We start from the raw sequence: 72,089 nt of genomic DNA on the forward strand, positions 1-72,089 counted from the left end.
CTTCACTGGTCGGAGCTGGAAACCCCCCTCCACTATCCTCCTCGCTCCCCCCAGCTCAGTGATATATAGACACCTGGATGTTTGGAAGCACATGCAGACAGGTGCGTAAAGGAAGACCACGCACGCCAATCACACCCGTGTAGCCAAGCTTAGTATCAGCGCTGTGTATCTGAAGAAGGCGAGCTTGAGTAAGTCTGGTGGCAATCATCTGGAGGCTGTCAGCGGCTTTCCCCCCCAACAAACCAAAGCGATCTTAGCCCGCCCGCGCTTCAGGAGCGCTGGACGAAGACTACAATTCCCGGCGTGCGGCGCGCGGCGCGGGCGGAAAGCCGGCCACTTCCGCCCCACGCAGCGCCGGTGCGGCCGCGTCTCGACGTGTCACCGGCGGCGCCGTGGCTGTGGCCGGGAGAAGGAGCTCCGGCGAGGGAGAGTTCGCGGCGGTGGGTGGCGGCGGCGACCCGGGCCTGGACCAGCTCCGGCGCGGAGGCGTCCCGGGGTCCGTGGAGAGCGGCGGCGGGCGGCAGCGGGCCGGGCCGCGCGGGGCGCGATGCTGAACATGTGGAAAGTACGGGAGCTGGTGGACAAAGCGTGAGTATCGGGGGGCAGTTGCGGCCGGGGCCGTGGCGGGGGCGGGGAGCGTGCGCACGGTGGTCCGGCGCGCGGTGGGCGCGCGGCACGCCCCCCCGCTCCGCGGCCTGGTGATGGCGGCGGCCGCTGCGGGCCTGGGCCTCGGTCCCTGAGCCTTCCGTGGTGCAAAAACCCCCTTCCCTGCTCGCATCCCTGCTCTCCGGGACGTCCTCACCGCGCCCCTACCCCTCGCCCGGCAGGCGGATGCTTTTGATCATACCCAGCCTGAAGTTTGGCCTCCTGGACACCAGACCAGGCTTGGGGGGGGGGGATAGGGGACCCGGTGCACCGGTCTACCGTCCCCCTCCTGGTTTAACCCAAAGACACCTTAGACCCGACCAGTTATGCCCTTTAGCGTGTTAACAGTCCTTTTAATTTCTAGTGAACCTGCAGTGGAGTGGGTAGGAGGTGTAACAAGTGGTCATTGTGGGCAGGCTGGAGTTGCCGAAGAGGAGACTCGCCCTTCTGGTTTTTCACACTAAGTGAAAGCAGATGACCAGACAACTTTGTTCGTAATTGTTTCCCTCTAAGAACTTTCCCACTGCTCTTAGTTTTGAGTGGGTCGCTTGTTCCATTCGTTTTCATTAAGACATCATTTCAATGAAAAAAAAAAAAAAAGGCCAAGTCTGTATATCCTGTAGACCTGCTTTTAACTCCATTCAGACGGAAATAACTCCAGTGCCCTTAGTATACTGAGGAACCCTTAACCCTTAAATTGAGCATATCGAATATAGTAGTAGGTCTCCTAGGTCACCAGGAAATAAGAGTTTAAATATTTAACCAGCCCTCTTCCTTTTGGTTTTTATGTGATTATGCAATAAGTGTGGTAAGAAAACAGTTCGTTTGAGCCACCCTCCTAACCTAAAACCAGGAAGTGAAGAAGCTCTTCTTGACCCTAGAAAACAACGTATTTTGCAACGACTTGGACACTGCATCAGATGGAACCAGAGTTTGACGGTGCATATTTGCTTCTCTACCTAAGAAGTCGGTGAAGTGCTTAAAGAGTATCGCTTTCAGAACAGAAAGAGCTGGGCTCTTAACCTTGCTGTACTACCGTCTTCTCTGGTTCAGAATGACAATAATTATGCCCATGTTAGGCTGTGACGATGAAGAGCCAAGGGCCTCCATTTCATATGATTCTTGATAATGAAACATGTTCATGTCGGCATGCTTCTGAAAGAGAAGTTTCCCGACTTGGACGTGAGATAAACCTCCCTGAGAAGCTGCAAGTCTGAAAAGAGTTTCCTTTAGTGGTTGTATTGTTCATTTTTCCATTAAGTGTTCAGAAATTTACATGGGGCCATGTCGCTATTTGTAAACTCCGGTTTGCCAAAGAGAAAAATCACTTCTTCTCTGGGTCCATGGGTGTTTTCAGGGTATCATATAAGAAGTAGAATACTAGCTTAGCTTAGAAGCTGAAAGAAGTTTCTGCAAAACTGCTGTACTTCTGCTTCTGAGTCCGGGGATAGCTGAAGAAAACTAGTAAGAAACCCACCTGGGTCCCACTCCCAACCAAATGTGTTGTACTTTGGAGTTTGAAGGGACAGCAAAACGTACCTCCTTTCTTGTTTCAGCCCAGTGTGGATTACAGCCTTGAGCCCACTTATTCAAGGATGTGTTCTTATGTGTACCTGCCGCACTGAGACTAAAACAGGAGACAGTTTTACTGATAAATGCTCAGCGTTTGGTATTTGTTTTTAACTGGAAGGAAGAATAGTTTAAAATACAAGCATTGTGCAGAACCATTGTACAGTACTGCTATTCTGTATGCTTAAACAACAACAACAACAACAACAAAAAAACACGATGGGGTTGAAAGCCATCGTAGATTGGCTGATTGGTTTATTAGAGGAATGAAGTTATAAGGTAACTGGCAGAGGTCAAGTGATGAACATGGCTGCTCTGGAGCTAGAGTATCAGACTATGGTAGGAATAAGGAGTGCAGGTTCTGGCACTGCCTCCATCAGCCCTGTGTGTACTTTAGGGCAGAATGACTCCAAACTTCAGATTCCTTGTTTGTAAAAAGCTGGTCGTGGGCTAGGCACGACTTCAGATTAATTGGGTACTTGATGAAATAAATTCCCATCAAGGAAACAGTAACTAAAACTAGTGTTTCACATCAGCAAAGCAGAGTTTGGAAAATCTTGGTCCTCGAGACAATATAGTTTGCAAAGAGTATTTATTATTTTTATATTATTTTTTAATGGTAATCAAAGAGGTCTGGAGAGATGACTCATCTGTTAAGAGTATGCATTGTCCTTCTGGAGGACCAGAATATAATTCCCAGCACCTACATCAAGGAGCTCACAATCACCTGAAAGTCCAGTTCCAAATAATCTGAATCCTCTGGCCTTCATGATTGCCCCCCTCCCTACACACACACACACACACACACACACACACACACACACACACACACACACACACACACACACACACACGTGCGCGCGCGCAGCTAAAAATGAAGTCAATCTTTTTTTTTAATTTAATGGTAATCAAATATTGAGGCTATCAATGGTGAAGGACTTGGCTTCATTCATTCCCAGTGCTGCGGGCAGCAAGTAAATTTTCTTAAAAGCTATGGATGAAGGCACATACCTAAAATCCCAGCACTTGGTCAGTAGAAACAAGATCAGGAGTTCAGGGTCACACTCTACTATTTAGCCCTTTGGAGACCAGCTGGGTTAAGGGAGACCCTGTCTTGGAAAAAAATGAGAATGAAGGATACAGCTCAGTGGTAAAGTGCTTGCCTGCTATGTGGAAATCCTGGGTACTGCAAAGTATAACCAAAAAAGATAGCCAATAAATGTTATATTTAAACGTTTGAAGCAATCAATACATACAGCTCATGACTCAGGAAAACTTAGATTGCTAGTGTATACCCACCAGCAAATGTGACTTACTTCAAAAAGATAAATGTATTCTTTCCAACTATTTCCGTTCCCCAGAACAGCCTTGGGTTCTGTGTGGTGGCAGTACTCACCAGTAAGGAGGGGTTTCAAGCGCTGGCATTTGCTAGTCTGAAGCCTACTTCTGGGAAGTCAGGGTGTAGTGCCCCTCTGTGGCTGCACCTCCTGGTGGTATGAAATAGGTCTAGAGCACATTACAATAGCAGGAAAGCAAAGAAGGCCACATAGGCCAGCCGGAGCCCAGGGCACCCGGTCTTCCCCATCTTGTCTAGTTGCTCACAAGGCCAGCTGTGGCAGGAAAGGATAAGAGAAGAAACGTCCAGCTGCAGTTAGCTAGGCATTGTTATCCATGACCTGAATTCAAAACTGTAATAAAATGTACACATAATTCGTAATCCCATACAAGGTGTGAATTGAAAGTACTGTAGCTCTGTAGCATTTTTTTCTCTGGGAATTTGGGGAAGGTGGCAAAGGTGACAGGCACGGTTCTGGTACAGAGACGCTGCTGCTGGCTCTGCAAGCCAACTAACCCTTTTTCCTTACAGGGTATTGTGTACTCCACCAGCAGCACTTTCTTAGATGCATAGTAGTTGAAACAGCCCTGGCTGTTTAAGGTCAAGGCATTTGTAGTAGGCAGTACGTTTTAAGTTATCCTCTCAATTATAGATCCTTTAGTTACTTTCCTTTCCGTACATTGCTTGTTTTTAGTTCTAGATGTTTAGCTAATGTGATAGAGTTGTATATACTGCTGCTGTAGTCTGGCTGACCCTGTAGGGAAACTTTGCTCTTCAAGGGAGAGTATCTTCAGTTGTTTGAACAGAGTGTGCATTTGTTGTCTTAGATTAGTCCTGTGGAACTCGTGCAGTGTGGTCCATGCTTGGCAGAGAACTCTGCTACAATCCAGTGTGAGCCTTCCTGGTTTCATCCCCCACTCTTGTTTATCGCCAACTTGTCAGTAAGTCTCCATTCGGTTCCTGGAACTTGAACTCAAAGATGAGAAGGTGCTTGTCAGTTCTGATCTTCCGAGAACCACTGCTCTGAACCAGTTGTCAAGAATGGCTGTCACTGAGACAATGAATGAATTACCTTCCTTTTCTTCTGGTAACAGGACACAAGTAGGTACTGAGAATTTAGTTCCAGAGAAAGGTGAGCTAGTTTCCCTTCTGGCAGCGTTTCGTCGGGGAGTTTTCAGGAGCTTACATTAGTGCTTTCTTTCAGTACTGCTCCCGGGTGCCTCTTAAAAGCCTTCGCCTGCCCCATTCCCTTTGGTGTGCACTTCAGTTTTAGTTTACAAGTAGCTGTTGTGTGTTTACCAATATGTCCACTACAGGTACTAAGTCATTTTTTTAGGCAGCACTTACTAGTCATACTCCTAGTTTTTACAATGTAGTTTCACAGTTGGTTGTGCGTGTGTGCACACTCCTGTATTATTTTTCATACTCTATGATATTCAATAATTCCTTTAAGAACAATGGGTTTGGAGATGCAGTTTAGTTGGTAAAGTGCTTAGTATTTAGAAAACCATATTAGAAATTTGGTACAATAAAAGCTAAAAATAAGTGTCAGCGTCAAAGATCTAGATATGAAAAGTAAAGGTTCTAGAAGATTTTTTTAAGTTCTTTATGCTGCCAATATTCATGCATGCCTGCTTTCTTTCGAGGGTGGGGGTGGCTAGGTGGGACACAGTCTCATGTAGCCTAGGATGGCATTTTGAAGCAAATCCCAGTTATCGTATTGTTTTATCTATTGTAAAAATGAATCAACTCCTAAAAGGTGAGGAGTTTGTGTGGTGTTTGTTTGAGACAGGGTTTTGCTGTGTAGTCCTAGCTGACCTAGAATTCCCTGTACAGCTCAGAATGGCCTCTATCTTGTAGCAGCCTTATTACCTCAGTGTCCAGGGTGGTTAGATTAAGGTGTGAGTCACCATAATCTGCTAGGAGTCATTGATTTCAGCCGTGACCACAATACTTTTTCATACTCATAAATCGAAGGTAATTCTTTGGTATCAAATGTCTTGTCCTGTATTCCTTAGTTGCTTCATGATTCTTTTTCATTTCTTAGTTTGGGTTTTTGAGACAAAGTCTGCCTATACAGCCTTGGCTGGCATGGAATTTGCCACCGTGCCTGGCCATCTTGTTTTTAATGGGGCGGGTGCATGTAAGTTCAGGACACATGAAGACCAGAAGAGGGTGTTGGATCTCCTGGAACTGGAGCTCCAGTCTGTTGGCAGTCTCCCCATGCAGGTGCTGGAGACCAAACGCTGGTCCTCTGCAGAATGCAAGCACTTTCAACCACTGAGCCTCCTCTCCAGCCCTGTAATTTGTTTCTAATGTTCGGATTGGTAGATACATCTCTTAGCTCTCCTTGCTTCCCGTTATACTGCAGACATGCCGATCTTCCCTTGAGTCTCTTTTTTTGTTAAGTCAACTCCCATTTTTTTTTTAATTTCTTCCTGCTTGTTTATTTATTGGACAGCCTAGGTTATTTGCATTTCTCTCATTCTAGATTTTGCAGATTCTACCCCCATTGTAGTTTGTTAGTTTGTAAATATTCTGTATTGACTGCAAAATGACAGTTAATGTCTAGTCAGTTGATAAATTCAAGCTCCGGTTTGAGGGAGCAAGACCACTTCCTTATTTAGAAATTTTTTTTTTTTTTTTTTTTTTAGTTTTTTGAGACAAGATTTCTTTGTAGCTTTAGAGGCTGTCCTGGAACTAGCTCTTGTAGACCAGGCTGGTTTCGAACTCACAGAGATCTGCCTGTCTCGGCCTCCCGAGTGCTGGGATTAAAGGTGTGTGCCACCATGCCCTGCTAGAAGTTCATTTTTAATGACTGCTGGTGTTTCTTGTGTACAGGGTTATAGTCCTAGCTGTATGTTTTCTAACTTTCTGGGACTTCATGCTCTTGTCACTTCCTGTGACCTTTAGTTAATCCACTTCTTCTGTGTGTTCATTGATCATTGCTGTCCATAGATACTTCCCACCACATTCAGCTATCTCTAGGTAGTGCTTAGTAGTGCTTACTGAATCTGATGCTGCTTGTGGATCAAAGAGACTATTGTAAACTGCCACTGGGAACCAAATTCAGGTCCTCTGCAAGAGCAGCAAAAGCTCTTAACCACTAGCCATCTTTCCAGCCTCTCTGTGGGTGCTCATTTGGTGTTGGTTTTTATTTTTATTTCTTATTTATTCCTGAGAGAATCTTGCTAGAGAAGGACTTGCCGTGTATCACAGGGTGGCCTCTAACCTCACTCACTCCTTTCTCCCCAGCATCCCTCTGCCGAGTGCTGGCATTATAGGTGTGTGCCACCATGCTCAGCCTTTTGTCATAAATACTGCCGTGCATGCATTGTGTTATTTTTACCAACTCATGGATGCTTTTTCTTGAATACTGTGAAGTGTATTACAGAATATTCTTTCAAAAGACATATTGAAGACTGAAGTGTTTGGAAAGACATATTGCAGTTTCCACCTGCTAGTTTTACTGTGCCATTCAGCTTGTTTTGTATTTCCCTAAGATTTTAAAAATATTGCCAATGTAAAACATCTTATCTAAAACATAGGAAGATTTTATGAATGCCTATTGGAGCTGGCATTTCATCCTTAAACTGGGCAGTAAGGTACCATTCAAATATGTGGTAACAAATATACAGTTTCTCTTTTTTAAGGAATTTACTTTTTATTTATCTGAATGTGGTGCCTACATGATTACGTGCACTTAGAGGTTCCTATAACTAAAATTACAGGTGTTTGTGACCGGATGTGGTGCTGAGAATCAACCCTGGTTCTTTGCAAGAGCTGTGCGTAGTTTTGAGCCATCTCTCCATCCCCAGTACATGATCAGTTGACAATGAGTAGCATATGTGAAGAAAACTCAGTAAAGAAAGGACTTTCTCTGTGGCTCTGTGGCGCAGTGGATAGCACATTGAACTTCTAGTGGTCATGAAAGGACTTTCTAGTTCTGCAATGAAGTCTTTTATACTCACTCGGGCTTTTCTGAAAGTTGAGTGAATTCAGGTAAAGGAATATAACTTATTCCCCATATTGGATCCCAAATATAGCTACTTCTGAATAGATTAAACTAATGATTTGTTAAATACAAATGATTCTGTTAATGTGCAACAGTAGCAATAGGTTTTATGTTTCACTTCAAAGTCCAATAACTAATTATTTTACAATGTTTTTTGACATGAATTTTTGTTAATTTAGAACATTTAAATGTTGTGTATAATTTAAATAGAAGTAATTTTTTTGTAATCTTGCTTTTTCTTTTCCCTTAAAAAATACTGAAAAGCCAGCCAGGCAGTGGTGGCTCACACCTTTAATCCCAGCAATTGGGAGGCAGAGGCAGGTGGATCTCTGTGAGTTTGAGGCCAGCCTGATCTACAGAGTGAGTTCCAGGACAGCCAGGGCTCTTTAAACAGAGAGACCCTGCCTTGAAGAAACATAACAAAACACAACACAACAAGGTCTCACTATGTGGCCCTCCTGGCTAGAACTCAGTGAGGATTGCCTTACAGAGATCAGCTTCCTTTGCCTCCCAAGTGCTAGGATTAAAGCACAAATCAGCATATCCAACTATAATGTTTTCCTTAAGATGGAGTCTCGTGTAACCCACACTGACTCTGAGCTCCCTTGAACTTCTGATCCTCTTGCTTCCACCTCCCAATTATTGGGATGACAGAAATGCCATCACAACTGAACAATGCAGGGGTAGGGATTGAGCCCAGGGCTCTGTGCATGCAAGATAGGAACTTTATACCCACAGCTTGGTGTTTCATGATGTGTATATCCTTTGTGGCATTTCACTCATCTACAGTGGAAACATGCATTGTAAGTTCAGGGGGCTTTATTTATTTGTTTGTTTGTCTGTTTATTCTTCAAGACAGGGTTTATCTGCCTAGCTTTGTAGACCAGATTGGCCTCAGAGATCCACCTGCCACTGCCTCCCAAGTGCTGGGATTAAAGGCATGCACCACCAACGCCCAGCTATTTTAGTTTTTGAGATAGAATCTCTCTAAATAGTTCTGGCTTTTCTGGAACTCACAAATCTGCCTATCTCTGCCTCCCAAGTGCTGGGATTAAAGGCATGTGTTGCCATGCCTAGCCATGTTCAGTTTTATTATCTTATTTTTCTTGACATTTCATGCATTTTTAGCAATCTGAAAAGTAATGCATCAGGCTTGGTGGTGTTTTCTATAATTTTTCTCAGATTCATTGTTTTTGCTTTTTTTTTTTTTAACTAGAGCCTCATTATATATTCAGGCTACTTTCAAATTTGGTTGTGAGCCTCCTGCCTCAGCCCCACATATTGGGATTACAGATATCTGCTACCATTCATACGTATCCTTTTTTCAGGTGACATGAAGTTGTTGTTTGGATAAAATTATATGTTACGCACTTCAGCCACCTAACTCATATTCTTAGTTTGATGTGTTTGGCTTATGGTTATGTTTGTTGCTGAATGGGCTTTGGCAAGTAGCTCATTTATTATGAAGCCAAATAAGTGTTTGTAACGAGGCTGGCGCTATGGCTTAGTGGTTGAGTTAGTAAAGGCGTTTGCTGTACAAGTCTGGAGCCCTGAGTTTGATCTGTGAAACCCATGTAAAGGTAGAAAACAAGAACTGAGTCCACCCATCTATCTTTAGGACATTTATCTGCAGTCTTAGCTAGTCTTCCGAAAGGATCACCTGGCAAGCTTGTCTCATTCATTATCCTAAGGTCAGTTACTAGTATATACCTGTTTTGCAAATTGACACTTACCTGGATAAAGTATTTACTATTAAAGACTCAGAACCAAACTTGATAGTTATCCTTTTCTCCATGCACCTTCCACCGAAGAGAATTTTGCTGTTCTGCAGTATCCATGTACCATCTTTACATTAGCTGATCCAAGATGGAGGGGAGAACAGAAGTTTTCACATGTGAGAGAGGAAACCTTCGCTGTTGTCATGAAGGCATTTTCTGGCATCAATCTCAAAGAATGAAGTCCCATTTGTGGGAAGTGTCACAATGCAGAATCAGTAATCGTCAGTGAATAACTTCCATAGCTCTTCATTTTCCCAGTCCTTTGGTTTTTGTACTGTGGTCCCATACTGATTTGATTACTGTCTACTTTTTCCTAATGTTTCTTATGTTCCAAATGGACCACTTAGAAATAACATCTTAGATTTGTATCTATAGTCTAGGTATTGTGCTTTTCTAATCCATTCCAAATATTTAAATGTTACATAGTAACTGAGATACACTGTTGAGAGCTTTCTAGTATTCAAAAGACTTGGAAAAGTCTTCCTAAGTTCCTGAAGAGCTCTGCAGAGTACTGGACAATGTGAAGCCAGACTTTAGGGTTCTAGTGCAGTCTGTGAGTTACACATGAAAAAGAAACAACAACGGAGGGGATGCGCTTCCAGTTTGGAGACTTAACGTAGGACACAAAGCCAGACTTTTGGAAGAACCAGGTGGAGCCAAAGCTTGTTAAGTTCCTACTGTTCAAATATGACTGCTGAAAGAAATTCAAGTGAGCTACCAAAGTTGGAGTCAGAATCTAAGTCACAAGTCAGATGACACCCCTCATTGTGATAAGCTGTTCCCACGTGGATCTAAGTCATTGCTGATAGCATTGAGCACTTGTTAGGAAAGACAAGGAAGTCCTCTTTTGCTCTCACTAAGTAGTCCAAAGTCAATAATTTGAAATTTAGTTATTTTGTTATTTTACCGTGTTAGCCTTTATGTCAAAAAAGCCAAGCCTAACCTTAAGGATTAGATAATATGTGTGAGTTTGATCACAGGTAGAAACGAGAAGAGGCTGGGAGAAGTGACACACACCTGTCATCCCAGCACTTGGGAGGTGATCAGGAGTTCAGGGTCAGCCTTGGCAGACTATCGAGTTTGTAGTTAGCCTGAGCTATACAAGACCCTGTTTGTGTTCACAAAGGGGGTGTCATGGACATTCCTCTGTTGAAGTACATATTTCCTATTGCCTTTCTGTTGGGAGTGTTTTAGAGTCATAGACAGCCAATTTCATGTGAATATTTGGTGTTGTATCTGAAATTAATTGGTCAGTAGTGACAACAGTTTGTAAGTGATAGAATCAAAGTCCACAAAGAAAATTTCCTACTTCCTGACTGCTGGATGTTTGATTATTCTGTTATATGGCTTTCCTTGGAAAGCTTACTTACCCAAGTTTGTTTGTTTGTTTGTTTCCATCCATAGAGTAAGATAGTATATTTGATAAAACTACCTTAAATGTTTTAGGTAAGGCACCACCTAAAAAGATAGCCAGTCATGAGGTAACATAGCTGATCAGATTTCTTTGGGTTTCAGTTTTCTTTTTTCATGAGTGGAGGTTAAGACCTTGGAAGGGGAGATAGCTACTTCTGTGTGAAATTGGTGTAGTTTGCCTGTGGATCTGTTAGGATTACATGAACTGCTGTATTAGGAAAAGATTCTTTCATTGTTCTCTCTTTAGATTTTTTTCTTCAGTTTTTTTTTTAATTTTGTCATTGAGAGATAGCTTTAAAAATTATAACCCAGGGTTAACAAGGTGGTTCAGAAGCACTTGTCACCAAGCCTGATAATCTAAATTCAATTCCCAGAACCTGTTAGGTAGTAGGAGAGAAGCAACTTCTGCAAGTTATCCCCCACCGACAGATTTATAAATATTTTTTAAAGTTATGACCCAAAGGTTTTAAAGTTACATAATGACAGTATTTTTCAGATCAGTTTTAATTCACAAGAATTTAAAATGTATTCACTCAAGCATGATGGCACAGACCTTGAATGCCAGCACTTGGGAGGCAGAGTCAGGTGCATCTCTGAGTTTGAGGCCAGTAAATTCTAGGCCAGCCAGAGCTGCACATAGTGAGACACTGTTTATAAAAGAGTAAATAAACAACAGTATGGTGTTTTTATAACATTTTAACCTATTTTAAATATACCAGTTTTACTAGTAGCTACTTTGTTATTTCTTTAATTCCAACTATAATTGGACTTTCATGCAAATAAAATTCTTAGACTCTTCATTTTTTAAAGTACCTTGGATATTTGCCCTGTTTGTGAAACAGTTTAACATATGATTTACCCCCCCATCACACTGTCTTAAAAAACAAAATAACAACCAAAAATCAGTTTACTGAAAAGCAGGAAGTATATGCATACAGCATTATTGATATAGGTCATGTAAGATAAACTGGCCATTTAAAACTGATCAGTTAGCACCTAGTACATTGCAGCATGGACAGTAAGGGCACTTTCTCACATAGCCCAGGCTATCCTGAAATTTGATATGACTTACTATGTCAGCAAGGATGACCTTGAATTTCTCATCCTCCACCTCCCCACTGCTGAAATGACAGGTGTGTGCTGGCACTCCTGTTTTTATGTGGTGCTGTGGATAGAACCCTGGGTCTTGTGCGTGCTAGACTAGACTAGCACTCTACCAACTATGCTATACCCCTTGCCCCTGACGCGTGCGCACACATGTTAACTGCACCCTCAGAGGCCAGTAGAGGGTACCAGAGCCCTTAGAACTGGAGTTCCACATGGTTGTGAGCCACCATGTAGTGCTGGGGACTGAATCCAGGTCCTCTGCAAGAGCAACAAGTGATCGTAACTTCTAAGCCAAATCTCCAACCCGCTCTTTTTTTTTTTAGAGTTTCATGTATTAGTATTTTACTTACATCATTTTCACCCCTTCCCTTCTCCCTTCCAACTCTTCCTATGCCTTTCTACATAACCTTTTCTATAATTATTATTTTTATATATACAGGCATATATATAATATGTGTATATGTATACATATAGGTGTATATATAAAAATAACCTGAGTCCATTTAGTGTTGCTCGTATGTATATGTGTTTAAAGCTGACCACTGGGTTTAGAAAACCTACCAGGAGGCCCCTTTTCCTTGGAGAAAGCTGATTCTCCCTCTCAGCACATTGGTTGCCAGTATTTCTTCATCTAAGGGAGGGACTTGTTCAATCTCCCTAGCCCACACTGGTGTGTCAGCAGATATTGTCACCACGCAGGTAGTTTCAGCAACCATACTGTTGGGTACAGCCTATCTGTCATATCTAGAAGGCATCTAGAAGCCAGTGCTATGACTTTTTTAACTTTCGTGTTTTGAAATGAAAGCTCTAGAAATTATCACGGGGCATTCCTGAAGCCCTTGTCCAGACTGGCCAGCATTTACATGCTTGTCTGTGCTCTTCCCTCCCTTCCCAGTGTGTGTATAGTCGCATTCTCATCTGCATGAAAAGAAGGTACTGAAATCGGGCCCCTCTTTTTTTGTAATGATTGTAGTGTACAAGCACCCTGCCTGCTAAGCAACATCCTCAGCCTGATTTCATGTTTTTAGATCTTAAAAGAGTGCGGTTTATGAAGACAGCTAGTGCGTCACAGAGACTCAGAAGTTCAGAGCACATCTATGTATCTGTTTCCTTCTTGTTTTTTTTTTTTTCCTCACAGCAACGCTATTTGCTTGCCTTAAATCAATTAGGTCTGAACAAACAACAACCAAAGCATATTTATTCTGATTATGTCAATAAATCACTCTCAGGAAAGCATTCCTGCTAGTAGCACTTCCTGTCCCGGCCGGCTCACACCTGTGCTCAGCACTCCTGATGTAGTGCAGCCTCCTTTAGCTTTAACTGATTACTCAGTAAGAGTCTCAATTATGGCAGCAGTGCTCTAATTAGAATGCTAGATGTTGGCACTTCATTTAGCAACTAGAAGTGTGAAGTAGCTGTTCCTGCAGTTTGTATAAGTAAGAATTGACAGTGTATTTGTACATAGTCTAAGGTTATATCCCGTACTTTCCTTCCAAAGTAAACATGCAGCTTATTTGGAATGTGGCATCATTTTGAGTAAAGTTGGAGAGGATCTGGTTGTATGTTGGGAGTAGCATTTCCCACCAATTAAAAAGATATGTATGCCAGCACTCAGGAGGCTGAGGCTGAGGTATCATGTGTTCTTACTATGTAGCCCAGGCTGGCCTTGAACTGGCAGTGTTCCTCCCCAGCCTCCCATGTGCTGGGATTCTAGATCTGGACTACTGTACACAGCACAGGTACAGTTTCTTAATTTCCCTTTTTTTCTGTATGTATATGTTGCATGCATGTGTCCGTTCGCCTGTCAGGGCAGAGTTTGGTATCAGGTTGTCTTCTTATTCACATCTGTACTCCACTCCTTTTTTTCCACTTGAGACAAGGTCTCTCACTGAACCAAAGTTAGCCATTTCACTGAGAGTAGCAGGCCAGTTAGCCCCTGAGATGTGCCTGTGTCCACCCCTTCAGTGTTGGGTCACATTCACACATGCCAGCTTTTTCATGGCTGCTGGGGACTCATGATTGAACAACAAGCATGTTATCCATGGAGCCATCTCTCTAGCTCCAGTTTCTTAACTTCAATATTAACATTAAGAATACAAGAAGTCGCGGGTTGGTGGCACACGCCTTTAATCCCAGCACTCAGGAGGCAGAGGCCCACCTGGTCTACAAAGTGAGTTCCAGGACAGCCTCCAAAACAATACAGAGAAACCCTGTCTCAAAAAAAAAAAAAAAAAAAAAAAAAAGAGCTTGCTGAGCAGGTGGCACACAGCTTTATTAATCTCAGCACTTGGGAGGCAGAGTAGGTGGATCTCTTTAAGTTTGAGGCCAGCCTGATCTATGGAGTGAGTTCCAGGCAGCAAGAGCTACAGAGAAATCCTGTCTGAGAAAACAAAACAAAAAAACAATCAAGCAAAAAAAAAAAAAAAAAAAAAAGAAGAGCTGGACTGGGAAGACGGCCCCATGGACGAAGCTGCTTGTCATGCAAGCTTTCCTGAGTTTAATCCCCAGAACCTGTGTAAAGGTGGAAGGAGAGAGCCAGCTCTGGGAAGTTGGCCTCTGGCCTGCACATGCTCACTGTGGTGTTCATGTTCTCTTTCCACCCCAATTAAAAACCAAATCTTAGATGAAAGAGCTTGAGCTACAGATAGATGCTGCTCTTCTGGTAGAGAATCATATGGTGAGAGAATATAAAGTGTATTTTCTGTGCACACACATGTCTCTGTGTGTGTGTTGTACCTGTGGACCAAACCCAGAATTTTACATATTCTAGACATAAGTTCTGTCGTGGAGCCTAATCCCTTAAGTTCTTTTTTTTATAAAAAGGTTTTTTGGTTTTTATTGTTGGTGGGACTCAGTTTTTTTCCTTCCACCATGCAGGTTCCAGGCATGAAACACAGGTTGTCAGGCTCAGCAGCAAGTACCTTTACCCTCTAAGCCTGTCCTTTAACTTAGTTCTTTATGCTTATGTAATCTGTGGTGAGTAACTCAGATGAAAGGCATGTATCTTGTGGCAAATGCCCACATCCAAAGGAACAAAGTGGTGTAACAGGGAATACAGGAAACCACAGGATAATTGATTGGATGAATAATTACCATTTACCTGGAGCCCTTGTAGGTACTGGAAGAGGCACTGATGAAAACAGTGGTTGGGGCTGGGGAGGTGGCTCTTGTAGAGCATCTGGGCTCAGTTCCCACATCAGTTGTCTCATAAACACCTCTAACTCCTCTTCTGGGGGATCCAGCGCACTCTGCTGGCCACCGTGGGCACTGCAAACATGTGGATTATATAGATAAGCAGGCACATGAATGTACATATAAATCACAGTGAATTCTAAGGGACACTAGACATTCAGGAGGGTTATGAAGAGGCTGGAGTCGAGAGTGATGGTGAGGGCTTTTCCCTTCTGAGAATACAGTGCTTCCAGTAAGACTGAAAAGTGAAGTATCTAAGAGGGGGAGGACAGACAGACAGTGGGACAGCGTGTGGCAGAGCAGTGAAGAGGAGTGCTGATGTGTGGGATGTGGATTTGTCTTATATTTTATAAGATACCCATGGTGGATTTTGAAAAGCCCAGGAGTGAAATGACCCCAAACATGACCCTTATTCCTAGTGATGAGTTGTATATTAATTGGGGAGGGGTTGTTGAAATGATGACTATGACATAACACTGAAAACACAGTCATTAAAGCTGCCACTGCCCGAGCTTGGGTCCTCAGCACACCCACTTAGTGGTTGTGTAATGAATGAGACTTTAACTCCTTGTCTCTCAGTTTACTTTCTGTAAAATAGAGATAGTAATAAAACCTGCCCTCAGGGATTAAATAAATTATCACCTGTAGGCGGAGATTTCTGCCCCAAAAGCTGCTCCCAAGTGACCACACAGAGACTTTTTTTTAAATGCTCAGCTGATAGCTCAGGCTTATTACTAACTGGCTCTTACAGTTTAAATTAATGTGTTGCCACATGGCTCACAGCTTGTTACCTCATTTTGTACATGTACTACTCCCTGTGTCTGGCCAGCAACTCCTGACTCTACCCTCCTTCCTTCCAGCATCCTCTGTGTCTGGCTGTCCTGCCTGTACTTCTGTGTAGCTACCAGCCGGTCAGGTTTTTATTAAACTAATCTGAGATTTATCTTTTTTTTTCTTGTATGTAAGTGTACGTATATAGTGTATGTATATATACACAATGCAAACGCACACATTTAACTGGGGCTTAGCTTACAGTTTCAGAGAGGCCATATCATCATGTTGGAGAGCATGGAAGTACGCGGGCAGACATGGTGCTGGAGAAGTAACTGACAGTTTTCCAGCCTGACCTGCAGGCAGCATGGGGAAAGACGGAGCCTGGCTTGAGCTTTGGAAACTTCAGAGTCTTCACCCAGTGCCACACTTCCTAACCCTTCTCAAGTGGTACCACTCCCTAATGACTAAGTATTCATTCATAGGGATATACGAGCCTATGAAGCTGTTCTCGGTCACAACACCTGCAGGCGGGTGTCCACACCTCCTGGCTGCCTTGTCCACCTGATGTAGATGCTGGGAACTGAACTCTAGTCTCTGGAGGAGCAGCAAGCACTCTTAACCACCAGGTTTATATACTTTTTTAAAAAAGTGAACAAAAAGTACAGCCATGTTATAGGGGAAAAAGAGAAGCTGGGAATGCCATGCCTTGCTGTTGATTTGCGGTACTTTGGAGAGAATCCAAGAGTATTTATCACTATACAGGAAATGGCAGCTTTGTGCAAGTCTTCCATGGGAACAGATTGTGAGAAGAACACAGTTCCAGCCTGGAAGTGTTTCAGTAAACAAGCTTCTATGCAAAGAAGGAGACATGAGAGAGTTTTCTCATATGTTAAATGACATCCATGATGTGCCTGGCTCTTCATGTAACACTGAGCGTGAGGAAGGAGAAGGTTAATTAAATGTTCAAGTATCCCTTTAGGTTGTAGGTTCCCTAATTCAGCTCTTCAGTTGTTTTTTGGGGACACAGCTCCTGTCACTGAGATAATTTCAGGTGACAGAGCAAATTCCATCCAAGCACCAAATGACCCCTGAATTGAAATACTTCCATGATGTCTTTAAAGCAACATGACCACCCCTCCCCTGCGGTGTGGTTCATTAGGACATTCCTGCATCATTCATCTGTGTGTGCTTGGCAGGGAGGGGGGGCATCTCTTCTTGGTCTCACTCTTTACCTTCCAGCTCACCCCTATCTAAGATAACTGATTTCATGTATGGATTTACTTCTCAAGTCAGCTGTTAAGTGTTCATTTGCCTGTTTTTGGTGCTAGGAATTGAACCTCAAGTCACCAGTGCATAAGATACAACAGTCCTTATTAGGTTTTGTAAGGATATCATTAATTAAAGTTAGCAAAAACCAAGTGCTTGCTCCTACCTAAAAAGGCAGAGCTGGGTTTCTATGAGCCAGAGCCACGTTTGCTCCCTTTGATCCCTTTGATCCATAACCTAAAAGTGTGTTTCTGATGTAGACACTTTATTTTTTAACAATTTATTTTTGTTTCATGGGCAGTCATGTTTTGCCTGTATGTCTGTGTGAAGGTGTTGGGTCACCTGAAACTGGAGTTACAGACAGTTGTGATTTGCCATGTGGGTGCTCAGAATTGAACCTGGGTCCTCTGGAAGAGCAACCAGTGCTCTTATCCACTTGAACCATCTCTCAAGCCCCACACTATATGTCTTATCTGTCTCATTGAGCCCCTGCCCATTGAATCCCTTCTTCAGAGCCATGTTGTAACTTACATATCTCTGGGAGTTACTGTACAGACAGCCCTCTTAGAGCAACACTGAAAAATGGCACTAAACAGCAGGATCATGGAAACATGGTACTTAATAGACAACAGAAAGAACTGTACTGAGTGAACGAGTATGCAGTGTTACCTTTGACCTCAGCTGAGAACCAGTGTGATGGACTTGCTCTGCACAGGCATGTTCACAAGAGATTAGAACAGCACATGACTGTTGGTTTTAGGATTGCAGGAATACTTTAGTGTCTTGGTCAGTTTGCAAATACAGAGTTCACAAAGAATGAGGACCACACTTGCCCACTGCCCCACAATGAACAGCACACTACAAAAACAGCAACCTTGGGAGGGGAGGGAGGGAGAGAAAACTGCAGTCAGGATGTAATATATGAGAGAAGAATTAAAAAGAAAGAAAGGGCACAAAAAAAATGGAAGTGGTCAGATTTCTGCTGATGCTCACAGGTATGCTTGGGGAGCTTGCTTCTCTATCACAAGCCCAGATCATGTGACTGCACTTAAGCATACACATGACCAAGAAGAATCAGACATGGAGAGTGCTGGAGATCAGAGCTGGTCAAGAGCTTTTCATCAGGCGACTCGAGCAGTGGTTCTCAACCTGTGGGTCTCAATCCCTTTGGGCTTGAATGACCATCAGATATCCTGCATGTCAAATATTTACATTAAGACTCATAGCAGCAAAATTACCATTATGAAGTAGCCTTGAAAATAATTTTATCGTTGGGGGTTGACATAACATGAGGAACTGTAGTTGGGGGTTGCAGCGTTAGGAAGGTTGAGAGTTGTGGTGCTGAAGCACTCTGCTCTTTCTCTTTGTATCTTTTGTGATTCTGGTTGCAGCTGATCATGACTCAATCTGTAGTAACTTGTGCTGTCTTTCAGCTTATTAGCATTTTCACTAATCGAGGAGACATTCAAACCACATCTTTGTGTGTTTCTTTGAATTTGTCCAGCTAATGTAGGCTTGTTATCAGATGGCAGAACTTTGGTTGGACCAAAGAAATTGTGAAGCAGCTGCCTAAGCAGCTTTCATTCTAGGCCTTGGACTCACTGAGATTTCTGTGTGCTTCTGTAAGTCTGTGGTATTGCAGCGGGGGTTCTTACCACTTCCCTGTTTCTTTTTGCACTCTGTCCCTGGGGCAGTTCATTGAGCTTGGATTCTTGTTCCTCTGCTCCATCTCCTGGCATGTCCTCACGTGTCACAGCCTCCTGTTTGTTTATTTGTTGTGGTTGTTGTTTTGAGGCTGTTCAGAAAAGGTTTGATATTTGCTGTCACCAAGCCTGTCCCGGGACCTGGGGTTTAAGTAAGCACAACACTATGCCATAGTTTGAAGTCCAAGGCAGGGCAAAGAAACGGGCCTGTAGCAGGATGCTTGTTGTTGTTTCAGTTCTGTCATAGAAGACAGGTATAGATAGTCTCCCATCTGTTTCGGGCACTGTAAAGGGAAGCCTTTTCCTTGAGAGAAGCCTTCCCGCCAGCCTGGTTCTAGAGCCGCATCAGTCCCAAATAAACACTCAGGAGGCTATATTAATTATGAAGCTGTTGGCCTTGCTTGTTTCTTATTGGCTAGCTCTGACTTAAGTAATCACCCCATAATTGTTAATCTAAGTATTTCTCTTACCGGAGAAATTTCCGGGCTTTCTACCCCATGGCAGTTACATCTCGACGTCTTGAGTTTCTCCTGTGTTTCTCCTACCCAGAGTCCTCCTGGATTCCCAGTCCCACCTATGTTGGTTCCCTATTGGCCAACAGTGCTTTATTGACATATACACAGGACTTTCCCCATCAGGGCACTACAGGAAGGTTTCTTGGAGGAAGTGGCATTTGTAAAACTAAGTGCTGATGTAGTTAACTGTGGAGCAAACGACTTAAAAACAAAAACAAGAAAACCTGAGCAAGCAACCTAAAGATTGTTTGTTGAGTGATGAGACTGGAATGATAAGTTGCTATCCAGCAAGAACCTTACTTCATATCAAGGAACTTGGGCTTCCATTCGAAAGCATTGGGGATGGAGGACTTTGCTAACTTTAAGTAGGACTTGTGTGTGAACAAGAGTTCCCTGTGGTTCTAGCGTGGTGGAAATTTGTAAATAGAAGTAGAAAAAGTAGTTGGAGGACTTTTGGCAATCCAAGCGGGGAAAGGGTGACTGAACTAAGATAGTGCTGTGTGGGCGGAAGAAGCAGAGAGGTGTTCTGTAGAGAAACTAGGAAAGGGCACGGGAAAGACCTGGAAGGGTGTGTATGGGCTGTTGGAGGAGACCGATGAGAAGAGGTCAGCAGCAGTCTTCAGGCTCTAAGCTCAGGTAGGATTGCCCATGGATGCAAGAGGAGTACAGTGCTTGATGGAAGGGGCTGTGAGGGTGGTTAACGAGGCCACCACTACATGTCAGAAGGATGATTGAAAGGATACACCGGAAGTAGCTTGTTCTGGGTCAAAAAGAAGGGCCTGTATTCTCTTTTTATAAACAATTTTAGTTTTCATACCAATCCCAGTTCTCACTCCTGCCACCACCTCCCCATCCGACCCCGCATCCACTCCTCAGAGAGGGAAAGGCCTTCCATGGGGGATCATCTAAGTCTGTCACATCATTTTGGGCAGGACCGAGACCCTCCCCCCAGTATCCAGGCTGAGCAAGGTATCCCTCTATAGGGAATGGACTCCAAAAAGCCAGTTCATGCACTAGGGATAGACACTAGTTCCACTGCCAGTGGCCCTATAAACTGTCCAAGCCCCCCAACTGATACTCACGTTCAGCGGGCCTAGTTCGGTCTTGCGCCGGTTCCCTAGCTGTCAATCTGGAGTCAGTGAGCTCCCACTTGAAGAGCCTGTACTCTTCATGTGGAGTGAACAGGTAGGCTGTAAGCATTCCAACTCTTGCATGTAGCCTGCCCTGCCTTCTGATGAGCCCAGAGCTCATATTGCTCTTTATCAAATAATACAAAGAAAAATACCATTCTCTTGCTTAAAGGCAGCTCTGGTTTACAAGAATAATCATGTTCACTCTTGGGATTTAATGAACTTAATTCTTTTGCAAACATCACATGCATCTTTAATTGGCATTTTTGAGCAACATTACACCTTTTCCTGAGGGAGAAGGGCCCAAAGAAGCACTGCTCCAGAGAGTCAGGCCATGTAGAAGAGGGGCCATCCATCCATCCACCCATCCTTTGAGCACTTCCTTGTCTGTCTGTTCAGCTGTGCCAAGTTAAATTAGCACAATTAGTGAAGGGGAAGGTGTTTGGCATAAAATGATAAAGTGGGCATTAGAAATTAAAATGTAAAGCTAAAATATAAAAATTTTGAAGGGATTGGAATAAAGGTTAAATGACTTTTTTACACCCAGTGTTAAAGAAGGAGAGGAACCTGTTTACACAAAAATAAGCAAATTTAAGTAAGCCCGATGTGCTATAACATTAGCCCAGTTGCAACAGCAAGGGTTAAAATGGCAAAGGGTTGGGCAGAGGTCAGGTATGAATGTGGAGGAGGTGGCACTCTTTGCCTGCAGTGAAGTAAACTAGCACAGCCATTACAGAGAATAGTATAAAGACTAAAGCGAAAGTTAGGCATAAATGGGCTGGAGAGATGGCTCAGTGGTTAGAGCACAGCTGCTCTTCCCAGAGGACCAGGGTTCAGTTCTGGTACCCACTGTCTGTAACTTCAGATTCAGAGGAGCTTGGGCACCAGGCATGCACACTGTGTACAAACATACATAAAGGCAAAAGACCCATACTCATACGATTTTATAAAAGATACCTTATTAAAAAAAAAAAAAAGAACAACCATGACTCAGTAGCCCCGCTATACAGGTGCTTCTCCAAAGGAAATAGTCTGTTGAAGAGATAAACAGTACTCTCATGTTTATTGAAGCGTTCACCACATCCAAAACATGAAATCAGCTGTGTCCTTCAGTACCTACATGAAGACAATGTAGGGAATTCTTGTCTTATGCAGTAGCATAGATGAAACTGGAGAATATGGTGAGGGAAATGAGCTAGATACAAAGATCCCTCAGCTGTCAAATAGTGAGAAGCTGACTACAGAAGTAGAGACTAGAGGGAATAGTAGTTACCAGAGGCTGGGGAAACAGGAAGAAATGAATTAAGAAGAGGGGAATTTGTTGTTACAAAGATAATCAGGGCTCTGTGCATGGTGGCACCTTCCAGTAATCTTAGCCTCAGGGCCAGCCTGGGCTATGTAGCAAGTTTCAGGTAAGCCTGAGCTATACTGGAGACCATGTCTGAGAAAAAGAGGTGTGGGGGTGTAGACCAGAGCACTTTCTCAGCATGTAGAAGGTCCCAGGTTGGTCCCCAGCACAGTAATCAATACAGGAACGGGAAGGAAGGACAGAGAAGTAAGTTCTGCCGCACACTTGCATAGCAGTGTCACTGCCTAACAATGTCCCCAGTGCTTTGAAGTGGCCAACACAGGCCTTCCAAGTGTCTCACCACAGTGATGGGTGTGCTTAGTCTTACTTGGTGTACAAATGCATCAATGCATGAGCCTGTCTGCAAGTGTGCAGCGTTGTGTCTGTAAAAAGTAAGGTAAGTACGTGAAGCCAGCAACTGGGAAAGGTAAGATGACACTTGGGAACAACTGAGAGTGTTAAATACACAGAAAATAGGTGGGTTTTGAGACAAATTAAAAGGCTTAATTTTTTTTTTAAACAAAGGTCCCTATGCAACGCTTCGGGTAGATCTTTCTTTTTCTTTAATATTTATTATGTATACAGTATTGTGTCTGCACGTATCCCTGCAGGCCAGAAGAGGGCACCAGATCTCATTACGAGATGGTTGTGAGCCATCATGCTCTGAAAGAGCAGCCAGTGCTCTTAACCTCTGAGCCCTCTCTCCAGCCCAAGGCTGAAATCTTTTACCAAGAGTTAAAAATAATTTTTTACTTGTATTATGTGTGTGTGTGTGTGTGTGTGTGTGTGTGTGTGTGTGTGTGTACATGTGCACAGAAGCACATGTACAGTTAGGAAGTTTCTCTGCACCCAACACTGCCTAGTCCCCCAAAGAAACCCTCTTCCCAGGGAGCATCTGCCGTCGTCCCCAGGGACAATGTTCACAGAACTGTTTAGACTAATCTTTAAAGTCACTGAGAAACATAAAAGTTTTTAAAAAGCAGAAAACAGAGAAGTGATTCCGGGTTGTGACTGTCATCTCTAGGGACTAGTGTCCTGGTGACGGCCAGATGTTCTGGCCAAAGGATGAGAGCAGCAAGCACAGCTGTCCATCTGCAGATGGGGTACTGCTGAACCAGGGAGCCAGGGTGATGCCCAGCACAGTTATGTCTGTCCAGCTGTCCAGTACTTGCATAGAAAATGGGGCAAAGTCTTGATACTGTTTTTTCCTTCTCTCTCTCTCTCTTTTTTTATATCATCTAAATAATACTAAATGTTTTAAAGAGGCAATCTCCCATCACCCCACTCTGCTCATTGGCATCTTCTTTTGTTTGGAGCTTTGATTTGGTTTTTGATTCTTTGGAGTTTTTTCTCCATGTGTGTATATCTTTATGTAGTTGTTAAACACATATAATTTTGTCACTTTTTATTCTACTTCTTGTGTATAATTTATTCTGTTTTGCTAACCATGAGAAACTTGATCTCTCAGCCATTGCTGGCATGGTGCCTCTCTGGAAAATAGTACCTCTGCCATGTCATGAGACAAGCTCTGTAGCAATAGCTCTTCTTTAAGTTTGTCTAAGTCATCAAGGCAGCTCCCTCCTGGGAAGTGAACACAGTTCCACACAAACCAGTAAGACCCAGTGACTATCCAGATATTTCCTAGTATAATTTATGTCTTTGGATAGGAAACTGGGTTTTATGGCACTTATAAGACCCCTTATTCAGCCACACACCACATGGAGTAAGGACATGGACATTGGTTTGGATGTTTTAAGAACTCAGAACTCTGATACTTGGGGTGTGGGTTAGTCGTGGTGATGATTGAACCCAGGACCTTGTTCTATACCACCAAGCCACACTGGCAGTTTCTGTCATTTGTAAAATTGAGTTTACTTTGGGCTGTGTGGATACATACTTGTATACGTTGTGGGTGTGAGTGCAGTTGCCCACTGAGTCCAGAAGGGAATGTCAGTACCAGGAGTTACACATAGTTGTGAGTTGCCGGAAGAGGGTAATGGAGAGTCATCTCCCCAGCTCTCTAATTATTTGTTTTTGAGACCGTCGGGATTAGGCGTCATATGTATTGTGAACTTCCTGATGAGGGACTTCATAGTCAATTTCTCTGTCTTTGTGACCAGTTTCTTAACAGACATCCTAGACAGGAAGGGACTCTGGCTCATGGTCTCAGTAGTACAAGGCCATTGTGTCGAGGAGGTGGAGAACAGAGGTTCACATTATAACACCAGTAGAGACAGAGGGACTAACTGACTTCTTCCAGAGAGACCTTATCTCCTGTAGTTTCCAGAAACTCTGATAATACTGCCACCAACAGGGTCCAGGCTTTTGACAGTAGAATGTTTCATATTCAAGTCCATATAAAGTCATTTAGGGTGAAAAACTCAACCTAAAAACAGTAAGTGATAGCAGAAAACTTGGCTAACTGCCTGCACATATTGTTTGATTAATAGTGATGGACAGGGACTTTTTTAAATGAGGAAACTGAAGCATGCCAGTTACTGGTTTGTTTAGAGATCCTAATAGTAGGAATGCACCAGAGACATAAATTCACACCCTAGTAACTTACAAAGTCACTGATGGAGTAAATCTCTGTATTGCTTTGTTCGTATACAGAGTGGCTGTAATTCAAGTGGCTTAATGAAAACACATACAAGTACAGTGTGCTCTTTTACTGTAACTTTGTGTTGTGGAGTTGTTCCTGAAGCCAAAGCCCACATTAAGTCTGAGAATGGGCTACTGTCAGGTAGCTTGTTTTGCTTAGTGCTGCTCACCCCTGGAGTGTAAGGGAAGGGAAAGGGCGTTTTCCTAAAGCTCATGGGTTACTTGCTGACACAAGGATATTTTTCTTGGCTTGTCCCATTCATGTCATTTTCTTTGCACATCTGTTTCATAAATTACTCAAGGATTTTCCTGAAAACTTGCCAGATTAAATCACCATTAGCAGCAATCAGAAAGTTGGTACCTTGTGGAAACAGGGCAGCTTTAGATGGAGAGATGAATAAATTGTTTTTTATGAATCTCAGACATTTGTACATGAGTTTGGTTAGTGTTGCCTGCTCCACATTGACACAGAATAGTGGGAATTTTCCTGGAGTGTTAGGTATGAGATCATTGAAGCAGGGGAACAGACGCTTCCTTAGTGCACACATTGAAATTACAGGGTTTCAGAATGCTACCTTCTTTGTTCCCCTCTTCTTTCCTTACTTCAAGACAGGATCTTACAATGTCTATTCAGGCTGGCTTCTCAGCTTGGGACCCTTGTAGGTGGTGAACATGCCCAGTTTAGAATGCTTATTTTTTAATCTTGGAGGCTTTAGAGAAAGACAGTTTAGAACCAGAAGGAAAAGTGTTAGGTGGTGTTATCTGTCAGTGTCATCAGTGGCTGTTAACAGATGATGTCTTGACATTGATTACCTCTGTGATGAGTCTAAGGTGCAATGGTTCTCTACTAGACTTCTGTTCAAAGTTTTCATTTTTAATAAACAACTAGAAAGTTTGTAGCAAAAACATAGTTTATGCTTCTGTCATGCCCCAGATGTGCTGTGTGTGGTTGGGAACAAGTCTCACTTAGGCCAGTTTCTTACTGTGTTCCACCTCACAGCTCAGGGTGATCTCCAACCTGGGGGCTTTGGGGAAAACTGTCTCAAAGTCACATCTGGGGGATGAGAGATGCCTACCTGCAGGGAACTTGAGTTAATTCTGGGATCCAGTGCCTCTTCTGGCCTCAGTGAGTGTGCTTGCTCAGGTATATACACAAGGTTTGTGTCAGCTCTGTAGGGTCAGTGAGGGAAGTGTACTGCCCACAAAAATGTCTTTGTTTTGACAAATAAAAATGCAAGTGACTGTAAATATTGGCCACTCTATGTGAGAGAATAGTATTCACAGCCTACTCCCAGGTCTCTGTAGATGTGGCTTCATTCAGACTTAAGGTACCCAGTCTTCATCTATCAAGCGTGTTAGGTCTTTGTTTTGAAAGTTTACCTTTTTCTCACTTACAGTGTAGTGTTAGGGATCCCCTGGTGGAAAGAGGAGCCTGCTTCTGCAAGTTGTCCTCTGACTTCTGTGTGTGACATACAGAGAGTATATGCGTAAGAGAGGAGAAAAATTACTTTTATCTCTTAAAAAAAATATAAAAAGATTTATTGGCCAGGCAGTGGTGGTGCACACCTTTAATCCCAAGCACTAGGAAGGCAGAGGCAGGCAGATCTTTGTGAGTTGAAGGTCAGCCTGGTCTACAGAACGAGTTCCAGGACAGGCTCCCAACCTACACAGATGTGAGACCCTGTCTTGAAAAAACAAAACAACAAAAAGATTTATTATTTGTTTATATGTGTGTCTTAGTGCTTCAAAAAGTTAAGAAATCATCAGGTCTTCTATAGCTGGAGTTACAGGAGCTTGGAGAGTGTGCAGCCCAATACAAGAGCTGGGAACGGAACTCTGGTCCTCTACAAGAGCAGAAAGTGCTATTAACCTTTGAGCCATCCTTCTAGATCCTGTTTTTCTTCTTTATCAGATACTTTGTATTTAATATATGCTAAGAAATTCAGTAGCTGAGTGTGTATCTTTAGACATGATTTCAATATTTAAGTTCTGTAGCAGTGTAGTGCCTGTACTTGATGTTTTCTTGTGTTAATTAGGGTGCTATAACATTTAAAGACATTGTCTGAGACAGGATCTTACAGCATAGCTCAAGCTGCAGTATTGATCCTGATCCTGCTGCCTCTGTCTCCAAAGTGTGGGTGTTGCAGGAGTGTGACCCAGCCTCACATTGCCATTTATCAGGGAGCGAAACTGTCTCACAAACCTTCATTACCAAAATATCCTTTTGAAGTTCTTCTGGCATAGACACTTAAGAGGTGGCTTAGATGTAGACTTAATTTTCAATTCCTGTTTTAGAAATATCATTCCAGTTGTAGGTATTTAAGTTTGTGCAGTGATTTATTCACATACCACTAGTAGACAGCACTTATTGCAACCCTTACTATCCAGATAAAGGAACATTGGAGGTGCATCCCTGTTGCTCATCCTAATGTTTCTAACTATAAAATGGTTAAAATGTAGCCAACTGTGACACATAATTTGATGTGCATTTTAGTAGCATTTTATAGTTTTCCTTGGTTAGAGTGAAATAATGCTCATGGAGATGAATTGGGAGAATCTGAGATGGTATGAAGAAAATGCTATTGCTTGGAACTGAGTTATTGGGTCTGTTTCTGGCTGTCTTTCTGTCTTAAGTTTGTACACTTGAATTTGACAGAACATTTAGAGGTCTCAGTATTTCATGATCTGGGCAGGTGAGCAAAGTTGTAAGCTTTGACTAAAAGGGTGATACCCTGTGAAGACACAAACCCATTTCACCCCATTTGGAAAAAGTGAGTGAGAAAAGTACTTGGTGCCACATCGCTCCTTCATTCACAGTTGGTCCTGCCTCTTTTCTATACTTTTTCTTGGTGTGTACTTTTTAGTAAAGGATGTTCTTGACAATATTTTGGAGAATATCAGCAAACTGGGAGTATGCAAGGTTTTGTTGTTGCCACTCATTTTTCCCTAATGGTTTTTCTGAACATGGATCAGAAGCAGCTTTGCCTGTAAGCCCTGTATTAGTGTTCCCTTTGGGTAGTTCCGCCTCTGTAACCTGGGCACAGACTAAGCAGGGAACATAGCTTGATTTTTTTACTCCTATTGAGTGATAAAGTAAGGGGGAAATGGGGAATGAAGAGCTGCAGGGCCACTGTTTGCAGACTGACTCTGCAACATCATTACCTTCTAAGAAGGGTGATGGTGATATTTGTCCTATCTTTTTCACCTCTTGTAAGAGCTTTGTATATCCACAGTTTGAGCCCAGATTGCTACAGGTACAGAAACTACTTGATTGACAGTTGTCCAGGTCCTGGGAAGCTGCTGTCCCCTTCTTTTAGCTTAGTTAAATTCAGAGCTTTCTCTAGAGTTTGTGTGTCCAAACACTGGTTAGAGGGCCCCCTCTAGTGACTGAAATAGTCAGGGACATAAGTCTCTGTCAGTCCTGGGAAAATTTAGAATTAAGCTACCTGGAAGTAAGTTGTTTTTAACTTTCATTTTTGAAGGGAACTGTTTTCCATTTTTAAAGTGTTGCTGATGTTAAGAATAGGTCCAAGATAGAGAGTATCCAAGTGATGAAGGCTCAGCATGCTGGCTTTTTGCCTTTTTGGAAATTGGTGCTTTTAAACATCATGGAATGAGATCGAACTACACAGCATTCTTTGTTTTGTTTTAGTTACAGTTGTTTTTGAGTTAGTGAAACTTTAAAAAAATGCTTCATTTTTGCTCATTTCTGAAGGTGGCAGTTTTACTGGAAAATAGCTTTTAAAACGGTGTTCAAACAGCATACATCCTTCTGTGGATGTCTTATAGCCAACGGTATGTCTTAATAGCCCCCATTGTTTTTCAGCTAAGGAAATGAGGAAATTCTACATTGCTGGCTCTTTGCCACCTCTCTTAAACACACACCACTCCAGCATGCAGGCCTTCAGCTAAGAGCCTTTGAAGGGGTCTCATTTGACCCACAGGCTTTGTAGCTTGAACAAGGAAAGTAGTGTTATGAAAGCTTCAGCCCAGCTGAACACTCTGCTGAAAATATTTTACGTGTATGAGTGCAGACTCCTTCATCTTTTAGCGGAAATCTCTCGAGTAATGAGATGCAAGGCAGATTATAATCCTAATTGGCATTGTTCATTTTCCCAGCTGCTTTTGCATGCTTTTAACAGCCCACAACCATGCAGTCTTCAGCCAACAGGATAAACAAAAGTGGTGGGAAATCTATTGTTTTGTGTCATCTTACATTGTAGATACTGTTAATAACGTTGATAAAATTAAGGAAGTGGGACACTATTATTTATTCGTAAATTGTTGTCAACAGAATCATCACTGGAATTTTAGGAAAGTCTTTTAAGGGCATCAGAAGCTATGGGTCCTTGAGGAAATAACTTCTGATCACATTGTCACACGAGCGGTACAGTTGGAGGAAGTGTCCCAGGATATAAGTGAACATTGAGGATTTCACTTTTCTTGGTAGAGCAGTGCTCTGGGTGTCTGTCTAGAAGACAACACAGTTTATTCAGTGACTTGACTCAGTTGAATGTGTGTCTAACTAAGTTCTGACGTGGGCTGTTTATTGGTGTCTTAAGCAGAGTACTTGAAGGAATGAATGATTTAAAGGTCTGAGTAGCAAGTTTGAAACTTCCTTATTTAGAAAACAACTTTTTTTGGGCGGCAGGAGATGGGGGGCGGCGTTGTGGGTGTTCAAGACAAGATTTCTCTAGGTAGCCCTAGCTGTCTGGTACTCAAATCTGTAGACCAGGCTGTCCTCAAACTCAGAGATCCACCTGTCAGAAAACAACTTTGATGACTTTTTAAAAAGTACATTGGGGGTGTGTGTGTGCCTGTGCTTGAGGCAGAAGGGAGAACTGACCCCTGGGCCATGAGAGTGGAAGAACTGCCCCTGTTGATGGGGGTTGGGGGACAGGTGAGCAGGCCCTGAGGACATGAGACCTGGAGAACTGGCCCTGCCCCTTGCAGTTTTCTATGTGTAGAGTAAGCTAGCCAAAGAGGTGCTAGTAAGCTTACCCTGGCATTGAGAATGAGGGAGAACTGGTGGGCTGACCAAGCCAGCAACCACCCAGACCCAGAACCAAAGCTATGAGTTGGCCTATCCCGTTATCCACCCCATCTGTGATCTGCTGGAGCACGGTAAGGGGCCAGTCCTGCAGACCCAAAGCTGCTGGATCTCCACAACACAGGACAACAACAGGATATCCAAGAGGAATCCCGGTGAGGGCCCAGTGTCTATGGTGTAGCAAAAACCACAGGCCTCAACCAGAACAATGACTCCTAGCAATGAACACTTGCAAGTAATAATACATACCAAAGGGCATGTGCTATGTGACTTACTGTGTCACACTACAGCTTCCACAATTAGATTTTTCTTTTTCTTTTATCTCTTTTGAATTTTATTTTGTTTGATCCTGAAGGGGAGGCAGCATGGGTAAAGGATAGATGGGAAGTTAAATTGGGGGGAAGACACAAAGCAAGAGGTATGTGAGAGGTAGCTGTTCAAATCTGATTTTATTCATTAATCCTAAGTGTTGATTTTGAGTGGAAGATTTGAATTGTCGTGTTCATCTGTTAAAACACTCATTTGATAATAACTGGAGTTAATGTATCAAATGAACACTGTAGTGTGTCACATTTTTTATGGTTTTACTTCCTTCAGATCCCATACACATGACAAACTGTTTTCAAAAATAAAATGTTTTGCTGTCTCATGTTTTACTCTTTGAAAGCATTATTTGTATAAGATGGTTCTTCTGTTCCATAGTTAGACCTAGCATCTCTGAGCACTTCCCATATGTCACACACCAAGCCCAGCACCATTTGCTGTTCTGTCCTTTGAGGTACATAACCTCTTCTAAAGTTGAACAAACTGAGGTTAAGACAAAACAGTTTTGCAAAGATCACAAAATGAGATTGGAGTTAGGTCTTTCTGACTTCCATATTCTTATCAACAAGCTGGAAGTCTTAAGGAAAAGCTAAATCAGTTTCCCAAGAAATAATTTTGTAGCCAGAAAAGGTATGGAGTTCACAGTAACTGCCTAGTAACAGCGCTTGTTGAATAGAGAAAAACAGGGTTTTATAAGAAGATGTTGTTAATAGTTTAAACAGTTGTAGAATATTATCTTCATATCATTTCTTTTTTTTGTCATATAGGTCAGAGTCCCCTATAATTTAGTTTCAGAGAATAAATGTCCTATAAACACAAAGCTGAATTTTTATAAAACACCAATGGTAAGAAAACCGACTTCTTATTTCCATGATAGACTCTAACATGACCAGTTAGTTGTCTTTGGGATTGGCTCCAAAGCCATTTCTCCTAGACTCATACTAGGGCTGATGGAACCTCTTGTCTGTATTCTTGAAAGCTAAAATCTTAGGATAGCTTAAACCTATAATGTGGTGTCCTTGGGGTGAGTTGTGTACAGAGCTGCCTTCCACCCCCACCCCATAGAGGCAGCTCATTAGGATATAACACTAGTATCATGATTAAGTTTTCATATGTTGCTCAGTTTTGATGCTAATATTTGTGTATCTATATGTATGTGTGTGCACACCCTCACGTGTGTATTTTTTTCTCTACAGCACCAATGTGGTTATGAATTATTCAGAGATTGAGTCTAAAGTTCGAGAAGCAACGAATGATGATCCTTGGGGACCTTCTGGGCAGCTCATGGGAGAGATTGCCAAGTAAGTGGTAATTTGACTCAACAGTGCAGGGAGAATCAAAGTGTCTTCACACAGAAAGTGAAGTTTGCTTTCAGTTTTAAACTGGTTAACTGCAACCATAATTCTGCATAATCCATTTTGATCATAGTGTAGAGAGTTTTATGTAGATTCCATTCCCATTAAAAATTAACTTTTAAAAATGTGTCAGTCAAGTTTAGAGACTCACTATAGTTTTCATGCACATTTTGAAGAACCCATATAAAATATTTGAAGTAAAAGTTAGAAAAGTTTTTCTTGGTGATAATGTGGGGCACTGAAGTCATGAGTGAGAAATTTACAGAATGGCACAGTAGTTCCTGGCCTTAGAGATGTGCTGGGTGCTGCGCAAAATAAGAGGAGGTGTATTTTAGGAGGGATGTCATTAAAATTTGATTTAGGTTTATTTTTTAAGTTATTTGAGCAGTCTGGAGGATCTAGAGCAAGCCTGCCATCTACTGTCAAAGTTAACCCACTACAGATGCTTACTGAAGACTCCTTTCTTTCAGAGCTACCTTTATGTACGAACAGTTTCCAGAACTCATGAACATGCTTTGGTCCCGAATGCTAAAAGACAACAAAAAGAATTGGAGAAGAGTTTATAAGGTACGGTAGGAGCTCCAAGAGTGAACATTGACAGCATAGAAGTGACTGCAGTCCACTAAATCCTAGACTTTTCCTGAGACACATGAGAAGTGGCCATGTCTGCTCTCTGTTTCCATCATAAGCAGCTCTTCATACTACAGAGGGCTTTGCAGACTTACATTTTTTTAAATATTGAAGATTTTATTATTTCTTCAGTTTCTCCCTACTACATTATTTGGATGTTTCTGAGTATTGGCTCTAGTCAAATGCATTCACTACACCAGCATTTGAGATTGAAAACCAGTCTCATGTTTGTCACTTCTGCGTCAACTTTGTTTAATTTATAATTGTATTATAGTAGTATTCGGTACAACAAATTCTACTAACTGAGACTGTGGACTGTTAACTTCCTGACATTTTCATCTGTGGATGTATTTTTTGTCAGGTTCAGTTCATTTAGTTTTGATTCTGTGTTTCTAAAATAAGGTGATGGTCTTTCTCTTTCATCTTGTTTTCCTGCTCCTCAAAATTTATTTCCAAAGTATGCTATGTGCCAAATAGGATTTATACTAGCACGCTGCATGCCAATGCAGTACTCACATTTGAAGCTTGAGTTATTAAGGGCCTGTTTTAGCTGAGGTTTGTGTTGTTGCCAAGTGTGCGTGAGTGGTATGCACAAATGCCAGACACTCCACCCTACCTTCTGAGCAGGGCTCACTGGACTCAGCTTTCTAACGCAGCTAGTATAGACAGTTTGCCATGGAGCCCCGTCTCCTGAGCGCTAGGATTATAGATGCTGCCAGCTTTTATGTGGGTGATGGGGACCTGAGCTTCTGTTCCCATGTTTGCATGGTGAGTTCTTTGTCCACTAAGCCTTCTCTTCAGCCACCCCCCTCATTCTATGACTTTGGGGTTGGGAGGGATGACAAGGTCTCTTTATATAGCCCTGGTTGACCTTGAACTCAGAGATCTGTCTGCCTCTGCCTTCCAAGTACTAGGATCAAAGGTGTGTGCTGTCAAGTCCAACAAATTCTGTTTTGTTTTTATGATGTTTGTTTCCTAAAATATTCTCTGGGATCTCTATAAATTGTATAAATTTTCCTAAAATGAGGACTTTTAAATATTGTACTGCTTTTTCAAAAAAAGAAAAAAAGGAAATCTGAGTATGGTGATACAGGGCTATAGCCTAAGCACTTAGGAGGCTGAGGCAAGAGGACTACTGTGAGCTAGAGGCCATCTAGGGCTTCGTGGTAAGACCCTGTCTCAAAACCAACCCCCAAGCCAAGCATTGGTGGCACACTCCTTTAATCCCAGCACATGGGAAGCAGAAGCAGGCAGATCTGTGAGTTTGAGGCCAGCCTGATCTACAGAGTGCCAGGATAGGCTCCAAAGCTATACAGAGAAACCCTGTCTCAAAAAAACACTCAAAACTCAGTTTCTAGTAAAATGCACGTTTGTACTCTTGGTTTCACCACCCTGCAGAGACCCTCAGACGTGGAATCATTGTGAAATGAAGTTTCCCAGGAGAAAGCAGGAGAGTAGTCCCTTCTGTGTTCACAACACTGTACAAGAGCCAGTGCTGCCTAATTCAGCTCCCTGCCGTCACAGCACCAGAAGCCACAGGCCCTTAGCACCCTTGAAGTTGACATTTTAGCAAAGTTTTCTAAAATACTCAGTTTTTCTTTCTTAGCTTTTTTTTTTCTCTTTGAAACCTGATTAGCATCTAAATGAGATTTTATCTGAGGACAATGGTGCAGGGTTCTGTAGAAATAGGCCCGTCTTCCCAAGTCCTGATATTTCAGTTCAGTAATGCCCACAGTGAAAGCTGGGCTAACCCCCCCCCCCCCCAATCTTCCCTAATTCGTTTGAATCATACCCTTAGTGTTGAGTGTCAGAATTACTGGGTGTGTTTGTTTTTGTAAATCTTGATTTAAAGTGGCCATTGACTAGATAGTTTGTAATTGTTTACTATACTAGATATCAGAGGAACTTCAGGTTGAAGTTCAAACTGTGTTTTGGTCTAGCAGAAAGTGAAGGACACACTCCTCACCACTGCCATGAAGTTGTTCTACCTAGCAATGTTGGAGTTTTGTGTTTGTGTTTAGCTGTGTACCAGAGCTCTTCCAGAGCTTACGCCATTGAATCATTTGGTGCTTTATATTTCCACAGTCGTTGCTGCTCCTGGCTTACCTCATAAGAAATGGATCGGAGCGAGTTGTTACAAGCGCCAGAGAGCACATTTATGATTTGCGATCCCTGGAAAATTACCACTTTGTAGGTGAGCAATAGAAAACCCTCATAAGCAAATTAAAACAGTAGTTGGAGTTGTCAGTCACCTGAACCAGCTTGGAAGCTTCTGTGCTCTAATTAGCATGTGACTCTTGCTGGTTGTGTGACGAGTGCAGAATCCAAGGCGTGGGGCCCTAGAGTATTAATTAGTGAAGACAGGAGCTTGCAGAAAGGACTGGCTAATAACAACAGAACCAACACAACATGAGTGTTGGGGTTTATATTAAAATATGCACTGGAGACTGGTCCCCTGTGGTGTCCATAAAGGAATAGCTTTAATCATGTGGGAAGAGAAGGTTAGAGCTCCAAAACACACACATCTGTTTGAAGCCAGGCCCCCTCCCACCAGATAGTATTTACTGTGTGTGCCTCGACAGCCAGGCCAGGGTGTGTTCTGAATGTGGAAACAGCAGAGGGCAGTTAACATTTCATTTTGTAGTCTGCTTTACTTGTAATGACTAGAATGTCAGGGTTTAGCTACACTAAGTCCTAGTCAGTGTTCCCAAACTTGGGGAAATCAAGATACTTGGGGTGCTTTGGGGCCTTCAGAATTCTAAAAGTCAGTGGTTCCTTTTTTATTTGTTAATGTGATAGAAAACACTTTGAGCTCTATGCATTCTGTGTTCACCATTTGTAAACCTTTCAGTAGATCATGGATTGATCTTGTCTAGTTCTGTTGTCTAGGGCCATCAAGTCAAGTTAAAATTTAATGCCACAATCTACCTCCTTAAAGAATTGGAAATTACTTTTGTAGCTGTTTTCATTTCTATTCTTTTCTAAGACAGTTTGGTACACACTAAGAGAGCTCTAACAGTTTGCTTTTTCCTTTACTGTCCTCAAGATGAGCACGGCAAGGATCAAGGTATAAACATTCGACAGAAAGTAAAGGAGCTGGTTGAATTTGCACAGGACGATGACAGGCTTCGGGAAGAGCGGAAGAAAGCAAAGAAGAACAAAGACAAGTATGTTGGGGTCTCCTCAGACAGCGTTGGCGGATTCAGATACAGTGAGTATCGGGGCCAGGCCACAGCCACCTGGCCTCTGCTTACTTAGCCTTGGGTATATTTTTAAAGTCATGGAAATACAAACTAAACCAAGAACAAAAGTAATTTTTTCCAGGAACACACAGAATTCTAAAGTATATTTTGACTCCTCTTTGCCTTGCCCAGTTCTTAGGAATCTTTGTTTTTATTGTGGATCCAAACAATAGGGTTTAGTGACCATGGCTAGTTAGATAAGTGCAAACATTTTGCGTTAACCAGAGAACAAAGAGGCACACACCTTCCCCTTAGGATTAGCATTCTTACAGAAGGGAAGTTCCTCTAACAGTTTCTAGCAAGCCAATTTAGTCATGAGATTGATCTTTCTAGTTCAAAACCAGTTTAGCTATGATTGCAAACATTTATGTTTCAGGAAATCTGTTCTCTTGCCTTAATTACACAATGTCTAACCCAGGGAAAGATGGCTGACTATATTTCAGCTCTGTCTGCTGTTGCTTTCTTTGTTGTTCATAACACAGTGGAGAGCAATTGAAAGCCAGGTGTGGTAATGCACACCTGAACTCTAGCACTTGGGAGGCTAAAGCAGGACAGTGAGTTTGAGACTCGTCCTGGCCAGTTTCTGTCCATCCACCTCTCCCTCCCAAAAGGCAGCTTAAACATTTGCTTCCAATGTTTGTTCTGTGAAATAATGTTTATTATGTAAAAAGAGTACATTAGAAGCCGGGCGTTGGTGGCGCACGCCTTTAATCCCAGCACTCGGGAGGCAGAGGCAGGGGCATCTCTGTGAGTTTGAGGCCAGCCTGGTCTACAAAGTGAGTTCCAGGACAGCCTCCAAAGCTACAGAGAAACCCTGTCTCGAAAAACCAAAAAAAGAAAGAGTACATTGGGTTCTTTTGGGTAGCATGTCTCGCCTGTCCTGTCTTCTGTGTGTGTGACAGTGCCTAGCCAGTGTGTGCACATGGCAGGCCAGTGACATGTGTACTCTCAGCATTCGCTCAGTGAGGCTCTCCAGCTCCTGCACCTGTCTGACTTTGCTTATGTTTGGATCTGTGGAGGTTGTAGATATGGGTAAAAAGAAACTTCTTATTGCTAGGCATGGTGGTGTACACTAGACGCAGACAGATCTCTGAGTTTGAAGCCAGCCTGGTTGACATGGAGTTCCAAGCCAGCCAGGGACAAAATATAGTGAACCTTGTCTCAAAAAGAATAAAATAAAATGTATCATTTTGTGAGTCCCTATAAAATATCTTCACTCTTCTGTTTCTTTGCTTGCCTGCTTCAGAGAAAAAAATACTGCATTTAGTTAGTATTAAAATTGTCTCTTATCTCCTGTATATCACATAAAAGCCAAGGCATGAATTCTCTACTAGTAAGCACTTAAGTCTTGGAGTGGCTCCTCTGAGATCGTGAAAAGGCTTTGGATTTGTCCAAGTAGTCCTTTTGTTCCTTGGCTTTTTCTGCACTGTTGAATTGTCGTTTTCAGCTTAGTTCCTTTTTCCATTTGTTTGTGTCCCATTTGTTACCAGCACAGTATATAATTTTAGCTGATGAATTTAAAAAGTTGAGTAAGTTTGCAGACAGGGTTTGCATTAACAATCTTTGTTTTTTATTAATGGTTTTTGGGTTTCTCAACAGCTTTAACTGTTTTGTGTGGTTTGACCTTCATCCATTCATTCTACAGCATATGGGTTTAAACCCAGGCTTCATGAGACCTTGACCTTCTTTCAGAACTGTGTTCCCAGCTCCTTCCTACTACACATATTTTAAAATCTTTAAACTCTTACGTGAAATCTAGCCTTGAGGTTCTAGCAGGCAGTTCAGCAGCATGTGTTTAAGAACTTTTCCAAATGGTACCTCTGCCATCACACCGTGTAAACAAGGGTTCTCATAGAAGTTCCCTTTTGCTGTCCTGTTTGTTTCCTGGTGCCCTTTCTTATTGCTTCCTAACCTGCCTCTGTTCATACCATTTCTAAAGCTTTTTCTAACCTCATGTGCTATCTCTCTATCCCAGTTTTGCTTTTTAAGTTAAATTTGGAGATGAAAATGGGTGATTTCTATTTGTGTCCATAATTCCCATCTCTTCATTGAGCTCCAGACAAGCACTGGTCATGGTATTTGTCTTTTCATTGCTGTGGTCCTTTCTTCACTCCAGAGGTTCTCCAGGTGTGTTTCCAACCACTCTGATGGGTCCTCATTAGCTCAGAGCTGCTGGACAGCCTTGTAATTCTAAAGTGTGCAGGTTTGAAAAGTTAGAATTTTTTATGGAAATTACAGATTTCTTTCCTGGGCCTTAAAATCCATTCAGTTACAGTGTTTCTAGGATCCTTTCAACTAATTGGGTCATGGAAGTCAGGTTCAAGGTCCTAGGGAAATAGTGTTTTTAGAGTAGATTGGTTAGTTGCTCATTTAAGATTTCCTTTCGTCTGTCTGTCTGTCTGTCTTTCCCTCTTTCCTCTGTTTTTGAGAGGGTGTCTCACTGTGTTATAGTTCCCTGGATGGCCTTGAACACTTGGTCTTCTTTTAGTCTGGAGCAGTCTAGAGTATAGACAGCTTCTTGCCTCTGTGTCTGGCTGGCTTGCTTTGCATGTGAGTGCTCACTCTTTCAGCCTTGTTCTCTTCTCCCTGTCCCTTCAAGTCTCTGCACCCACCCTCCCCCCTTCCTTAGTTGTTTGTTTGTTGGAAGCAAGTTCTGTTGTGCTATAGCCTAGGCTATCCTAGAACTTGCACTCTCTTTGCTCCATCTCCTGAAGGTCGGGATTACAGACTTGTGCCACACCTCGCTTTACTTTCTATTCTTTTATGTTGTTGGCTCATATTTTTCTAAAATTGAAGCACCATTGAGACAAGAATAAAATATGATTCATTTAATGACTTGAAAACTAGAAAGATTTTCCTTCATCTTGTTTTTGTGGAGTGTGTGTTTTGTGTTTCTGCTCCTTCTCTACAGTAGGGTTCAGGGGCATCATGACTGCTGCCACCCATCAAGGCTGTGAAGTTCTCATGAAGAAAAGCTTTGAGTCTGCATTCCTGATATGATGATTGGCATGAGATGCACCAGGCAGTGCTCGTGTGGCTCTGTGGGAGATTTCTGTTTTCTCTTAAAAGTAATGTTTTATGAGAAAGTCTTCAGAAGGAAGGACTGTGGAACCCTCCAAGTTTATTATCCTTAGTTGTTTCTTTCTTCATTGTTTACACAGATGAAAGATATGATCCTGAGCCCAAGTCCAAGTGGGATGAAGAGTGGGATAAAAACAAGAGTGCTTTTCCATTCAGTGATAAGTTAGGGGAGCTGAGCGATAAGATCGGAAGCACGATCGACGACACCATCAGCAAGTTTCGCAGGAAAGACCGGGAGGACTCTCCGGAACGGTGCAGGTGTGCCGCCTTCTCTGCTGCTCCCTTCGGGGTGCCACCTTTATGCAGATGTTTGGTTTGGGTTTGTCTGGTTTTGAGATATTTATGTTATCTGAAGTTTAGCTTTTTGTTTTTTAGCAGACTTTGTTAGAGGAGTCTTAAGGACACATGAAACTTGGTCATAAAGTACAGAAGACTGCTACAAAACCTCTGTCCTTCCCCAAGTTTCAAGATAATTGTGTTAATTTGGTAACATTTGTTAACAGATAAACCAGTGTTGATATGCAATTTGACACATTTGTGATATTCTCCAGTAATGTCTTACAGAGTCATATCAATTCCCTGGAAATGCCCTGTGCAAAAAAATGGGGAACCATTCATGAAGCTGCTAGTCACCCCTACACAAAAGCCATGCGACATGACACTGGGTCAGATAGAAGTGCTCGTAGTGTTAACACTTCTTCCACGTTGTCCACGCTTGCCTGTTTCTGTAGTGTTTCATCTGTCTTCTGCATTTTTTTAATCCGATAAATTTTTTATTCACCATTTTACATTTGGACATCAGATGATTCCATGGCCTAAAATGTCAGGGAAATGATGCCCACGTGCTAAGTTTTAGAGAAAGTTAAGAGCTGTAGTATAACTATCTGAGACATTGCATTACCATCCCATGCTCACATGACCAGAAGAGTCCTGTGCAGTTGGCACCTAGAGTTGTAATACAGGCCTGTATTTATACACATTACTTTCTAGTGTAGGTATTATGTTGAAACAATAGAAGTAAAACAAGTGACCCATTCAGATTGTGTGGCCTATATAAAACTAGTTTTTTGTTTTTTTTTTAAACTAAATAGCATCTTTTTTTCTACCCATAAATTCATAATAGTTTGGTTTTAGGGTGTCATGGAAATGAAATTCAAATAAAAACCATAATCTGATTTTAAAATAAGCTTTAAAACACGCACTTTTAGTGTATTTTCAGTGTCATTCTAGAGTCATTAAATCTCTGGAATGCCCTTTTCAAGACTTGTAGGAACATGGTCTTTGAAGGGATGGAGTTTATGTCAGTAATAAGAACCTATCTGCTTGCTCCCAAAGGCCTGCATGTTTAGTTCTAAACACTGAACTTTGAGAAACAGTGTCTGAGTACTCTCCTGACTTCCCTTACTCATTTTATGCATAGACTCTTAATGGCCTGTGTATAAAAGGTTTTTGTCTGACTTGAAAAAGGTAGAAGCTGAGTGTTTCGTTGCTGTTTCTGAAGTGGGAGTTCGGAAGGGTCTTAGTTGATAGCATAGTGTGTAGTCCCACACTATTTCTGTCCTCCTTCTGCCCTCCTGTCCTTGGGGATGCTTCTCTGCCTTGGTTTCTGCTCTGTTTTTGCCTCCCATGTTTGCCTGAGTGGTTTTGGCCAGGGTGGTGCTATCGATTCTTCCTTACATTCCCACTGAGGCAGGCTGGGCTGAGTTCCTACACCTTTGATCCAGCGTGTTCAGGGTTAAAGGTCTAGCCTATATTCCAAATACTAGTTAGACTGGTGCATGTTGCAGTTCAGAGTATTGATGAGAAAATAGTGTATTTTAGACAGTTGTATGTGGCCTTCTTGAATGTTCAAAGTATTATCTTGCATTGAAATAAAATTAGATGTCAAACATTAGTTTTACTTGCAAGGTTGCTGATACAATCTTGAGGTCGTTTTGCTGTTGTTATTTGCTTTATTTGTAATTATCAAAACTTGTATGTTCCTTAAAATCCTTCCATTTGAAAAGATATTTAATTCTTCTGCTTTGTGTGGGAAGCTACTCCCCCACCCCATGGGAGTACACGCATGTCCTGGAACATAGAAGAGGTCAGAGGACCACTTCTGGAGTTGATTCTCTTGCTCACCCTTTGTTCAGGGCTTCATCTCCAGCCTTCTTGCCAGCCCATGTGCTGCGCTTACAAGTTGAGATTGCTTTAGATTACAGTTACATTTCATCAGTATAGTCCTAGTTTGAGGGAGAAATCCAAGCATTTTGCTCCAGGATTTTTATAAATTAAACTGCCTGCTCTACAATTAAGTAATATAGGTAATGGAACATATTTCATGTTCTCATGGCGTTCTCTTCCTCCCTCCTGTTTGCAGCCAAACAGAAACTCAATGGCTTGATATTCTAGTAGACTCTTCATTCCAAACATATGACAATCCTGGTTTCCTGCTTTCTAGGGGGTTTATTTTTGTGGCAGATTTGATTGGTTGACTTGCAATGTTAACATGAGAAAAATAATTGTTTAGAAATATTTTAAATATAGCTAAGTTTCTACAAAGCACAGTTGACAGGTAATGTGTGACATGGCAGAGGAGCAAAATGAAGCACAGTTGAAGAATAGATTGCTTCATATTTGTATCATTTTCAGGTGATGGTTGGCAGGGCATACAGTTTTAAGGTGACCATTCAAGCTTACTGTTTCCTTCCCTCCGAAGCAGTCTCTGGTAGCTCAGGCTGGCCTTACACTCACTGTAGAGCCAAGGATGACCTTAAGCTCCTGCCTTTCCTCCCAAGTGTTAGGGTTACAAGGGTGCACCCCATGCTTCACCTTAATTACTCTTTGTTATGTTTCCTGGATTCCTGCATGAAAAATCACTAACAGAGTTCTTAAAATAGATCTGTAACAGCTTGGTATGGCGTCACAGCCTCTGACCTCTTGGGAGGTGGAAGCAGGAACATAAGGAAGGAGTCATCTTAGTCTATGTGGTGAGGTAGAGACCATCTAAGACTACATGGCATTCTTGTCTTTTAAGAAAGTTGGTAACAATGTTTAAAAAAAAGAGAAAAAATGAAATTATAGACATTCGCACAGTATATTTTGAGACTGTGAATATTTTGCTACCTGTGATACTGGGGTCCAACAGCTGGTTCTGATATTATGCTGCTATTTTATCTACTAGTTAAGTTTTAAATCTGTAACAAACACTAAGGTAGTTTAGACATTCTTTTGCTCCAGCAAAAATATAGGGGGTTTTAGACTTAACTAGGAAATTGTGCACGTTCCCTCTTCCCCTCCCTAATACATACACATCATTATTCAGCAGCCTAAATAACATTATGTTAATTCTGTCAAACAGTCAACGTGTGGAATTTTGGAATTAGTGCATTTGAAATTCTTTCACTCAAATCACTAAGGACTCTTTCTTACAATATTCCCAAGTCTTAGTATGTTGTTTCATTTTTAATATCTTTTAGTGACAGCGATGAAGAAAAGAAGGCAAGAAGAGGCCGATCTCCCAAAGGCGAATTCAAAGACGAAGAGGAGACGGTCACAACGAAGCACATCCATATCACACAGGCCACAGAGACGACCACAACCCGGCACAAGCGCACAGCAAACCCGTCCAAAACCATTGATCTCGGAGCGGCAGCACATTACACAGGGGACAAAGCCAGCCCAGATCAGACTGCTCCAACCCACACACCTCAGTCTTCAGCGAAGGTGCGGACAACATGGTCTACACAGCTTGTTTGCCTTACTCTTATAAACTGCTTCCAGAATTCCTGCCTTAGTAAGCTGGGGCCTTTTAGTCAGTCGTATCAATTATAGATCACCTGACGTGCCCTATTCAGTCACTAATAACAAGAGGTCTCCTTAGGGTAAGAAAGGACTTTTCCTGTGAGGTAGAAATAACACTGCCATCCACACAGGGAGGTTGGGAATCCCAGTGTAGCCTGTCTGTGCCCATCTCATTACACCAGCATCACCGGTCTCAACCACAGTCACGTGGGAAAGCATGGCATATTGGAAAATTTGGGGAAATGATAGAAGAGCAGGCTGGTGCTGTAACATGATTGGTATGAAATGTAGTATTCTCCAGATTGAAATGTAACAGAAGAAAAATGAGTTACAATTCAGATATTAGAACTTGGTTTGATCATGCATGCCTGTAATTTCAATACTTAGGAAGCTAAGGCGGTGGGATTGAGTTCAAGACTGCCCTGGGCTACGTAGCAAGGCCATGCTATAGAGAGATGTGTACTGCTTTTGCAGACCCACATCAGGCAGCTCACAAGCACCCTACAGTATTCCAGCACCAGGAGACCTGAGGCCCTCTTCAGATCTCCAGGGCACCTGCACTTGTGTGTACAGTGATATACACACATATGTATTTCCTTAATAAACTTTTATAAGACGGGGGAAAAGAGACATGTGTTAGGACTTCACAGTGCTTATGTTTGCCCTTCCTCGAAAAGGATTCAAGGCCTGTTACTTTTAGAAATCTAAATCTAGCTAGCCTTGTTTAGATAATTACAGAATTTCTGTCAAGATTGGGGATTGGCACTGAAGTTGTTTGTAAGCTCGCTCACTGTTCCCACTGTTTCAGCCATCAATGCCGAGCAGCAAGTCATCAGGGGACCTCGTTGACCTGTTTGATGGCAACAGCCAATCAACAGGTAAGCTGCACATTGCCTTCTTCTTTCCATCAACTGCCGTTTCTGCTATTTTTTTTTCAATGTTGTATGAAGGATGGAATAAGAAATTTCTACTCAGGTGTAGTGTTGCACACCTGGAATCCCAGCACTTGAGAGGCAGAGGCAGGCAGATCTCTGAGAGTTCAAGGCCAGCCTGGTCTACACAGTGGGAACCAGGACTGCCAGTGCTATGTGTAGAGAGATCCTGTCTCTAAACAATTACCAGGTCTGGTTATACAGGCCTGTAATCGCTGGTACTCGGGAGGCTAAGGCAGGAAAGATTACAAATTGAAGGCCAGCTTGGGCAACCTAAAGAGACCTTGTCTCCAAATAAAATTTAGAAAGGGGCCTGGGGATATAGCTCATTGGTAGAGCACTTGCCAAGCATTTGTGTGACTCTGGACCATCTCTCCAGTCCTGCAGAAAATACTTGCGGGTGAGCACTCAGTGCTGTTGGGAGAGAATTACATAGCTGTCTAATGGGGACGATGATAATTTGGTAGCCTCTGCCCCTATTGTCTCTAGTGCCTATGGCCTCTGTGAGTCTGTCTGTGGGGTACTGTTCCTATTTTTATCTTATATGCATGCACTCATTGCTCAAAGCTTTCTTTGAAAAGTAGCTCACTCAGTTTTATACTTTTTCTGATCTTTAGGCTTTGAGAAAAAAAAGTGTTTGTGGCAGACACAAATATTAGTGAACGGTAAATATGTGCTCAGATAACTGTAACATGTCTTAACTTCTAGGGCTTCCTCTCTATACTGCTTCCTCCTTCAGATTTTAATATACTTATGAAATTTTCTGCATTTTTAAGCTCTTAAGAATAATTTTGCAGATGTGAAAAATTACATTAAAGTTAACATTTTAAAATTTTTTACAAAAAGCTGTGTTACTCTGTGTTTTCATGACTTTCCTAAACCTTCATTGTGGTTGTCACAACAGATATGTTTTGTGTTCATCAACTTCTTGTTCATCTGTCAGCAAGCATTGGCTGACCCAGACACTGGTGGGGTGCTTAAAATGAAATTCTTAGGCTCTTGGAAAAGTCAAATGGCAGTAATTGACTATAATTACCTAGTTACAAACATGCTGGGTGCTTTGGAGGAAAGGGAACATTATATGAATATGCATATATCTCACCATCAAGCATATTGTAAGAGGGCTATGGCCAGGGCAGAATGCGTATGCCTATAATTACAGTCCTTGGCAGACAGAGGCTGGAGAGAGGGAGGTCACCTGGCCTGCGGAGTGCCAGAGCAGCCTGGGCAACAGACACAGAGCTGTCAGGAGAAGAGAGAGAAGGGGGAATATCACATAGAACAGCAGGCCAAGCCTTTCTCGTTGATGAGACTGAGGATTTCTTCTTTGTGATTGCCAATGTGTGCTATATTTTAAGTAACTCCTAATAAATTGATTTCAAGTAAACTGATACCATAGGATTGCACTTGATTGCCAAGTAAAAGCTACTCAGAATTAGAGCTTTTTGAAGATAGCTTTTCTAAGACTGTTTAAAGTTCATTACATTAAAATGTAAATCTGCAGGATTGGGCTGTGACTAATGTGCAATAATTCTCAAAAGCAAAATTGTTTTTAAACTTGCTTGTTTGCTTTAAGCATAAGTTTGTGATATAAATTACTTTTCACTGATAGATTAGTACATCTGATTAATACAGAACCACCAGTTACTTTCTCTTCTTTCTTGTCTGCTGTCATAAAATTACTGGCCTAGGAATAAACTTGGAAGATGCCTGGTTTGACCCAGTTCTGAGATTCTTCAGTTCCTTAACCAGTCTCTTCTGCAGCTGTCCTAAAATACTGTAACTTGGTGAGACTGCAGCCAGCACCTTCTGTAGTTGCTTAACAACCGATGTACTGTCTTTTTTGTCGTTTAAGATTTGAACTGCACTGTGAACTGGTAGTTAGCATACAGCCATCTAATGCAGATATAGTGTCACAGAATATCAATGATTTTGGACTTCCCAGTATGAAATATTCAAAGGCCCCTTTTGGGCGTCTGTGGAGCAGTCAAGGAAGAATTAACTAACTAGGAAGGTCAGATGTGTGAATGTGACTTTCTTCCTCTGTGATCCCAAGATACTTTGAGCAGAAAGAAACCTTTGAGTGGTTTTTCTTCTCTGGTGTAAATGGTAGACTAATTATATATATGAATAGTGGTAAATATTAATATAGTAACTGATGCAGAGTTTAAATGAAATCCGAAAGATTTCTTGCCCTTAAAGTTTACCATAATATTATCTCAAAAGCAACTGAACAAGGTTTGACATCAGAATTACTTTTCAACTCCATTTGAGATAGTATATTTAACTATAGATCTTAAATGAAGGTCTCTCACAGAAGGAAGTTAGATTTAAATCTTAGCATTGCACATGAAAGTGTGTAAGGATATGCATATGCCATATGTACCATTTTTAATCATAGGACTGTCATGCCAGTAAGATAGCCACAGACGGTGAGGTAAGCAGATGCACATCTGTACCACTCGTCAAGACGAGGGTCTCCAGCAGCCACACTCAGGTGCTCTGTCCTTCTCTCTGCCTCTGCCTGTGCGTGCGTGCGTGTGTGTAGACATCTTCATTGCTAGCATTTTACAAAGAGTATCTGCTAAAATCATTGTAGACTATCTGACCAAATTTAAAACTGCACATGCAAAACCTAGGCTATCGGCTTGTCCTTGAGTTTGTTTTGGTAACTGTCCTGCTGTGACCTTCCGTTACAGTCTCCTAGGGTGACATTTCAGTGCCTCCTACATGACAGCTCGTTTCTAAGGGAGCATCTGCCTCAGTCCGTGCTAGAAAATAGGAATTATAATTAGAAACTAAGCCAACTAAAAGCAGAGTGCTAAAACCATTCCATCCCTTTAGTATGGGTCCACCCCGTAGGATTTGTGTCTCTGTGATTAAGGAATTTAGATGTTAACTTACTGTTCCATAAGATGTATTTCTGTTGAGAGTGGAAAGAAACATGTCACTAGTACAGATAGAAAAAATGTCTTAAGCCAGGTGGTGGCACACACCTTTAGTCCCAGCACTTAGGAGGCAGAGGCAGGCAGATCTCAGTGAATTTGAGGCCAACCTGGTCTACAAAGCAAGTTCTACAACAGCCCAGACTTGTTAAACAGAGAAACCCTGTCTTGAAAACCAAAAGGAGGGAGGAAGGAAGGAAGGAAGGAAGGAAGGAAGGAAGGAAGGAAGGAAGGAAGGAAGGAAGGAAAAAACTGTGTTAATAGGGCTTAGTATATCCTAAATTCCTTTTTCAAGTAAAAAACAAAATGTGCCAAGTTCAAATTTTCCATTACCATTTGATCCTGACTGCATTTCAGGTGAGTCTCAAGCACTGTGGGGCAGCATCAGCACATCAGCTTGTATCAGGTGGACGTTAACTTTAAGCTGGGTTTACTGTAACTTATTGTTAGTGAGTATTCCACTGATGGTGGTCATATTTAATAATTACACTCGTCTTTTGTTATTGTTGTTTTGTTTGTTTTTCAACACAAGGTTTCTTTATGTAGCTTTGTAGACCAGCCTGGCCTTGAACTCACAGAAATCCGCCTGTCTCTGCCTCCCCAAGTGCTGGGATTAAAGGCGTGCGCCACCACCTCCCAGCTATACTCACTTTTTTTTTAATATTTTTATTTTGTATACAGTATTCTGTCTATATGTATGCCAGAAGAGGGCATCAGATCTTATTGCAGATGGTTGTGAGCCATCATATGGTTGCTGGGAATTGAACTCAGGGTCTCTGGAAGAGCAGCCAGTGCTCTTAACCACTGAGCCATCTCTCCAGCCCCCTATACTCAGTATGGGGAAAGTTGAGTTTACTGTAGTTGTTAGTGAATGGTGTTAGTGGTTAGTGAATGGTTAGTTAGTTAGTGGTGATGATCACACTTTTTAAATGTAGGAAACAACTGATTTCCACTGAATTAAAGGCAACTATGAAAACTTTTTTTGAATATTCTTTGTAAAATACTTTCAAGATGAGGCTTTGCCATGCAGCCCAGACTGGCCACACACCTGGTCCTTGTACATCAGCCTCCCAGGTGCTCGGGTGCAGACCACCTCCCGCCTGTAGTGTTCTCGGTGTGTACTCAGTCAGATGGACTTTAGCACTTGCTGTGTGGCAAAGCCTTGTGGCTTCTGGTTGAGGACAGCTTGTCTTCTGACCTTTCCTTCCACTTGTCTCCAGCAGCAGTTGCTGTGATTTACACAGTTGTCTGTAAGTTATTTAACCTAAGGAGCTCTGGTTTCTACTTAATGCTTCTTAGCTTGAGGTTTCCCTGAACTCTTCTGTGTTCCAAACCAAGTACATTTACACCTGTCAGAATTTTTGTTTTATGAGGAGAGAATCACATTTTGTTTTGAGTAATGGGTTTGAACACACTGTATTTTATAGGTGATAGTCTGGGCTCTTATTTTTCTCTAGTGGAGGTATTTATTCTTACTGGTTAGTTTAGTCTGGGCTCTTTTATTTTTCTCTAGTGGAGGTATTTATTCTTACTGGTTAGTTTAAAGTTCTTTTTCTCATTAGTCACTTTATATATATGTATATATTAAAACTCTTCAGTTTTTAGTGCATTGGATTCAACTCTTTATTTAATTTCTCATTTGTAGTTTGTGTATGGTCTGACTATGTTTTTCTTGTTCCCAGTATTGCTCTGGGAATTTCATGTTCCCCGCTGGTGACTGTAAATAACCTCCTTGCTGCCCTGGAAAGGCAGAAGGACATGTTCATTTATGATGACAGCTCTCATGTGGGAATGGAAGAATGGTGTCCTGAGAAGCTGTAGCCTTCCTCATGTAGCACTCTTAAAGAGAGTCTTCCTTGTATTTCCTTAGAGGAGATATGGGGAAGTGCTGGGGCTTGGGTATTTGTGCTGTTAGAGTGTCACCATTTTTCTCCCTCCTTGGAGAAGTTTGCCCCTGAACAAACAGGTTTTCAATTTCTGAAACACTTCTTACAGTTAAAGGTGGTTTTGTGATGCATCAGAAAAGGTCAAATCCATGCCAGAGAGCATAGATGCCCATTCTCACTACTCCTTCCTCAAGTTATTTAAAAACCAAGCTGCATGAGTGTGTGGAGAGTAGGAGTTGCCATGGATGTTTGATGTGTATAGTTTGCATGTAGGTAGCAGAAGAGAAAGAACCAATGCACCTGCCATACCGCATTCAGGGACCCTTCTAATCTGTGCTTTTCACTGCAGCATGAATTTTTGAATTTTTCTTATAACTGTAGACTAGGTCAGATTTGATGGTGTGTACTTGCTTAGCATAAAAAATTACTCACTGGTGTTTATCTACTGCTTACATGAAGCAAACTAAAATAATCTGCTTTGAAATCCCTTACTGTTAATAGAAATTATCACTCTGTTAGCAGTATACTTTTATCAAAATGTATAACATGAAGGATTATAGAAAGCAAACATGAATATTAATCAGCAACTCTTTACAACATTTCATTTCCCTACGAACTTATTAATATGTGCTTCTCTGTAGTATGCTCACTACTCTTGGTACTCATAGCATTTTATCTTATCTCATATACCTGTAAAGAAAGAAAACAAAATCACTTTGCTGCTGCCCTCTGGATAAATGTCAAAATAACCTCATGAGCTGTTGTGTTGGTAGGAGTGCAGAGCCGCAGAGCCTGTGGTTGTCTAGCTGGTAGCTGTGAGTACGTATCTGTTAACTCCTGTGATGGTGCAGTGTGGGAAAGGCCGGGAGAATTAGTCATGCCTGCTGATAGTTGCCTGCAGTAAATGTACATTAAAAAGGAAGAGCAGCACACATGTATCAGGACTGATTCTTCCCTTTATTGCGCTGGCCATCTTAGAAGGGGCGGGGGTTATGCTTTAATTAACCCAGCTGAATGTAGCAGATGGGGTAGAATGTCTTGCAGCGATAAAACAATTCAGAAAAGGCACCAGATGTTGGACGCTGTCCCTGGTGGTGTTTGAGTGCCGCCCAGATGTTGCAGTCCCACCTGGCTAGTTTCTGAGCACTGCAGGCTAAGCAGCTGTGATGTAACCTGTGTAATATTCACATAACACTGAAAGACTATAATTGAGCTGCTGCTTTAGACTTTTAAGGCTGTGACTCTTGAGAGGTGAAAACTTAAGGACAAAAAAATAAAGCCATCAGCTTAAAGTTTTAGATCTTAAAAGTAAATCTCTTACCTTTGGAGTGTACAAATTGTGAAGGAGTTGATCCAGTAGCTGTGGTTTTGCCATTTTTAAAACAGCAGTTTAGCAGTAGTGTCAAGGGCTGACAGGATGACTCAAAAATAGGTCCCTGAATCCCGACCTATAACCTCCCCACATATCACACACACACACACACACACACACACAATGATGATGATGAGTAAGTAAAAAGCTGATCTTCCCCTCCCCCATGTATTAAAAAAAGTATTTAATCTTTTGTGGAGTGAGAATCAAGATACTTGGGGTGCTTTGGGGCCTTCAGAATTCTAAAAGTCAGTGGTTCCTTTTTTATTTGTTAATGTGATAAAAAACACTTTGAGCTCTATGCATTCTATGTTCACCATTTGTAAACCTTTCAGTAGATCATGGATTGATCTTGTCTAGTTCTGTTGTCTAGGGCCATCAAGTCAAGTTAAAATTTAATGCCCTGTGCTGCCCCATTCCCACCCCCCACCAATGTATGTATCTAGTTCTTTGTTTCTTGGTTTGCTCTGAACCATTTGTGGAGGAGGGGGGGGGTATGCAGTCTGTTGTTTTTCTGGTTTTAACTATGACAGGAATTTCCACTTTTTGGTGGTGGCTAAATGCATAAAAACATCTGATAGTGAAATCCCATGTGAAGATCCACAGTTTCGGAGTGGCTATTCTAGCTGTACAGAAGTTGATTGAGATATGCGAACCCTGAGTCTGGTTAATTTCAGAGAGAGAGAGAGGGAGAGGGAGAGAGAGGGAGAGAGAGGAGAGAGAGAGAGAGAGAGAGAGAGAGAGAGAGAGAGAGAGAGAGAGAGAGAGAGAGAGAGAGAGAGAGAGAGAGAGAGAGAGAGAGAGGAGAGAGAGGAGAGAGAGAGAGAGAGGAGAGAGAGAGAGGAGAGAGAGAGAGAGCATGCGTGCGCACTGAGAGTATGTGTGTGGGGTGGGGGTAAAATTTTTAACAAATTGGGGGAAGAAATGTCAAAATGTCTGAAAGTCTAAGAACTATGTCTGGGAGGACCACAGGCAAACAGGCCAGCTTGTATGATGGGCATGGGCCTCTCCTGTGGCATATTTTTGTGTATTGCTTGAAAAGGATTCCTGAAATTGTTTATACTTGTTGCACAGCTCAAGCAGTTTAAAACACTGTCCCCGTTTTTTGCCTTCTAGGAGGATCAACTGATTTATTCGGGGGATTTGCTGACTTTGGCTCAGCTGCTGCATCAGGCAGTTTCCCTTCCCAAGGTATGAGATGATTTGATTGTCCACAACCAGAGGGTGTAAAAAATTATCAGAAAAGTGACACATACACCACAGCTACTAGTCAGCAGTTTTAGTGCCTGTGATATTTATAATTCATAATTCCCAATCAGTTTATCCACAGGATAAATTGGGTCGGTGTCTTAGGTGTGCTAGATGAGTTAACTTAGTTGTATACTACTCAAACTAAGCTAACAAAACTATCCGTACCCATAACACACTCTTGTTTAGTCTTACAGGGATGAGTGTAAGTACACAGGGTCCCATATTAGAGCAAAAATATAGTCATTAATGTTTCACTTAGTTGACCTGATTTTCCAGGAATGGAAATGGGTAGCTTCTCAAGCTAAGGATAAATGCCACCTGCCATGGTTTCTTACATAGATCGTTACATCTGTAGAGACATGTAGAGTACATTTAAATTTAATCAAATAATATTTATGTCAGTATCATAAATATTATATACAAATAAAGTGCTTCGGGCTTAGAAATTTTCATGTGGTCACCTTGTATATAGCTAAGTCTTACAGATATCTGTTAGAACCGGGACTAAAGTCCTTATGTCTTTTTCCTACAGATTGTAAAGGGATTGTGGGTTTTTTGTTTTGTTTTGTTTTGTTTTTTGTTTGGTTGGTTGGTTTTTTTTTAGAATCTGAGTGGCCTCCAGTGTGAGAGAGCACTTAAAAAACAACTGTAAGAATCAGAACAATGAGGGGTAGGGAGAAAGATTATGTAACTGAGTTAGTGTTACTCTCCAGTTCACATAGACTCCATTGCTGTTTTAATAACCTGGATTAAATTTTATATTGGATAATATCTAATGTAAGTTCATGGTAGTTAGGAAAAAATGCATAACATTGAGAGTAGGTTATTTTGACAGCCTCCTTCTATAAATTCTAAGTGTGTCCCCCAAAAGTAGTGCTGTTCTGTGATTAACTGCTTCCTTCGGAAGTGTGGTGGCACCTTCCCAAGGCTAGTACCTTACTGTGGGCATATCAGAGTGACAGGTAAACATGGCCTAGTTGTACAGGCTCCCTGGGTAATCCTTGACATTTTTTGTGTATATGAAGTTGTCTAGTATGCAAATAACTTGAATATGTTAGTTCATCCTCCTCATACATCTCTATCCATACATGTGTGATTAATACAGTCTGATCACCACCGCGCAGGGGCTGAATCCATAACAGTGATTAATCATTTCTGAGCAGTGTCTGCACCATTTGAAATCTTGTCCTTGCATGATTAATCATCTCAGTGCTGAGTTTTCAGATGGGGCAACATGCTTTGCCCACTTCCACTCATATTCTGCTTAATGGATCCTGCAAATGGAAAACTAGGGTAAAGTTTACGTTAAGTAAGCAGCCTTACTTAAATGGTTTTAAAACATCAAATAATCAAGGACTAATTGTAAAAATGGTTAATATGGTGTCTTGTAAAGATTAACAGCAGGTTATAGCAAAACCTTGAGTAGAAAATAGTAACCCTGATCTTACCTGAAACTCAGCAGAGCTTGGGGTTTCTCTCCTGAGGGTGCTGCATATTACTACAGTAATAGAGGAGTGCAACCTTCAAGACATCCTGTGACTGGTCTCTTCTGATACTTAGCATCCTGAGACAGTGCTGCTGTGGTGTTACCTTTTAGGCTAGGCATGCATCCACAAACTGTAAAGACCGTGGAGCTGTACACTTAAACTCCAGATGATGGTCTGTCAATGGCCATTTCTTCACTTTCTGCTTTCTCAACTGCCACAGACTCCTATTCATGTGTCTGTCCTTTCCTAAAGGATGGGTGCATTTACTTGGAGTCATGTGTAGCCCAATCGAAGTAATATTTAAATGTGACTTGCTTGTATAATCAGTGTATTCCTTATAGTTAATATTTATGCAGCCTGTGTGGTCCACTCATTTGAATCGTCTAAGTTAATCCAAAGTAACGATATCAGACCTCAGATGGGGCTGCATGTGCCATTGCTCCGTCTTTACAGTACCGTCTAGAGGAGCTAGCTGATTAGCTCACGTTTAAAGTTGCTCTTTAATAGTTTGTCTCTGGGTGTGTGAGCTCTTAACTGGATACTTTTCTAATGCTAACTTGAAGTGCTAGCATTCTGTCACTTTGAGAGGACAAGTGAGAAGACTGCTTTAGAAGCTTATTTGGCTCACAGCTTCAGAGACTCAGGGTCAGCTGCTTCTTGCTGTGGACCTGTGGTGGAAAGACTGGTGTCCTTAGAGTGGAAGCAGAGGAGCTGCCAGGAAAGGGCCATGAGAAACACCCTCCAAAGGCTACCCTTCCAGCCAGGTCCCACCTCCTGATGGCCTACATGAACTCACCACTAGACTGTCCCATCGATAAACTTAGCACAGTCATCATCCAGTTGCCTCTTGGTGCCACAGACTGCAGACCAAGCCTTCAATACATGCTCCGTCAGATCGCATGAAATTCAAACTAACATGGGTTCTCCTTGCTATTTATTGATATATACTGAGCAGTCAGCATGCTGGAGATCAGTCTAGGAGGTAGTGCTTGTGTATTCCATGGAAACAAAAGCAGAGTGAGAACGTCTAATAGGAATTTATTACATGCCCACACTTTGTTTTATTAGCTTTTTATCCTTCATGATTTTTGTTTTGTTCTTAATAAATTTATCATGAACTTGGGGTTTCGGGCAATTTCGTGGGTATTAATTGCAGCTGAATTTCTCTTTGAATCTTCTAAATGACGAGCAAAGATGGGGCTCTCTGACTGTGGAGTCACCCTCATTCCCAGCAGCAAGTTAACCAGTATGGGATTTCCTCCCTGTTTGAGTCCCACATGTTTATCTAATGCCAACTTGGATGGAGTCATTTTTGTGCTGCTTTTTGTGTGTCATGAGCAGAACTTCCAAGAGGCAGATTTTACTTTGAGAGTTCTAACTCTTTTTCTTTGCCACCGTGTTGACACTCTTGTAATATTCATGAGGAGGGAGAATGTCCAGATGGAGATGGGGCCTGCAGACACTAACCTGCATGGGCTCCTATCAACTTCACTTAGTTGCAGTTCGTAGCGTTTGCATTTGCTCTATGCACTTCAGAGTGCTTCTTACCCTGCCTTCTCTCTGTCTTGGTAACAGCAACAAGTGGGAATGGAGACTTTGGTGACTGGAGTGCCTTCAACCAAGCCCCATCAGGTCCTGTTGCTTCCAGTAGTGAGCTCTTTGGCAGTGCCCCACAGCCTGCAGTAGAACTCATTGGTGGCTCACAGCCAGCTTTAGGCCCACCTCCTGCTGCCTCAAACTCTTCAGACCTATTTGATCTTATGGGCTCATCCCAGGCAACCATGACGTCTTCCCAGAGTATGAATTTCTCTCTGATGAGCACTAACACTGTAGGGCTTGGTTTGCCCATGTCAAGATCACAGGTAAGTTGTCTGCTTCCCCTGGGAATTGTTATTATACCTGCTAAGATGTCTGATAGGAGATAGGTTAGTTAGTGTAAGACAACACGGAACCCTTCTTCCCATAGTTCACTGTGGACTTAAACACCATTAGGTAGCACCTGACTGCACAGTAGAGGTGGGGGCTATGCCTGTTTTGTAGGTTGTGCTTATCACCCACTGAGTCACTCTGGTAGAACCATGTGTGTCCTAGAGGGCACGGCCTTCTTATCTACTTATAGTCCCTGAAATAACAAGCATGGTGCCTGGCACAAAGAAGCATGCTGAAATCTGTTGGGTCACAAAATCATTTTGAGGGAATAGATTCATTGTTCGACCCATGGAAAATAGTCAATAAGTCCTGATTCTGTCTTTAACAAAGTATCTCTGTACATGATTGCTCATGTAAATCATTGCCTCATTGATGAATCTTACCATTGTTCTGGGCCTTTTGTCAGCCTTCATTTTCATAAAGGAAAACTGAGTGAGAGATTTATGCAACATAAATTACGTAACAGTAGAATTTGAACAGACAGAGGTGGGAAAGTGAGTTCTACCTGGAACTTGGTAGTTTTGACTAGGTTACTGATGTTTCTGATGCTAATCACGTATTTGAATGTACAGATCCTCATCTTTGGGTACTGGGAGGAAGGAGGGACGAAAGAAGCAGAAAGGTGACTGTGAAATGGCCAGTGGCTTTCCTTCAGCCTCTGTTGTCCTTCTCTGGCCCTTTGCCTGGTGGTTTTCTTCTCCCATTTCCTCTCCTTGTTTCTGTCCCTTTTAAAATTCATCTTTAGTAGCCACCACACACCTCTGCTTCTTTGTCCTGACTTCTCCTTTGTCGGTCCATGTGTGTATGAGTGCCACTGGTGGTGCTCACACGGGCAGTAGAGGTGCACAGAGCTGGGAAACTCCAGCCAGGCCCTGTGAAGTAGACTTGCTGCTTGATTTCTTGGGTTGTGCAATGTGAACAGACAGGCCTGCTTTCTGTTTTACAAGCCTACTTTCCCCCCTATCCACCTTCAGTTGTGCTCACCTGGTTCTTTGCTACCTGCCCAGGTGCTGCTCTTTAAAGTCTACTCAGTAAGTCTGTTTTCCTGAGGGCGGGGGCTATAGTAACCTCAAGTTGGTAATTGCCCGGGGCATTTGTCAGAGATAGTGCATTCTAAAGAACTGGGCATTGTATTACAGAATACCCAGAGTCTTCAGAGGACTCTTTTTAGGAAGTATCTCAGGGCACTGAAGTCATTAACGTGCAGCATCCAGTGATTTGCTAGTATATGATGAAACTGTTGCCTTGATTTCTAGAGCATACTTTTCTTTTCCAGCCTCTGCAGAACGTTAGTGCAGTGCTGCAGAAGCCTAACCCTCTCTATAATCAGAATGCAGATATGGTCCAGAAGTCGGCCAGCAAAACCCTGCCCTCTACTTGGTCTGATCCCAGTGTCAACATCAGCCTAGACAACTTACTACCTGGTATGCAGCCTTCCAAGCCCCAGCAGCCATCACTTAACACAATGATTCAACAACAGAGTAAGTTACCCCCATCTGTGTTTCAGATCTTTTACATTAAAACACAAATAGATGATGTACACGATAGATGGGTGGGAGTGTATGTGAAGATAATCATGTTCACCTAAGATTTTCTGCTCAGAGTTCACTTGGTGCCTCGCCTACTAGCACTCTGATGTTGTATTGTGCTTCTTGTATGATAGGATTTGTGAAATCTAATGCCCTGATCTCTAAAATAAAAATACTTCTGAGTACAGTGCATGACATTAATCCCAGCGTGTAGGAGGCTTGTAAGTTCCAGGACTGCCAGAACTACATGGCAAGTCTGTTAAAAACCCAGGCACTGAGATACAGCTCAATAGTACAAGTCTTGCCTAGCATTCTTATAGCATTGGACTTGGCACCGTGATCCAAAATAGAAGGTTGGGTTTTTGGCTTTTTTTTTTTTTCTCAAAATTACTGTACAGCTGTTTTTGCAAACAATGTTGAAGAAACAAAATCTTCTGAACTCCCCAGCTCAGAGCCCCCGCTGTCTTCTCTCAGTGTGCCGAGTAATAACGTGAATGTCTATACTGTTTTGTTTCTTGCTGTCTTCATTTAACAATATTAATATGATGGCTTTTCCTCTGTTGAGCATTTTCAGAGAAAAATGATTTTTAGATTTTCTACTCATACCAGTGTGCAGCTCCTTGTTAGTCATTTAAATTGTTTTGAACTTTAAACTATAAATAGAAAAATTTGTATACATTCTTTGTATCTGCTTTTTCCTTCATATAATATTTTGAGCAAATGAATATAAACTTTTTAAGGGTTTTGGTAGACACTGACTTTTGACAGTTTATTATGTAGGATTCAGCAGAGGATTTGTAGGAATGTTTTTTGGGTTATTAGGAGACCGAGGCAACATTTGCTACATATTTGTTAAATGTAACCTGGGCAAATTAATTGACTTCTCTTATTGGATTTGGAAGTATTGACAGTCAGGAAGATGACTTATTTTTCTGTCCTATGAATTTGAAGAATTCACTTTGGTTAAAGTCGTTTTTCTCCTTTCTCTGGTAGATATGCAACAACCTCTGAATGTGATGACTCAAAGCTTTGGAGCTGTGAACCTCAGTTCTCCATCAAACATGCTTCCTGTCCGGCCACAAACTAACCCTCTAATGGGGGGACCCATGCCTATGAACATGCCCGGTGTGATGACGGGCACCATGGGAATGGCCCCTCTGGGAAACACCCCAGTGATGAGCCAGAGCATGGTGGGCATGAACATGAACATGGGAATGTCAACCACAGGGATGGGCTTGACAGGCACGATGGGAATGGGCATGCCCAACATGGCCATGCCTTCTGGAACTGTGCAACCGAAGCAAGATGCCTTTGCAAACTTTGCCAACTTTAGCAAATAAAAGATTATAAAGAAGCAAGTGGAAGAAGAATGTGTAGCTGCAAATAGGTGATGTTGGGATGGAAAATGCTAAGCAGTTCCCTTTTCTTTTATCAGTTAATTAAATAGCCCACATAAAGAACCAAAAAGTCTGATGTATAAAGTGGAGTGTCTGGTGGGTCAGGGCAAGGCAAGAGCACTTCAGACGAGGCAGTCAGGGCCATTTTCCCCAGTGAAGATGCAATGCACCGCTAATGAGGTGAAGAGACCGTGAAGGCCTTTCCAAGTCGGAGAGCCCGGGTCACAGGATAGTCTGCGGGAGGTCTGGCACTCGCGTTCACTCTCTAACTTTATACTTTTCTTTCCCTGAGGAACTTGATCTTTCTGTCCCTCGATCGCCTTGTCATAATTGGGTCTGTTCCTTTACTACCACTCTCGAGTCCATATATGAAATCATTAAAGTTGGATGATCAGTTTTTTATAAAAATATATATTTTTGTCCAAAAAAGGCATACATATGTGATTATGGCTAAATCAAAGGTAACCTGATGTATATACTTTTGCCAAGGTTCCAGCAACACTGCTGACACACCATCTGAGTTTTCATGGAATTGAACCCTCTTTGCACAGCTCTCAAGAAAGAGCTGTGAGACTTCGCCCCTGGCTCCTTCTATAGTTACCCTGGGCAGAACTGGGAGAACTTTTTTCTTTTCAGGGCTGCTCTGTGGTTTCCTTTAAAAGATGGAGAAAGAAGACCTCTTGTGTGTGTGTGTGTGTAGCAGTTCATTGCACTTCGCAGTGATTGACTTGGCAGAGCTGCTTTCCGTGCATTTCCTTGTAGCCATCACAAGTCACAAACAGTCAAAAGAGAAAATATTTATTTTTATCTTTTTTGGTGTCTTTTCAAAAAATTGAAAGGTAAAAATGCAGTAAAACCTTAAGTTAAATATAAAAGTTAGGACTCAGCAATGTTCACGTTTAGATTTTATACTGTATTTGTTTTGTTTGGGTTTTGAGTGTCTATAATACGACATTAGCAATATGGTTCCAATAGAAGTTCGATATATATTATTAAAGGAGACCTGTAGCAGTCAGAGATTTTATTGATTTAATGACAAATAAAGGAAATTAATTACTTTTTTTGTTTTCCTGCTGTGATTCTGCATTAAGCTCACATGAAAATCATGATGCTAGAGTTTGGAATGCAAAATTAAATGTTTCAACCTCAAGCTGGGAATATTTTTTAAAATACTATAAGTATCAAATTATTACCTCTCCACTTTATGTTGAAAATTTTTTTATTCAATTGATACAACTTTGTTTCCATTGTATTCATGACGTTCTGTTATATATAACATTAAAATGTTCATTAAAATCGATGTGGAACCGCCTCTTCTCTTACTCCACTAGACATGAGGCCATTTGGGGAAAAATAATTATAATTTGGGCAAAGTAATTTTTATAAATAATTTAAAATTATTTAATGACTTCTCTATTCTTTCCTATCAGGCTCTACTGTCAGGAATTAAACATGAAGCAGCAGAGACACCCTGCCCTGCTCTGCTCTTGCTAATGTCCCATCTACAACATTTCTAATTAGGCAGAAATCCATGTACTTCAGCTAAGCGGGAAAGAAAGTGATTCATTTGCTGAATAAGAGATGAGAGAGGATGTAATTAGCTGACTGCGGTTTTTAATCTTTCAACAATTCTGTGTGTTTAAATTAGTTTCAAAGAATGGGAGCTTTCAAATGTTGTTACTTCAGAGCGATCCAGCCAACCTCGGCTGGCAGTGGGGTAGGCTGTCTTCATTTACGCTTGAACCCTGGAATCTTAGCTTATTTTTAATTGAGAAGTATGTCTTCACTTTTCTCAAGTATATATAGTTCTTAAAGGAAGTAAATATTTTATCTCTGAGTGTGTTTTTGCTGTTGTTCGGTTTTGTTTTTCGTGATAGCATTTACCTTAACACATCTTTCCAGCCCCTGCTTTTCTTAGTTTCTCTGAGGACATGAAGGACTGCTTCCCCTTCCCGCATTAGACCTCAACACTTAATTTGCCATCTCCAAAGTGGTTTTTGTTTCAAAACCCACCACAGAGAAAGGCTAAGTACTCCCTCAGTAAGGGTCTGTCCAGTTCCTTTTGCCTTTTGAGATAGTCTCCCTGCATAGCAAGGCCTGCCTCAAACTTCTTAGCCTCCTGATGCTGGGATTACAGATATGTGCACCACACGTGAAAGGGGTCTGTTTACCATAAGGATTTGTCTGTCTCTTTATAAATTGTAATGGGGAAAGTTTCCTAGCAGTGAATTCACAGACACTCCAGGTCCATTTTTGTGGCTTTCTCTAGATTACTTTTCCTTTCTCTCATAGATTCAAGAACCATAAAATAGGAGCCTGTAAGTTGGGCTAAAGGCACTTACTTGAATAAAGTGCCTTTAAGTTATGCATTAAATACATTTAAGTTGAGTGAAGGCACTTGCCACCAACCCTGATGACTAAGTTCGGGCCCTAGGACTCACATGGTGGAAGGAGAGAACCATGTCCCAAGTTGTCCTCTGACCTTCACATAGACACACATACTGTGGTACACACACCTACACACATTCATATATATATACACACAAAATAAACGTATGTAATAAACACACACACAAGAGCCCAGTGAGATGCCTCAGCCAGAAAAACACTTTCCACTCCAGCCTGATGACATGAGTTCTATCCCCTGAAGTATTAAAGGTAGATGGTAAGAACTGACTCCCCAGAGTTTTTCTTTGATCACCACACTAGTGCCCATACACGTTACTCATATAATCATGGAATGAAAATACAGTTTTTTGACATGGATATGGTGCTCTTTGTACATCCTTCAACTTCCCTTTGTTGTTTAAAACTTCTGAATTAGGATTGCCGGACGTTGGTGGCTCACACCTTTAATCCCAGCACTCAGTAGGCAGAGGCAGGCAGACCTCTGTGAGTTTGATGCCAGCCTGGTCTACAGAGCCAGTTTCAATACAACCTCCAAAGCAATACAGAGAAGCCCTGTCTGGAAAAACAAAACAAAAACTTCTGAATTAGGGACTGAAGAGATGATCGCTCAGCAGTTAAGAGCTTCAGCTGCTTTTGCAGAGGGCCTGACCGGGGTTCCCAGCACTTGGCCAGCTCACAGCCACCTATAACTCCGGTTCCAAGGTATCTGACGCTCTACTGGTACCTGCACGTGCACACAGAGACAGACATACCCATGAACAATAAAACATCTTAAGTTACCTTGGTGCTATTAATTTGGAGATAGTCACAAGAACTTACAGTTAACCTACATTTGGGGGGGTCAGTGCTTCTACCTCCAACACTCTCTAAATGGTGGATTTCTTTGGTGGCTTTCCAGGCTTTCTGGTCTTTATACTGTCTATGATGATCAGTCAGCATGATACAGTTTTATAGCTAAGATAATGGTAAGGAAAGGAAAATTTATGTTGGACATGGAAATGCATTAAATGGATTTCAGAAATAAACTGGCCTTTTGTTGCAGCTCTTCTGGGTGGCAGCATGGTGATATAGGAAGACCCATTTGCCTGCAGCTGGCTCTGACGGTGCAAACCTGTAATCCCAGCTAACATGCAGGCAGGCAGGAGAGTCCAGGTTCAAAGCTGGACTGGCAGCTTGGACTAGCTCAAAAAGTTAAAAAGGCTGGTGGAGAGTGTGAGGCTTAACTCATGATGCCACAGAAAGAAAGAGAAAGACAGAAAGAAAAAGGAAAGAAAGAAAAAGAAAGGCAAGCATTTGAAAACAGATACATGAGATTTCCCATTTGCTGTCTGTGAGATCTCGATCAATAGCTAACATCTCTGTGCTCTGATTCATTTTTCTAAAAGTCCCTTGTCTTGCCTCTTGGTAACATAAAACACCACCACAGCAGACCTGCCTGCTGAGGGTGTACCTCTGCATCCTGCTTTACTTATGCAAATATGTTTAGACACCAACTCTGTTTCTCTTTGCTGTGTTTACCCCTCTCTGTGATGTCACTTAATTGACACAGCAAAATTCTAAAGTTCCTAAAAGCAAAGTCGTTCAGAAAGCCCAAGTAGTTGGCTTACGTTGGTTTCTGTAGTAACTGAGAATTGTACTGCCTTCATGAACTTAACACTTCTTAAATTTTTTTAACTGTCAAGGGGATTGTCACTGACTCAGTATGTATTTACCTTGGAAATGCAGGTGTCAGGGAGAGATGTGTTCAGTGTGCCTTTGGTCTAACATCTGTACAATATTTCCTACTTGTTTACTTTTTTACTTATTATATATACAGTCATGTGCCCTGCATGCCAGCAGAGGACACCAGAGCTCATTCAAGGTAGTTGTGAGCAACCATGTCGTTGCCAGGAATTGAACTCAAGACCTCTAGAAGAGCAGTCAGTCAGTGCTCTTAACCTCTGAGCCATCTCTCCAGCTTTGTTTACTTACTTTTGAAGCAGAGCTTCATGTACCCCAGGCTGACCTCCAACTCACTATGTAGCCCAGGATAGCCTTGAGCATGTACTCATTGTGTCTCAACCTCCTCCAGCCCTAGCTTTTATTAGCTATAGAGATCTCAGATCTGTTATTTGATTGAATTCTTACAATTTTGTTTACCATGATACTGCTCTTCTGATATCCAGGTAAGTGCGTACATGGTTACATATAAAAATCAAAGGGAGAAAATAAGATCCTTTAAGGCAGTAGGTGAAGAATTGGTCTGCAGCCAATTCTGGTTTAGCTTCCCAGAAATTTGGGAGCAATCTGAAGTCCTGATGGGCAAAATGGGCTTCTCTGGAAATAACTCACACAGTATGAGACTCTACTTTTCCTTTCGCTTTGTTTATTTCCTAGCTCACAGTGAACTATCAGCCTGGAATACTAAGAAACACCCCCACTCCCACCTTTCTGTCGCTATGGTTGACAATGGCCTGGGCTTGCCTAATGTACAAAGCCCTAGTTCATATAAACCAGGCAGCAGGTGAAGACAAGAGTCCATTGTCATCCTTGGCTACATACGAGTTCAAAGCCAGCTTGGTATAAACACAAGACACTATCTAACAAAGGTTAGGAAGGCTTGCCTTACCTGGTCTTTAAAGGAACAGTGGAAATTTGTATGCTATGCTTCAATATTTGCTGTTAAACAGCAAATGCATTGACAGTTAATGGTGTGTAAAGGGTGTGGATTACTTGCATCTAAGGGGCCACTATAAAAGCCAGTTGAGTATTTCATGTGTCTATTATGGTCAAAGGGTGTGTTCACAGTCATTTCTTCTTTGATTTGCACAACAGCCCCAAGCTAAGAAGGTACAACAGTTATTATCTCTTCCTTACAGATGAGGAAACAGGACCTGAGAGGCCATAGTCTTTAGGGAAGGGGCCATAGCTTCCAGAACATTCCGTTTCATTACACTTTCCTTCATTACTTGTTTATTAGTATTTCAGGCATTGTACAGGCCACAGATAAGATTGTCCACTTTCTCTTGCACACCCTGACCACTCCATACACAATACACAACTGGTGAATATTTGTTAACTAGTGGAATTTGTGTGTGTGTGCGCGCGCATGCATGCATGCATGCTATCACAGCACACTTATGGAGGTCAATTTATGAGAGTCAATTTTTTCCTTTGACCATGTGAATCCTGGGAATGGAACTCAGGTTGTTAGGTTTGGTGGCAAGCACCTTTACCCTGGGAGCTATCTCACCAGACCTTAACTAGTATTCTTAAGTAAGCATGGAATATTCATATCATGTTGCTATTTGCATTTTCTGTAGGTCAGCAGTGGGAGATAAGCCTCGTAGCAAATAAAAACCTACACACACTTCTGGAGGGAAATCTTTTTGTGTGTTTTCAAGAAATGGACATATATCTTACACACATGCACGTGCATGCACACAACCAAATTTAGAAGGCAGAAAAACCCAATAGATTAAGAGCCAGTTAACCCAAAGGTACCTCAAATGGTCAAAAGCCAGATCATGAGTAGGCTGCAGGTGGAAGGTAGGTGGGATTGGGTAGCCGTATGGAGGGGTCCTCTTCAGAAAGCACACAATGGTTTCAAAAGCATGCATATGCTCCTGTGACTCTTAACTCTTGAGAAACAGAACTGAGGGGCCCTGCCACCAAATCAAACTAGATAGGGAATTTCTACAGGTAAGGTTGTTCTTTTGTTTTTCAAGTTTTGTTGTTGTTATTTTTCAAGACAGGGTTTCTCTGTATAGCCCTGGCTATCCTGGAACTCACTCTGTAGACCAGACTGGCCTTGAACTCACAGAGTCCCTGCCTCTGCATCCCAAGTGCTGGTGTGCTCCACCACTGCCTAGCTGGAAAGGATGTTCATAAGGGCATGTTTGAACAGACATTGTTAAGGGCTTTGAGGACATTCAGACAACACTCAGCCATTTGAGAACACCGCTTTGATTACCACTTGTGTTTATTTTTGACCGATGGGGTAGAAGATATAAAATGAGGTTTGAGTATGGATTATACATACACACAAATTTTAAATCATCCTTTACAGGAAAGTAATAAGGTTAAACAAGAGAAATATTAAAGTACTTTGATATTCATTTACTTGGTTTATGAGTTTTGTCCTTCAGATTTAGTCCCTGTAGTGAACCAATAAAGGATATTGTAACAGAAAAACAGTTTAAAAAAAAAAACTTTTCATAGTAGGATGGTGATAGCACAGTCCCAACACTCATGAGACAAAGGCAGAAAGATCTCTGTTCGAGGCCAGCCTGGTCTACAATGTGAGTTCCAAGACAACCAGGGCTACACAGAGAAACCCTGTCTTCAGACAAACTTTTCATATAGAGGCCATTGAGAAGGCTCACTCAGTAGGTAAAGACACCAGCCACCAAGACTGAGGGCCTGAGTTCGATCCCTGTGACCCACATGGTGGAAGGAAGAAACTGAATTCTGCAAGTCATTCTCTGACCTCCATACATGCACCAGGGAATGGATGCACACACACACACAAATAAATAAAATATGATGTTTTTAAAAAGAACTTTTTACATACTCTAGTGTGCAATTGTGTGTTTCTCCATGTATGTATCTTTGTACATGTAATAAAAATGTTGGCTCTTAAATACTATGTCTTCACCCAATTTTTAGTTGTCCCAAGAGTTCTTGGATTTGAATGATGAAAGGGTGCCATAAGGTGCCTCTTTAGTAATTAACCAGTTCTTTAATAAAGGCTCAATTACTTTGTTTTCCTGATAAGGTGGGGGGGGGCTGTTCCAAGAGAGTTACATTCGACATCTGGGAACCTCCTAACAGCTGGCTACCTAATGAATATTCATCAGCCTAAGAGGCTGCAGACCATTAATAAACCAATAGATGTAAAGCAGAAACAATCTTTGTCAGCTTCAAATGAGATCGGACACAATGTGCTGCAAAGTGTCACTGCCACATTGAATTGAGTTTGAGAGGTTAATGATTCCATACTGCCTCTGTATCTCCCTGATTCTAGAACCCTCCCCAGACTGCTGGCCATGTCTCCATGTACAATGTTGTTCCTTCCTGAGTGCCTAAAAAGAGGAAGCTTACAATGTCTGTGTTTAAGAAAAAAAGTTTCCCACCTTGTTCTCCTAAGTTTACATGCTCACCAATACTCTCAAATGAAGGAGTCATCTCTGCTAGAGAAAGGGTTTGTGAGTTTCCTGGTGAGCTAGAAAATTCTTAGAGTGAAACCTGTGTACAGGACAAGAAATTTGGGGTTGGCGCTTGTGGGATTCTTTCAAGGAACTCCCTCTTCCGCCAGGTAGGCAATGACCTAGACATTGATAAGTTTTCTAAATGGGAGCCTAGAGTCAGCTATGTCTCCATGTGACACTGGTGTGTTCATGGTCAGGCTTCCCATTTCCCGGGTGAGCTCTAGACAGACTTTGCTGAAGGCCTTGTCTGAGATCATTTAGGTGAGCAATGGGTCCTAGAGGACTCGGCTCTTTCACCATCAGACACGAGCCCTTGACTCTTGTTCATCAGCGTACTCAGGATGCTGGATGAGAGGAAGACAGTTAACCCTTGGAGGCTTTGTCAGTTACCCTCTTACTTCATTTGACTCATCTTTTTTATAAAGACATGGTCTCATCCAGTCAGTCTGCCCTCAAACTTACCATGTATCTGAGGATGACCTTAAACTGACCCTCCTGCCTCCCCTTCGTGAGTGCTGGGATTACATGTGTACATCACCACACCCTGTTTATGTGGCCCTGGGTGTCAAACCTAGGGCTTCATACAGGCTAATGAGCCACTCTAGTAACAGAACTACCTCTCCAGCACACCTTGCCCTTTAACTTACGGTAAAATCCATTTTCTCATAAGTGCATAATGTGGTAAATATGTGTGTATAAGTATACATTACTGTAACATTTGCCATTTTTAAGTAGACACTTCAGTGACACTAAGACACTCTCATTGTCACACAGCTGTCACTACCATTCATCCTCTTGAGCTTTTCTTCTTCCCCAACTCTGTATCTGGGAAACAGTCATTTCCCACCCGTCTCACTCCTCTGAGTGGCTGGTGGCCACCATCCTCCCCTCTATCTCTTGAGCGCTCTGGGTATCTCATGTAAATTCAGTCATACAGTAGTCGTCCAGTGTGACTGGTTCATCTCACTTAGCATAATGTCCTCAGGACCTGCTCATGTTGTACCATGCCTCGGGATTTCACCCCCTTTTTAAGGCTGATGACTAATATTTTGTTGTACGTATCTGCCAAGCTTTATTTGCTGTTCATCTATGGATAGATGCTTGAGCTGTTTCCACTCTTTGGGCTATTACAAAGAAGGATGAGTTACAGGTACTGTACAAATGTCTGCTCGACTCCCTGCCTTCAGTTAAGTACACACCTAGATTAATTGTATTCATCCATCCCTTATATTTGCAAGATGGCCTCTCCCTCTCCCTTCTTCCTCCCCCCTCGTCCTCCTCCTTCATATATTGCAGTGCTAGGGACAGAATCCCAGGCCCTGTGCATGACGGGCAAGTACTCTAGTGAACTACATCCCCTGACTTTTTATCACAGCATATATTATTTCTTTGCTTCTCTTTTTTTCTTCTTTCTTCCTTTTGAAGATAGATGAGATACTTGTTTGGTTTCACTTGAGAGTGGGAACAAAGACCATACAGTCTTCTCTATTGAGTCATTTTATGATATAAAATATATATGACATAAACTCATCAACTGGCTCCTCTCCTTCCCACTACCACCAGTTCCCTCTGAGCTCAGAAGAGGCCTCTCTCAGTGGCCTCCGGGATAACACTCCTGTTTCTAGCCTCTCTTTCACTCTCAATGTCCTAGTGACCTCCCTCTAGCTCAAAACTTATTAATGACGCTCATGGCCCAGTAAGTCTAGCTGCTCAGTAACAGCTAACCACAGCCAATCCTTCCAGACTCCTATCCTTCAATCCACTTCACGTGAGTCAAGCAAAGGAAACCTCGACTCACTTACAGCGCCTCTTTCTGTTCCTTTCAGCCAGTCCTGGATGGAGCACACAGGCAGCCTTCCCCAGATGCAGGTCCTTTTGGCAGAAAGACCAGGCCTTGTCCGTGTAACCCCAGGGGAATGGAGGCCTTCTTTCCTGTCTTCCCTTGGATAATTACATTAATAACCACACAGTTGATATCAGACAGAGCTTTTGGTCCTGTGTTGGATGGAAAGCAGTAACACAACTATTATAATCATGGTTAAGCCTTCCTTGCCAGCCCTGTCCGTACCAGGCATTACCCTATTGGATTTTCATGCTAACCGTCAAGCTAGCATTAGCTAAGTAACAACTTGAGAGGGTAGAGGGATGGGGGGGGGGAAGCTTGCAAAAGCTAGAATATGGTCCATGGAATTCCCTGAAAGCTCTTTCACTTGCATGTGGTTCCATGGTTATGTGTTCAGAATCCTCTGCAGTGATTTATACAACTTTAAAGCCAGGCTGAGTGACACACACCTGGAACCTCAGCACTTGTAAGATGGAAGCAAGAGAATCAGGAATTCAAGGTCATCCCTGGCCGCTAGTTAGTTTGAGACTAACCTAGGTATGTGAAATCTCATAAAAACAAAAACAAAAAACAACCGGGGACTGGTTTGTTCAGTGTTTAAGAGCACTGGTTGCTGTTGGGAAGACCCAGGTTCAGTTCCCAGCCCCTACAAGGTGTGTCACAACCTCCTAAACTCCAGTTCCAAGGAATCAGGCCCTCTCTTCTGACCTCTGTAAGCTCTTGCATGGAAGAGGTTCATATGCATATGCTCAGACTACATATAAACATATAAAAACATCTTTTATTTTAAACCCAAAAGCAACAACAGGAAAATATAGTTTTATGTAATTATTGTCTTTAAATGAAGTGTAATTTTATGTCACTGAGTCTGTACACATCCGGTCATACTCACAGGTCCTGTTCTAGGAGACAGCAAGACTCCCCCAGGTAAGTGTGCATGGAGGAGAGTGGCAGAAATAAGACAGACCATACGTCAACAAGGTGGAAGGAAAGAACCAGTTTCCCAGATCCATCCTCTGACCTCCATGACCTCCACAGGTATGCTCTATGGCACGTACACGTATTCGCTCTCTGTCTCTCTCTCTCCCTCTCTCTCTCTCTCTCTCACACACACACACAGACATGTTTGTTTCAGTCAGATTCCCAGACTTGATGATGATCATGATTAACAGAACCCCAGCCCATTTCCTCCAACTTTTTCTTACCACTGTCTCACTCCTGCCTGCTCAGAGAACAATTTGTAGGAGCTGATTCTTTCCCTGTCTGGATCTCAGGGATGGAATCCAGGTCCTCAGGATTGGAGACTGTTGCCTTTGCCAGCAGTGCTATCTTTTTAAGAAGCCTCCTTTTTAAATGTTATCTGCATATTTCTTTACACTAGCTGGCATTCTTATTCACACTCTGTTCCCTTGCAGACTGTCCATCTGTCCCAAGACTATATAAGCAATAAAAGGAAAGCAAGGTCTCTCTACCCATGTCTCTCATGCCTGGCCCTTTGTACCCGTTTAGGGTACAAAACACATACCCTAAACTACAGAAGACAGAGGGGGCTCGTGGGACTGGCTGGATTGCAGTTTATGCAGAAGGAACCCCGAGGGAGAATTGTCAGCTACATTGAGACTCATGGGGACAGCAAGGGAACTAGTGCAGGGGGATGACCTGGAGTCGGGATAGACAGTAAGCACTCAATAAAGGAAGCTGTTTGGTTTTTATAATCATGTGCTGTTATCCAGGAAGATGACCCGGCCCCTAGGATTTGACAGTGTTCTTGAAGCATTCGATTCCTCTTGGCTCACTCTGACCCCAGAAAACAGTTCTCCCTAGAGCCCGAGAGCCGCCCCTCCCAACCAGCAGTCCCGCATCTGTATGCCTTAGTGACGCCACCCCCATCCTGCTACTTCTAAACCCTAGGCCAGAACTCCCTGCAGGATTGGCCTCTGCTTGCTTTGTTCACTTTGTTTGCTTTGAAGCCCTTTGCAGGCATTGAGAAATCAATAAGCCGGGTTGCTGCTGACCCTGAGCAAGGCTCTTTCCCACTCTCCTCTGGGAGGCTGGGTTCACTGCAGCCCACTGGAGCCCAGCTCTGCCTGCAAACCAAGATCCTTGTAAGTAATCAAGAAGCACAGGTTTAGCTGACTGGGGATTCCCTACCCTGGCTGTCATAAGATGAAATGGAAGCACGCGGTTCAGGTTTGCGTGATGAATAAGCCTCAAGTTAGGCTTGCTTCGATAGGGTTATCAGTCACTGAGCAAGTTAATTATTTAGGAGAGCGCTTTTTATGGTGGGGTTTCATTTAAATTTTGCCCCTTGATGTACGTATATAAAAATGACTAATCTGTTGGACACTGCTATTGTGTGCCAACATCTATCACTATCGAGCCTCTTTTTCATAATTGGTTTATTAATTATAGCATCTTAATGATCTGTTTAAAATAAATAAACCATTTGCACCATTTCAAAGGTATTTTGTGAGGCTCAGCTGATATTAAAATAGCACCGGCCTTATGTGCCTCTTCAGCAAGTGACCTAATTAGTTAATAAAGTAATTGAATATTAAAAAGGATGTTGCAAGTGATTAAAATTTAAGAGCCTTCAGAATGTTATTAAAGCTATAAATCATACATCAGGGTTTTAATTTGCATAGCTGCGGAATTACTAATGGTCCCTGGTGCACGGGGGGGGGGGGGTTGGCAATCAGTCCCTCAACAAAATGTTGGTGATACTCAGACACCAAATTCTTTCAACCTCTTTTCAGAGCCACATAGAAACTGGCTCTTTCCAAATTAAATGTCTAGCTGTTGACGCTGCTGTGTGCTCCCTCTGGCAAGTATGTGCATCCACACATTCATACATGCACCAGAGAGAGAGAGACAGAGAGAGAGAGAGACAGAGAGAGACAGAGGGAGAGGAAGAGAGAGAGAGAAGGAAAGAGAGAGGAGGGAGAGAGGAAGAAAGGAGGAAAAGAAGAAAGGAAGGAAAGAGGAAGGAAGGAAGGAAGGAAGGAAGGAAGGAAGGAAGGAAGGAAGGAAGGAAGGAAAAGATGAAAACCTTCTTGTCCAATTCCTGTACCAGGTGTTGGGCCTCATGAGAAGCAAAATAGATCCACCCCTCAGCTTGGAGATTTCATTCTGTAACTGGACATCATCAGTCATGTTGTCCCCTTTGAATAATTATAAAAGGTGCTGAGGAGTTATGAAGGAAAGACTTGTGTTGGCAAATGAGACCCTGTCTGCTAGACTAGGGAGGGAACACCTAATTACAGGTTGAACCTGGGCTTTACTGCATTGGCTTTGGGTGAAGCTTGTCCAGACGAGACATGCTTGAATCTACCAGTAGGGTGTAGGAGGAAGGACTGGTTGAAACTGTTGTTTCTCCAACAGTCATTATACCTTCCTGGATACAGGAACCCTGACTGTGTTAGACTATATGGCTAACAGTACTCAGAGAACATAGATCCAGGTCTAGGGATGGCCAGTCATTGTAATCCTATTCCAATCTGCCTATGGTTGGCTTAACATGATTCTGTTTTGAATAATGCTAGGAAGCTTCTAGGAGAATTTTCTTTCTGGTGGGGGGAAAGGCTCTTTTCTGTGCCTTTGGGTGATATCATAAGTATAGGTGATATTTGGAGCTAGAGCATCCATACTGAGACCATGAGGCAGAAGTCAAAAGAAACAAAACGAATATCATTTACACACACACTCTAAAGTCAAACTCTGGTATTGCTCCATTTTTTAACTAGAAATGGAAATTAAGCTTTTTGGTGGGGGGGGGTGCTCAAGGCAAGGTTTCTCTCTATAGCCATGACTGTCCTAGAACTCACTCTGTAAACCAGGCTGGCCTCAAATTCAGAGATGCACCTGCCTCTGCCTCCCAAGTCCAGGAATTAAAGGTGTGTGCTGCCACCACCCAGCCAGAAATTGAGCTTCTTAATGTAGGAAATAACTTTGACTTGAATGCTCTGCCCCTTGAGGCTTCTAGCATCTTACAAGCCATGGGCCAACAATGAGAATAGATATATTCCCCCTGAGAGACAAATGAAAAGGCTAACTGAATCGTCCAGGTGAGTGAGATGAGCTTCTAAGCCGTGGCCACGTGGAAGGAAGCATGAGACAAGACAGTGAAAGAAAAGCTGAGGTCTCATGGACAGAGAGTCAACAGGATGTGTCAATGTGCAGCACGGCAGCTGCCATTTGTTGAGTGTTCCCTAAGGTCCAAGCATAGTTTTAGGTACCGTTAGGTTCTTTTCTCTTGTCCAGGCTGGTCCCTCGGACCTTGAGCCTCAAATAAACACACAGATGCTATATTAATTATAAAACTGTTGGCCGGTGTCTTGGGCTTCTTATTGGCTAACTCTGTCTTAATTATGAACCCATTTCTATTAATCTAAGTATTTTCACATGGTCTTACCTTGCTGGATAAGGGTCCAGACCTCTAGCTCCTTTGGAGGCTCACATGGCAACTGCCTGCCTACGCTTCCCAGACTTGTCCTCATCTCCCAGGACTCCCAGTCTATCTCTCTGCCTCTATTGGCCACAGTGTTTTATTCATCAACCAATAAGAAACATTTACACAGAAGGACATCCCCTGCTCATCAGTTTTATGCACCTTTATTTGGTATCTCATGGGACAATTTTGTCCATGGAATACTGTGAAGTACCATCAGCTATCACCAGAATTGAATTTGGTTTCATTTCCCCAGTCAAAGTCAGCAGTATCTCCCATGCCCCGTGGGTGGAAGCATGTCTGTTCCTCCTGAGCCCTCAGACTGCCTGAGAGAGCATAGGGTATTTCTTCCAGGGTCTGCATTAAAGCACACACAGAAAACACAGTACACACTGGGATAAATTGGAGGAGATCTGAGATACACATATGGATATGGCAAAAGACCTTCAGTCCTTTTTTTTTTCTTCCTAAACAGGCTGTCTCTGTGTAGCCCCGGCTTGTCTGAGTTCACTATGACACCAGTCTGGCCTAGAACTCACAGAGATCTACCTGCCTCTGCCTCCCTAGTGCTGGGATTAAGGGTACCACCATGCCATACCACTCTTAATATTATAAAAGAAAATCAAATAGCCAGGTGTGGCGCATGCCTTCAATTCAAGCCCGCAGGAGGCTGAGGCAGGAGGATCACATGGGCTGAGGGCAGAAGCTAGCTAATGACTGGAAGAACCAAAGGGCTACGCCACACACACCCACTTCGTACTTGCTGCAGCACCAAACAGGTGGTGGGCTACATAGGAAGTTTCAGAAGGGTTATGGACAGTGAGGGGGACAGAATCGGAGGGTTTGGAGTAAAAGGTGCATGAAAATAAAGCCCAGAGTTTGTTCCAACTTAATAGCCGCTCTTTATGGCTTCCAGAAAGGCCTTTGGTGTCGAGATTCCTGCAAGGATAATAATTTTATCAAAATGAAATATGAAATATCCAGGTCACTGCTCCTATGTTCCCCCCACAATGACAGATTGACTTTATTTTTTAGAAGCAAATGTTTTCTAATACTATCTTTGCGCATGGCATTTGATTACTGCCCAATATTACACAGCACATGCTGACTCTCTACAACATTTATTGCCATGTATTGTTAATAGATATGGCTGTCGTAGGAGCTGTTTATAGATGGCCTGAAGATGAACATTTTAATTTGAATAGTCACATATGTTAATCTAGACTCCCAATTCAGATTCCTCGATTTTCCTTTCTCAGCTTCCTTTTATGTCAAAGTTAAAAAGTAAGTCAACTTATATGAAAACAGTGGCTAAATAAAAATGTGACAGGTGGCTGCTTGTGACCGAGGCAGAAACTGTGAAGATGCTCTCAGTTACCTGAGTGCTGGGGCCACTGGGCCATGCAGTCACAGGAAAGGCTGTGTAAGCATTGGGTTGGGTTCTGACGGTGGTGATAGCTGGTGACAAGCCATCCTGGAGACCGGCAACTAATGTGTGAGCGGCTGCTTGCTGCCTCCAGAGTGTACTTTCCACGTGACTCTAATTGGCCCACACAGGAATGAAACCATGACCCTTCCCTCATTAGCCACAAGCTCAGACCAGCTGAGCTAGC

General features: G+C 42.3%; 1 protein-coding gene across 2 annotated transcripts; it reads left to right on the plus strand.

Moving 5' to 3' along the window:
- The first annotated feature begins 360 nt into the window (after nt 1-360).
- Clint1 (clathrin interactor 1) lies at nt 361-57,888 on the plus strand. Of its 2 annotated transcripts, none has more exons than XM_013114788.3 (12): nt 361-588; nt 30,963-31,067; nt 31,592-31,688; nt 33,837-33,945; nt 34,798-34,962; nt 38,155-38,332; nt 41,536-41,782; nt 42,669-42,738; nt 50,112-50,186; nt 53,309-53,595; nt 54,939-55,143; nt 56,185-57,888. In XM_013114788.3, exons 1-12 carry the CDS (start codon nt 548-550, stop codon nt 56,529-56,531), a joined length of 1,926 nt encoding a protein of 641 aa, XP_012970242.2. In that variant the 5' UTR covers nt 361-547; the 3' UTR covers nt 56,532-57,888. The 2 variants fall into 2 exon arrangements, with proteins under 2 accessions (XP_012970242.2, XP_005071966.4); XM_005071909.4 differs by having other exon boundaries at nt 54,993-55,143.
- The last annotated feature ends 14,201 nt before the right edge of the window (nt 57,889-72,089 follow it).

This window comes from Mesocricetus auratus, unplaced genomic scaffold (assembly GCF_017639785.1).
Source record: "Mesocricetus auratus isolate SY011 unplaced genomic scaffold, BCM_Maur_2.0 Super-Scaffold_100007, whole genome shotgun sequence".
Classification (NCBI taxonomy): domain Eukaryota; kingdom Metazoa; phylum Chordata; class Mammalia; order Rodentia; family Cricetidae; genus Mesocricetus; species Mesocricetus auratus.

Bases quoted from the DNA above. Each gene is read 5' to 3' on its own strand.
- Clint1 (XM_013114788.3), top strand. From the start codon at position 548: ATGCTGAACATGTGGAAAGTACGGGAGCTGGTGGACAAAGC. The intron at 42,739-50,111 runs GTAAGCTGCACA...TTTGCCTTCTAG, and splicing joins TGGCAACAGCCAATCAACAG to GAGGATCAACTGATTTATTC. The intron at 50,187-53,308 runs GTATGAGATGAT...TCTTGGTAACAG, and splicing joins AGGCAGTTTCCCTTCCCAAG to CAACAAGTGGGAATGGAGAC.